Source organism: Podarcis cretensis, assembly GCF_951804945.1.
Source record: "Podarcis cretensis genome assembly, chromosome: 6".
Classification (NCBI taxonomy): Eukaryota; Metazoa; Chordata; class Lepidosauria; order Squamata; family Lacertidae; genus Podarcis; species Podarcis cretensis.
In genome coordinates this window covers 28,150,766-28,214,080 of record NC_137175.1, presented here as the reverse complement: position 1 = coordinate 28,214,080, position 63,315 = coordinate 28,150,766, and the positions used below count along the sequence as shown (strand labels likewise).

At 44.9% G+C, this 63,315-nt stretch overlaps 2 protein-coding genes across 9 annotated transcripts; one reads left to right on the top strand and one right to left on the bottom strand.

Annotated features, from left to right (window-relative positions):
• The first annotated feature begins 7,825 nt into the window (after positions 1-7,825).
• On the top strand, positions 7,826-33,739 carry MYBL2 (MYB proto-oncogene like 2). Of its 2 annotated transcripts, none has more exons than XM_079979263.1 (14): positions 7,826-8,068; positions 11,346-11,433; positions 12,236-12,304; positions 12,498-12,590; positions 13,763-13,983; positions 14,292-14,448; positions 14,919-15,191; positions 16,806-17,183; positions 17,823-17,962; positions 18,345-18,444; positions 19,572-19,685; positions 22,363-22,479; positions 28,173-28,301; positions 30,570-33,739. In XM_079979263.1, exons 1-14 carry the CDS (start codon positions 8,049-8,051, stop codon positions 30,696-30,698), a joined length of 2,028 nt encoding a protein of 675 aa, XP_079835389.1. In that variant the 5' UTR covers positions 7,826-8,048; the 3' UTR covers positions 30,699-33,739. The 2 variants fall into 2 exon arrangements, with proteins under 2 accessions (XP_079835389.1, XP_079835388.1); XM_079979262.1 differs by having other exon boundaries at positions 7,827-8,068; positions 28,152-28,301.
• Positions 33,740-44,675: 10,936 nt separating this feature from the next.
• Positions 44,676-53,337, bottom strand: LOC307217741 (uncharacterized protein). Of its 7 annotated transcripts, XM_079979545.1 has the most exons (5): positions 53,114-53,331; positions 52,686-52,913; positions 50,275-50,480; positions 49,143-49,963; positions 44,676-48,454 (listed from the first exon to the last, which is right to left on the bottom strand). In XM_079979545.1, the coding sequence occupies exons 4-5, from the start codon at positions 49,942-49,944 to the stop codon at positions 47,844-47,846; spliced, it is 1,413 nt and encodes a 470-aa protein (XP_079835671.1). In that variant the 5' UTR covers positions 49,945-49,963; positions 50,275-50,480; positions 52,686-52,913; positions 53,114-53,331; the 3' UTR covers positions 44,676-47,843. The 7 variants fall into 7 exon arrangements, with proteins under 7 accessions (XP_079835671.1, XP_079835675.1, XP_079835669.1 ...); XM_079979549.1 differs by lacking the exon at positions 50,275-50,480 and having other exon boundaries at positions 49,206-49,963; positions 53,114-53,337; XM_079979543.1 differs by lacking the exon at positions 50,275-50,480 and having other exon boundaries at positions 53,114-53,332.
• Between the last annotated feature and the right edge of the window lie 9,978 nt (positions 53,338-63,315).

The following is a 63,315-nucleotide window of genomic DNA, read 5'->3' as shown; positions in this document are numbered from 1 at the left end:
ATGTGCCATTGTATGAATTGGCTACCACTGGGCAATACTTTTATTAGGACAAACTGAAATGTCATAAAATAGTGCAGTCCAAAATAGTGTTAAGCTGGCTGCTGTAGACTGGAAAAGCCTCCTTTAGATGCTACAGACATCAGATTACATACCAAATATTTTGGGATAAAGAAGCCATGGTGGCTCCCTATTTTAAATCACCATAAAGCCTGTCTGTTACCCAGATCTGTCCTGCACTGCGAGTAAAATGCACAGGTTTCTGGTTAAGCAGAAGTAGAGAGAAACATGTTTGCCTTTATATTAGCATAGCTGGAGATCAATTTGGGTGAAAAGAGACAAATGAAGACAAATTCTGTAGGTTTAAGGGGATGTAATCCTCAAAACGTGGCAGAAAAGAAATTAAAACTTCCTCTGTAGGTAGATCCCTCCGGGAACGGCTAGGTTTGTTAAATTCTCCAGGGCACAAAAATCAAAGGGAAATGAGTTGGTCCATAAGCAAAAAAACCCCTGGATTTTAATCTATTTTAAAAGCAATGCTTTTATTAGGACCAAGCAAGATGTCACAAAATGGTGATAAGCTTTCAGCTATCATTTTCTCCAGTATTATTCGTTTTGCAGCTAGTGAAGGCACAATTGAAGCCCTTGGTCAAATTAGCGCTGTTACTCCTGCTTCTTTACCAGCGGCATAGCCGGTGGTAATACAGTGGGTGCAGTTCCTCTTGGCATGGAGATGTATTGATGAAATGACTGCTACACCTGCTATGAAGCTGTTAAACAGCCTAGGTGAGCCCTCCTCAACCTGACACCCTCTGTGCTGGCTGGGGCTTGATGGGAGTTCCAGTCCAAAAGATATGGCGGGCAGCTGGATGGTGAATAATAATAATAATAATAATAATAATAATAATAATAATAATAATAATAATAATTTATTATTTATACCCCGCCCATCTGGCTGAGTTTCCCCAGCCACACTGGGCAGCTTCCAATCAAGTGTTAAAAACAATACAGCATTAAATATTAAAAACTTCCCTAAACAGGGCTGCCTTCAGATGTCTTTTAAAGAGAAGATAGCTGCTTATTTCCTTCACATCTGAAGGGAGGGTGTTCCACAGGGCAGGTGCCACTACCGAGAAGGCCCTCTGTCTGGTTCCCTGTTACCTCACTTCTCACAATGAGGGAACCTCGGCACTGGATCTTAGTGTCCAGGCTGAACGATGGGGGTGGAGATGGCCTTGAAACTCAGGCTGGGAAGAAGATTGGAAAAAATTTAAAGATTATTTACAGAAATACTGTAAAATTAATTGTTACGGCAAAATCTGGGTGCGAGGCTGCTCTGCCACCCAGCTCATCGGACTAAGTCCGTGGGTCCCTGCGGAGGAAAATGAGCTCAGCCGGAGACAGGAGCAAACAGCAGAAGATCCACGTTTATTGCGCAACAGGTTCAAGGCAAGATTGAACAGTGAGAAAGGGGTGACATGAGTTTTTGAAACTCCCTCCATGTCCCAGAATACAGTGCAAAACACGTCATGAATACATTAAAGAGAGGTTTGGTTACACAGATTACATCATGAATATATTAAAGGGAGGTTGGGTTACACAGATTAACATATGGAGGAGGGAGGGGGGGAATATGCAGAGCTGGAGATATGCACAGATAAACACTTCCTGGGGATGAGAAAACAATGGTCCCAAATATGCATAGTCTGCCACCTGACATTGCCTGGAGGAAAGGCTGATCAGAGCGATTTGACAGGATTAGGGTCTTGACACCTTGAGGGATTATGGAGGACAGGGGAGGGGTGATGGAGTCCTAGAGAAATTGAGCAAATATATTGTAGCTAAGAAGGTGAAGAAGACATGCCCCCCCCCTTCCGTAACATTAATGAATGTTAGAAAAATGATGGCATGAAGTTATATGGCTTTAGCAGAAATGTTATAAGGAATTAGGTACAGACAGATTGTTAATGTATTTAAGGGGGGGGGAAGGTTAGAATATGTTAAGATAAATTACAGGACAGAAAACAGAGGAAGATGGAAAGGAATTGCTGAAACAGTTAATTGAAGTGGAATACAAAAAGGGAGGTGTGAGGAGGTCGCTGAAACAAGTGAACGAAAGATAAGATATTGTAATTATTGGATGTGTTTTTAATTGTTTTTGTTTTGTGTGGTTGATTCAATGTTTTAGGGTTCGTGTTGTGTGGTGTTTTTGTTTTTGTATTGCATTGTATTGTCTTGTTTAATTCTTTTTCTTTTCTTTTGTAATCTTTAAACTGCTAATAAATATTATTTTTTTAAAAAAAATAATAAAAAAAGAAACTCAGGCTGGGGAGAAATAAGTGTTTCTATCCAAAATTCGCAAAACAAGAGATCCTACTTTGAGTAGAAATGTTTCTGTGACTTTATAGAACCGCGTTCTGTTTTCTCTAGGCAATTCCATGCTGTATTGCTGGGGGAGTGAGTGTTAAAAGTATACTTGCCAGAAGGCACTTGTGAAAGCTAGCACCTTTCTTTATCTGGTTGCCTAGGCAACGGGGGAGGTGGTGGCTCTCTCCATCTTCTGAGCTATTTTGCATTTAAGTATGAGAGGAATGCAGTGCAGAGAAACATAATGGGCTTCTGTGATACAGAATAATCATGTTTGCTTGCGAGTAAGACCCATTGGACTCAATGGGATTTACGTCTGAGTAAACAGCAGTCATGGTGCATACCCTGGCCATTAGAACAATGTGCATTTTTAAAAAAATAAGTGATTGTGAAATGTGTATTCAAAGTGTTCGCTGAACCAACACACAGAGATAGGCACTTTCTCACACACTGAAGCAAAGGGACAGATTAATAAATTAATAAATCCTGCATTCCAGGGGGTTGGACTATATAACCCTCAGGGCCCCTTCCAACTCCATGATTCTGAGATTCCATGTCCAACAGCTTGACCTCACCCCCAAAGGCACACTCCTCCATTGTCTCCTGAGAAAGACGGGTGCCATAAACAACCTGATTCTATATAAATTCTATATAAATTCTCAAAAGAAAAAAAAAATCCTTCCAGTAGCACCTTAGAGACCAACTAAGTTTGTTATTGGTGTGAAGTTTCGTGTGTGGATTTTTAAAAATTTTGTTTCAACTACGGCAGACCAACACGGCTACCTACCTGTGCTCCAAAGGAGCGAGCTACTGACAGGTTTCTCCAGTGTCTGGTTATGATGTTTCTGGCTGCTGGTGGGTTATGAGTTCTTTGTGGTGTAAGTGGGCATTGTTGTCTTGGAAGATGTTTAGTAGGGCCTATTCTGGGGTGATTTCTAATACTTGCTTGGTTATTTTACATATTTCTCGTATGGCTGTTGTCCAGAATAGTTGGATTTTGGGACACTCCCACTACATGTGGAGGTATGTGCCTGTGGAGGTGCCCCCTCTCTAGCATTTTGGTGAGGTTCCTGGGCGTATTAGCACTAGTTTTCTTGGTGTTAGGTACCACCTGTAGGTGATTTTCAGAGTGAGTTCTTTTCTTTCTGTTGATATGGATTTAAAGGGGGGTTTAGACCACATTCTGGTCCATTGAGTAGGATTAATCTCATAGCCGATGTCATCCTCCCATTGCTTTTTGATTGTGCCCAACCTCTCTCACCACCAAAGGAACACAAGTGAACAGCAGAGAAACTGCACAAGAAACGCTAACACAAAACCCCACATATATTAAGTAAAATAGGAACATGGCCACCCGACCCCACCCCCACTCATCTCCCCCCCTTCCACCTCTTTCCCCCTTTTCTTCCTAATGTCTCAACAAATGAAACTGTTTTGTAAAAAAATGTTACATGTAAAAAAAATACGAGACATTGCACATACCTTTGTAAATCAAGAAAATCTTTAATAAAAATACATTAAAAAAATAAAGCAACTTTTTTTTTTAAAAAAAGGAGTGAGCTACATAACCATGGAACCTGTCCGTCACCTTGTTGAAGGTGGATCATTCTGGTTGATGTGTTGAAAAACAGTGCTACAATGCCCTAGTTGATGCATTTTTATTCAAAAGTAAGTCCTGCAAAAGTTCAGTGCCTTAGGCTGCTATTCCATGCACTTTGAGATGCAGACACTCCAACACGTTTGTTAAGGCCTGCTGAATTCAAAGGGCTTACTCCCCAGGACGGACTGCAGCCTAAATTCCCATTAAACTCAAAGGGACTTACTTTCAACTTACACATGCTTTCTTACCCCGACTCCTAAGAAGGCACAAACCACACGGACTGCCCATGATGCAGTTGCATTTGTGGTGGCACCTAGAATGCATATGATAGCTGAGTGGTGACTTTCAAATCACCAGAGCCACATTAAAATAAACCAGGGTGCTTAAAGATTTTCTTGATTTACAAAGGTATGTGCAATGTCTCTCTTGTATTTTTTTTTAATGTAACATTTTTTTACAAATCAGTTTTGTTTGTTGAGTTTATAAGAAACATCAGCGCCATCTACCGGCAGTGACAACAAATGTCTAATCTTGACAAAACGGTTAACAGTGCAAAGTCCACTGAGGTCAATGGGACTTATTTCCAGATATAAGACTTCTGGAAATCCCTTACTTTGCTGATTAGCGCCTGCCTTCATTTTGCAGGTACGGAATCTTTCAATTGGGGCACCTTAGTTGCTGAAATACATCAGACCTATACCCAAATATAATTTATACCCTTAGGAAGAACTTCAGTGGCAATGAAGACTAACAGCCGTATTGTGATAGAAGCTTTCATGGGCTAGAGTCCACCTTATCAGATGCATAAAGTGGTCTCCCCAACATTAGAGTATTTTTTTAAACAACAACAACAACAACAAAGGGATTAAAGGGCCAATAGTCTCCACATTATCATGCATGGCGCAAATGAGTCCAAGATTAAGTGGGAGTGGGTGCAACCAACACCAGACTGGTGGCTGGTTGTAAATAAGATAAAAGCTATTCTTCCTGTTATGACCATGGTACATGCTGTTCCAGTAACATCTGTTAGGATGAGAGGAATTCTCTGCCTCAGGCAACCACCATGGCTCCTTTCCATGTCCAGGGCGCCCTCCTAGGCTGGGTGACTTTGGCATGACAAGGAGTCATCTCAGCTAAAGGACCCACAAGATCCCACCTATCGGACATCACCACAAATATGTGGGGTGCAGCTGGGAGATTAGCCTATTTTTATTTTCATAACAGTCCTTGGGGGAAAATGACTTGTTCAAGGCTAAACAGGTACAAGCTCAGCACAGTACATCATGTCTGAGTTTTGCTTTCTTTTGAGAAACCACCTGATGTGAACGAAAGCTTTGCTATTGTTTTTAACAACTGCAGGAGCAAGTAACTGACCTGTACATTTAGTACAGTGAAGAAGCCGTGCTTTGAGGAAATAAATGACTTGATTTTTTATTCAATTATTATTACTTGTTATTTATTAAATTTCTACATTGCCCTTCACCCGAGGATCACAAGGCAGTCTGCAATATAAAAACACAAAAATGCACAACTTAGTAACAATCAAAATGAAATTAAAAAATTCCTTCCAGTAGCACCTTAGAGATTAACTAAGTTTGTTATTGGTATGAGCTTTCGTGTGCATGCATGAAATGATTTTTTTATTTTGTTTCGACTACGGCAGACCAACATGGCTACCTACCTGTAATTAGTAACAATTAATTACACACACACAAACACACTTTTAAAAGGTCATAGGTTGTTTAATTAGCCAAAGGTCTGGGAGTAGAGGAATGCTTTTTGCCTGGCGCCTAAAGATATGCAATTTAGGCACCAGGCAAACCTCCTTGGGGAGAGCATTTCACAAATGAGGAGTCACCGCAGAAAAGACCCCTTCTTGTGTTGCCATCCTCTGGACCTCTCACAAAAGAGGCACATGAAGAAGGGCCTCAGATTATGACTGCTGGGTCCAGGTCAGTTCCTATGGGGAGAGGTAGTTCTTGATGTCTCCCAAGCTGCTTATCTTCCTACCACCTACTGGAAGCAGGGGGGAGAAGAAGCGATACGTATCTACATTTAAGGAGCAACTGCGTCATGTGATAATGAAACAAAGGGAAACCTGATATTGTAATACAATCAGCATTCTTTCTTTGCAAAGAAATAACAGGAACAGGCAACTAAGCTGCCCTGAAGACAGGGCCGGATTTAGGTTTGTTGAGGCCCTAAGCTACTGAAGGTAATGGGGCCCTTGATATGTCCAGGTGTCCTTCGTCAACAACAAATTGTTGCTGTTTTTGTGTTGAATATATGCTATATGGTAATTTAGGGACCTAATAGGTATCTAAAGCCATTTGCACATGCAGAATGTAGGCACCCTATATGTAGAAATGAGCAAACCAGTGATATTTTAGGGAGCAGGTGGGGCCCATGACTTACATCATAGGATCCTACACAATACAAAACACTGTTGCTGTATGTAGGTTTTATTTTATTTGTTTTTCATCTTATATTTTGGAAATGTACATCCAATTTTTCCCCCTTTAAATTTTTTTTGGGCCCCCAAGAGAGTGGAGCCCTAAGCTATAGCTATATGTAAATCCGGCACTGCCTGCAGATGTTGTTGGACTGGACTACAACTCCACTGGCTTTAGCGGCTGCACTCAATAGGAGTTCAACATCTAGAGGACCATAGGTTCTCTTTCCCTGTACCACCTCTTGATCTCATTGGTAGCTTGCTACCCCCTTACTGACTTTGTGTTCGTCTGCCTGTTAAGGCACAATAGTCCTTCGGGCACTTTTTCTCTCTTGCAGGGGCTTTCTCAGCTTTTAACACGGCAGGCAGAAATTCAATGAGTGAAGCTTTCCCAGCCCTGAATTAGTGGAGGATGGAAAAGGCACCGCCTGTTGAATTTCTGCCTGTTGCACAGCAATAATGAAAGACGCAGATGCCCTGCTAGAAACAAAGACTGCAATCCTAGGGTCGCAATGATACGGGGTGCAGAGAGGGAAGCTGTGTAGGGTTAACTGATGGGCCTAAGAGTCTCCTCCGTCAAGCTCGCTTCGGGTTTGCTGGGACCCGTCACTTTCTCTCAGCCCCTTGCCTACCTCAAAGGGTTGTTAGGAGGACAAAATGGCCCGGAGTTTGTGCGCGGCATCGACACTCTGAGCTCCTCTACTCTAACCTCTTGGAGGAAGGGCAGGATAAAAGTACTAAACCGGAAAGCGTGAAGCGCCGTCCACTAACCCTAAGAAACCACCCCCGCGCCGGAATTCATTAATGGGGAAAGTTACATTTTAGCAGTGCTAATAATCGAACTCTAAAAGTGAAAGGAAAAAGGGACGCTGCTCATTCAATCTCAACACATATTTTCCTTAATAGGAGAAAAAAACCCAAAATAAAGAGGCGGGTTATATAAATACCTGCAATCCACAAATACAGTCTGTTTAAGAAATGTAGCACTTAATAATAATAATAATAATAATAATAATAATGATGATGATGATTTCGCCTATTGAAATAATGAGAAACCGATTGCACCCATCCATCTTATTTCCCACGTAAGCATTTTGGCCTTTGTTTCTTCATTGCTTGCTGCAGTGTCGCAACACCAAATTTACCTTCTTAGATTTGGAGCGGCTTTCTCCTTTAAAAAGGAAAATAAAAACTTTAAAGATACAGAGATAATACAGTATACAAAGCTGCAACTTGCCCGCGCGCGCCTTTTTTTTTTTTTTTTTGCTTGCCCTTCCCACTTCTTCTTCCTCCGCCTCCTCTTTTTCCCTCCCAAGAATACCCTGTGTGTCGTCAGCCTCGCACGCGCGCAGCGTCACTCCGCCGGAAAAGGTGGCTGGCTGGGGCGGAGTTGGCGCGAGATAGGAAAGTGCTTTTCGGAGTCCCGGGCGGGCGCCAGCCACCGAGCTGCAGTTGCAGCAGTAGCAGCAGCCTGGCTTGCGCGCGCGCGCTATTCAGAGGGGGTCCTTTAGCGGCATCCGTCCCCCCACCCCCCCTCCAAGTTCTGGTAGCCTTTTCTGTTCTTTTGGAAGTTTCATTTTAGTATTATTTTTGGCCATCGCATGATTTGAACGCAGAGGGAAAAAAGGCAGGATGTCTCGCAGGGCTCGCTGGTGAGTTGCATTTGAGGCGGGGGGCGGGAAAAGAAAATATTGCAGCTGTTTTTGGAGCCACCGTTTAGCGTGGGTTGGAAAGGTGGTGGGAAATCCGTTCCCCGCCTGTTTTTTGTTCCTTTCTCTCCTCTCCCCCCACCCTTCCGCCCCGCAACTGATTGACCTCCCGTCCACGGTAGTGGAGCATGCACAGGCATAGATCTGTAAAATTATATCGCGGATGATTTATTTGCCGCGATCTGAAAGGGAGAAAGCTGCTTAAAGCTGCTTTAAATGTGCTTAAAATGGCCCGCGTGAATTTGCAAGGGCGGGGAGAGGAACTTAGCTCTTTTTTGCGCCAAGCGGTGCGGGAGGGAGAAAGGAAGAGCGTCACTCTGCTTTCCCTAGTGATCTATTTTCTCCTTTTTTCCATCATCATTATTAGTATTAAGCTAATCCTTCTGCAAGGAAGAGCAGTTCGGTTATGAAAGGGATCGTGGGCCACAGTCTGGAGCGGGGACCCCCCCCCCCATCTTGTTTAGAGGCCTTCTGGTGCTAAAGCAAAGAGAGGAAGTGATAACGAGCTGGCAAAGACTTGAATTGGGATTGCCTGGATGGTGGACCTAATGGTTGTTATATGAGGACTGCCAGGTCCAGCTACCAGGTGGGGGTAGTTGGGAAAGCTGTGAAAAATCATGGCTTACGGCTGCATCCTAAACTCACTTTACTGGGCGGTAGGCCCCGCTGAATTCAATTGCGCTTACCTCTGAGTAGACACACTGTATCTGTGAGGAGACTGCTGGGAAGGTTCTGGCCATTTAGATTGCTGTGAGTTTGACCAAGCTGCGGGAGGCAGTGGAAGGCAGGAGTGCCTGGCATGCTGTGGTCCATGGAGTCACGAAGAGTCGGATACGACTAAACAACAACGATGATGTGTGAAAGACAGCATGGCATTACTTATATTATTTGGTGTTGTGTTAATAGCTCACATTTTTTCCCAAGGTGTTTAAAATGGTGTGCATGGATCTCCCCTTTCCCTGTTGAGCCGCACAGCAAGTTACCTGTGAGGTGCATTAGGCTGGGAGACCAACCATCATGGTTGAGGGGGAATTTGGACCCTGGTCTAGTCTAACATTCTAAATAAGCACTGCACATGTAAGTGGCCTAGATGCCTGGATGTGGAAGGACACGGATGGTGCTGTGGGTTAAACCACAGAGCCTAGGACTTGCCGATCGGAAGGTCGGCAGTTCGAATCCCAGTGACGGGGTGAGCTCCTGTTGTTCGGTCCCTGCTCCTGCCAGCCTAGCAGTTCGAAAGCACGTCAAAGTGCAAGTAGATAAATAGGTACCGCTCCAGCAGGAAGGTAAACGGTGTTTCCGTGCGCTGCTCTGGTTCGCCAGAAGCGGCTTAGTCATGCAGGCCACATGACCCGGTAGCTGTACGCCGGCTCCCTCGGCCAATAAAGCGAGATGAGCACTGCAACCCCAGAGTCGGCCATGACTGGACCTAATGGTCAGGGGTCCCTTTACCTTTACCTTAGGGATGTGGAACCTATGGCCCAAGGACGTGGGTTGGCCTCCAGTTCCCATTAACCCAGCCAGCGAGGCCAATGGTCAGGAGTGAGGGAGTTGTAGCCCAACAACATCTGAGGGTCTTGAACTTCCCAGCTCTGGCCTAAGCCGCTTTGCCCACTAGGAATATTTGTGCAGAGATCTTTTTGAATCCTTCAGTAAAAATATTCATGAATATTCTAACTGGCTGAGAGATTGGATGATGTTTTTACCTAGCCGTAGCGGTGGTGTTTTAATTTAGTTTATTTGGTTGGGTGTATATCCCACTTGAGGGACGCAGGTGGCGCTGTGGGTTAAAGCCTCAGCGCCTAGGACTTGCCGATCGAAAGGTCGGCGGTTCGAATCCCTGCGGCGGGGTGCGCTCCCGCTGCTCGGTCCCAGCGCCTGCCAACCTAGCAGTTCGAAAGCACCTCCGGGTGCAAGTAGATAAATAGGGACCGCTTACCAGCGGGAAGGTAAACGGCGTTTCCGTGTGCGACTCTGGCTCGCCAGAGCAGCGATGTCACGCTGGCCACGTGACCCGGAAGTGTCTCCGGACAGCGCTGGCCCCTGGCCTCTTAATCCCTGGCCTCTTAAGTGAGATGGGCGCACAACCCCAGAGTCTGTCAAGACTGGCCCGTACGGGCAGGGGTACCTTTACCTTTACCTTTATATCCCACTTGATCTTGAGGACTTGGACGAGTCATATAGTGACTTGGTGAGTCATACGGTGACTGTTCTACCAAAACTCTGGCTACCAAAAATATGTTGGAATAACAATGTCTTGTGCTTTGGTAAGTCTCCAGAGGGAGACAATTCCGAAGATCAGGACAGCAGCCAGATTTGCAAACGGAATCAGTGGTTTTGAAATAACATATGAAATTATATATGGAGCCTTCTCTCCCACTGCTTGTTCTTCTCTGTTTCTTAACCTTTTATTTCCGTCTAAAGCTGCAATTCTGAACTCTCCTTACTTTCTAGTAACTCCCACTAAATGTCTTATGAGGGCACACGCTTAAGGCCACTTATTTTTATTTTATTTATTGAAGTGTTTGTAATCCGTCCTTTCCATAAAGGTACAAAAGTTACAGTAAAAACAGTCAAAAACATCAGTATTGATTGGGTAAAAGGGGAAATTCATGTTGCAGCGGCCTGTCCAAACAATAGTACAGTTTTCAGAAGTTACCTAAAAGCAGACCTGGGTGATTACTGCTGAAGGATCGATAGCTCAGACACTTAATCTCAGGGTACTGGATTTGAGCCCCATGTTGGGCAAAAAGATTCCTGCATTGTAGGGGTTGGACCAACACTACAATTCTATAGTTCTGTGATTCTGCAGGTAGCAAGTTCTATAGGGCAGGGCCTGCCACACTAAAGCCTCAACCCCAGTGAAGTTCAGCTGAACCTCATGGGTGCAGAAGATCTTGGAGATCGAGGTAGAGCATAAGGAGTCCAGTCCTTCAACTACTTTGTCCCCAAGTTGTTTAGGACTTTGTGAATTACCACAAGTGCCTTGAACCTGTCCCAGTAGCAAACCAGCAGATGCAGTGTTCACAATGAAGGAAGTTTAAGTATTTGTTTTTATCTACCTACCTATCTTTCTTCTTTGTATTGTTTCAATGGGTTCTGAGGTATGGGCTGGAGATTCTAGTCTGTGGTAGAATATTGGGGGGCAATTAAAAATCTGTAAAGCAAGATACTTACATGCTCCCTTTTCCCATTTGCTTTTAAATTTTGTTTGCAATAGTGAAGAGCAAGATCAACTGCATTACCAAGATTCAGATGTATCTGAACGGCGGGATAACAGATGCAAAGTCAAGTGGTCGCGTGAAGAGGTATGTCATGTGTTGAGGAAAGTAGGGGGTGTGGCCTTGGGGAGCTTAGCTGAATGGAAAATGCTTTGCTGACATGCAATATGTGCTACTTTGAAAATCCTTACAGAAGTCCTTGTATACGCATCCAATAAAGAAATAAAATGGGAATGGAATGCATAATTTGCCTATTCCAGCCATGTTCCCCTCTTCTCTCCTGCTGCTTTCCCTACTTTCATGAGGACTAGAAACTAGCTTTTAAATGCAAACAATCCCAGACATTCTCTGGAGGCCAAAGTTCTGTGCTTAAAGTATTGCATGTCAAATTGTTGGAATACATATAGCATTACTTGTCCCAAATTGGCCAAACTGAGTGGGGAAAAATATGAACCAATGGACTTGTGTGTGTATATATATCTTGTTAAAGATCGAGCCTTTATCACCATCTTAGCTATTGTGCCATGAGGAGAGGCTCCTGGAGCAACTGTGAAATAGGCATTCTGTCCCTGACAAATAAGATGGAGCTACCCAGTTCATCCTGCTTTCCGCTATAGCACCTTTCTGCTTTAGAGTGCAACACAAGACCTAGTTTCTAGCTAGCAGCTCTGTTTTTTGGGTGGCACACAGAAGTAGCTGGAATGCTGTGTTGAAGGTCAAACCTCTGTTCCTTTCCTTGCCATGCTGTATCTCATGATGTCATGGTGTCACAAACTTCTGTTTTGGTAAATTCCATTCTTTTGTTCCTGAAATACATAATTTAGGTAATGAAACAACATACTGTATATGTTACTTGTGTGCCAAAGCTGATGGCTTTGCTTTTTTGCAGGATGAGCTCTTGAATTCCCTGGTGACACAGTTTGGACATGACTGGAAGTTCCTAGCAAGTCAGTTTCCTGTAAGTGGAGTTTTTCAACAGAGTGGAAGGTTTTGCTGGTGGGGTGTTTTGGAGCAGAGAGGGGTATGACAGAGTTGCAAAAGATCAAGCTGCTAGTTTAAAAAAAATCTCTCTGCCTGATACTTTTGGTTTCTCTTTATGCCTGCCTTATCAATCTTCACTTAAGCATGTACTTATTTACGTTTGCTCATAGAACCGCACTGAGCAGCAGTGTCAATATCGCTGGCTTCGGGTGCTAAACCCTGTCCTGGTTAAAGGTCCTTGGACGAAACAAGAAGATCAGAAGGTAACTATTTCTCAACATGTGTCTCTTATAGTTGAAGAAATTTGAATTCCATCTTGCAGGTAGAATCTCTCTAGAATCCCAGTATTTGAAAGATTCTGCAGTATTGGCTGCCACTCTTCATCTATCAAATACAGGGTCTAATTTGTTCGTGGTACAGATTCCTAACCCTAGCAGCTTTCTGGTAAGACTGATTTAATTCTTAAATATCCTCCTTAAAAACACACAGAGCACCATGCTGTCTTAACTCTCCCCCATCAGCTGCTATCCTAAGGTTGCAGTCCTGTGTGCTTTTACGAGGGAGTAAGTTCCTTCGAAATAGGCTTGCACTTTTAGTAACTTGGTAACGTTTGCTTGTACACTCCATGCAGCCATTGCACTGTCCTTGGGGTAAGGTAATTCTGGTTGCTCGGTAGAAATCAAACATGAGTTACCTTACGCTAATGGCTGTTAAGTTGGGCAATTGTGAAACAGCAATGTATTAATAGGGTAGCAAGCAAATAAGCTCATATTATTGTCTCAGTGTAACTCTGTTGAGCAGCACTGTGGTGTGGGATGGTGAGATCTACACCCCCCTCCCGCAATTAAATGGCTTCATGGAGTCTATACACACACACAACTACACACATTGGATATTCTCAACCCAGTCAGGAGCTCTGCTTTTGCAAGCTACCCAGGTTTATTGAGAGAGCCCTTTGCATGTAATTGTACATGCACAGGCTCCCTGCAGCTATTCAGTTGAATCCTACACTCTTGCACTGAACTCAGAAGAATTTTTCTTCTGGCTAGAATCATAGAATGATAGAGTTGAACATATGCACAGTGAAGAGGGATGCAGGTGGTGCTGTGTTCTTAACCACTGAGCCTCTTGGGCTTGCTGATCAGAAGGTTGGCGGTTCGAATCCCCACGATGGGGTGAGCTCCTGTTGCTCTGTCCCAGCTCCTGCCAACCTAGCAGTTCAAAAGCATGCCAGTGCAAGTAGAAAACTGTCTTATGGACAAACGCTGGCTCCCTCGGCCTGAAAGCGAGATGAGCGCCGCAACCCCATAGTCGCCTTTGACTGGACTTAACCGTCCAGGGGTCCTTTCCCTTTTCCCTTTAATGCACAGTGAGGATGGAGTCTGCCACCGTGATCACACAGTGAATAACAATTTGTCCTTTCCCCCCTTATGAGGTCACTGAATTAGTGAAGAAGTATGGCACAAAGCAATGGACGCTCATAGCCAAGCACTTGAAAGGCCGGCTGGGCAAGCAGTGTAGAGAACGCTGGCACAACCACCTGAACCCGGAGGTGAAAAAGTCATCGTGGACAGAGGAAGAAGACCGTATCATTTGTGAGGCTCACAAGGTTCTGGGGAACCGCTGGGCCGAAATTGCGAAGTTGCTGCCTGGGAGGTAGGTTCCTTATGGACCTTTGCATTCTTCTGTCCCATACTGGGATGGATCTATCAAACAAGAAAATGGAGGAGGTCGGTGGGTGGCCATCTTCTTTGCATGCAGAAGATCCCAGGTTCAACCCCTGGTGATGGGAGAAAGCCCTGTCTAGCACTCTGGAGAATCACTGCCAATCAGGGTAGACATTATTACGCTAGATGGACCAATCAATGGCCTGACTTGGTCCAAGGCAGCTTTGTCTGTTCCTAGGATGCTTCTCCTCTTGTGATTCACTTTTCAATGATGTGTGTGCGCTTTCTGCTTTACAGGACAGACAATGCTGTGAAAAACCACTGGAATTCTACAATCAAAAGGAAGGTGGAGACAGGAGGCTTTCTTAGCGAAGCAAAAGACTCTAAGCCCCTCTATCTCCTGGTGGAGGTGGAAGGAAAGGAAAGCCAAACTGCACAAGAAGTCGAAAGCCAGGTATTGCAAAGCATTTTTATGTCTCTGAAAACTTTATTAAACAGAGAATATATTTAGGCAAACCTCCAGGTGATAGTGTCACAATATTCTATACGGCCTTAAATTAATCTGCCTTTTTTTTGGTACGTTGGAATAAGGTTGCAAACTTCGGTTTTACATTTGTAAAACATCTTGCAAAATCCATTCATTTTTTATTCAGGGATCCAAACGGCATAATCCCTCATATATCAAGAACTGGTCTGTGGGGTTAGGACTGCAGCCTCATTTAGATTCTTCGGAAATGTTTCATGACTTTGTGCTTTTACTGTGAAGGGTGTGATTTAGCACTGCCGAATACTGTGTTGGACATTGGCTCCTGATTTTAGTACCTGATTTTGCAGCCTTGATGCTCTTTGAGTGCAGCCGTATACTTGATTTGCTTTTATTGTTGTTGTGTAGTAGTCACACAAATCCTCATTTGCTTTCCACAGCAAACCTTGTTGACAGACTGGCCTGTTCAGGCCTTGGAAATAAAGCAGGAGGTAGCCATGGATGAAGAATCTGTTGGCCTGCCAAAGCTGCCTCCTGAGCAACTCCCAGAAAGCCTGGCGGACGACAGTATCACGGGAGCATCAGAAAACACAGTGCCTGACAGTGACCTGAAGGAAGGCTCATCTCAGTACACATGGGTGGTCGAAGCAGGCAGTTATTTGTGTACCTCTACGGCCCCAGCTATTACAGAAGCTCTGGACATGATTGAATCTGTAAGAAGTGGATTGATGTTTATTTCCGTAGTACGTTCAGGGATGAGGAGTTTGCATGTAGGCTTTGCTTATCATAGGCTCTTTTTTGCTATGATCATAATCATCATCAAGTTTATTTGTACAGTGGTACCTCTGGTTACAAACTTAATTCATTCCGGAGGTCCGTTCTTAACCTGAAACTGTTCTTAACCTGAGGTACCACTTTAGCTAATGGGGCCTCCCGCTGCCGCCACCACGTAATTTCTGTTCTCATCCTGAGGTAAAATTCTTAACCCGAGGTACTACTTCCGGTTTAGCAGAGTCTGTAACCCGAGGTGTTTGTAACCCGAGGTGTTTGTAACCCGAGGTACCACTGTATGCTTCTTCTTCTTCTTGGTAAAGCCATGCTCAAAGCAGCTCACAGCAACATGCAGAATAAAATATAACGTTTCAAGAAAATGCTGTAACAGTGGTTCCCTATTATCAAAGTGCTGTTTTTTTGCAAAAGCCAAGCCTTGGACGCCCTACTTTTGAAAATTTTGATATCTCTATGGTAGTTTTTGTTACGTGAATGGTGCTGTGAACCTCCTGGGTGGGTTATGCAGACCCCCAATTGGGAACCACTGCTCTTACAGCTACAACACAATTAAAACACCAATATCAATAGGGCCAACAAACATCTCAAGTTGATCATCACTGCAACAGTGACTAACAATAAAATACAAAGCATTCAAATAGCAGCACAAACAATCCCCTCCCCACCTTATCGGCAGGGAATTGGCACAGTAAGGGCGGTCGTAGTTGAGATGTGAAAAAAACTATGCTTGGTGCAACGAAAGAGAATTTTCTTCCCTTTTCATGAGTGTGGGGCCATCCATTGATGTCAAATGGGGTGGCAGGTTTAGGGCAGACAAAAGTGAGGACTTCTTCACACAGCACATAGTTAAACTATGGAGTTTTTCTTCATGGCATGGGGCCATAGCCACTATTCATGGAGGATAAAGGCTATCAGTGTCTACTAGTCATGGCGGCTGGATGCTACATCCAATCTCAGAAGCGGCTGGGGAACATGAGCAGGACGTTGGTGTTGCAGTCATGTCCTGCGTGCAGGCCTTCCATAAGCCTTCCATTGGCCACTGTGGGGAACAGAATGGTTATTGGATATCCGTTTGGTCTGATCCAGCAGGGATCCTTTAATGTTCTTGGAAGCACTTTCCCTCCCTCCAGTTTACTACTGATTTTTAGTATTTGTGACTGAGACAATTTAAAACTGTCCTGCCATTATATGCAAAACGAAACCCAGCTATGCTGCATTTTTCCCCAGTGTTGGGTATTGATTTTTCAAGCAAAGTGTGTAGAGGATTGTGGCACAGGTTTTTTGCACTTAGTTCCCATTCAAATCAAGAGGACTTAAGTTAGATGTTAAGTTAGCTTTTCTTCATGGATTTGAATGGGTGAAAATAACTTGCTCCTTATCCAAGGCCTAAGGTTCCAATACGTAGCTTGTGCATTTGGTATGCATTGTAATTGCTCAAATCTACTTGTGCCAAGTTATTCTGCCACCTGTTCTGCCCTGCCACATTCTTTGTCTGCAGTTTTATCCTCCCAAACTTTCTGAACTTCCTATTCTGGCAGGACCCAGATGGTTGGTGTGATCTGTTTCAATTTGACCTCCCTGACTACCTGTCTACAAGTAACAGCAGCAGCCCAGATAGGCAACCATCCCTCAAGCCCTCCTCAACCTCGCAGAACGTGACAGAGTACCGTTTGGATGGCCACACCATTTCGGACCTGAGCAAAGGCAGCAAAGGCGAGCTCATCCCCATCTCCCCTTGCACGGACATGAGTTTTGGTACACCACCTTCTGTGCTTAAGCGGCAGAAGAAGAGGAAAGTCGCACTCTCGCCTGTTCCAGAAGGGTGGACCAGTGGCAACCTCTCTTTCCAGGACTCCTGCAACAGCATGACGCCTAAGAGCACCCCTGTCAAGACGCTGCCATTCTCCCCTTCCCAGGTATGGAGGTGCAAAGAGTGGGCAGCAAGAGTGAGTCAGTGGTTGCCTTCATGCATGACATTTTATCTTCTGCAAATCACCCTGTTATTCTTGAGTGATGTCCTCCCATTTATTAATGGTTCACATGGCTTTTATATGGAGATTGCTCACTTGAGTTGGTAAAATCAATGGGAACCAGACAGAAACACAAAATTTGCTTTAGAGCCTGCTTTCTTACTGTATTTTTTTTTTAAAAAGTCATGTTAGATACTCTTCCTACACTTCCATATTTAAGTATATAGCTTGGAAGACCTTTATCCAAGAAAGATCAGGGTGTCCTGGTCGCATGACTTTTGTCAGAGATAACACAGACTGCTTTAAACCCTCACTCTCCAGACATGATTTACAGGTCTTGGACCTACTTGACCACAGATTCAGCCACTTGTGGTGGAGGAAGGCACAGCCTCCCATGCCAGGTGTTTACAACATGGCCAGGTGTTTACAACATGGAAAACTGTCCTTGGTCATATTATACTGAAAATGTAAAATCAAGGGCTCAGGAATCGCCAGTCAAAGCTGAAATAGATTTGAAAAACAATCCGTTACTTAATCCAATTCAGCTGATGTGTGTCAACTGTTCTAATTTCCTTTCTTTGGCAGTTCCTGAATTTTTGGACCAAGCAAGACACTCTTGACCTTGAGAACCCATCTTTGACTTCCACTCCTGTGTGCAGCCAGAAAGTGATAGTGACTACCCCGCTACACAGAGACAAGACACCGTTGCTTCAGAAAAACTCAGTGTAAGTATTTTCTTCCCCTCACTCTCACTCCAGCATGTATCCTGTTGGCTTCACGGATATGTCTGGGCCTAGTGTTCAGTGGTGGGAGCACCTAATCTTACAGTGACACCAGTGAAGCTACAGTGTTGTGGTCTTGGGCATGAGGGACCACTGTGCGTTCCATGCAAATCCCACTGACCTTCCTTCAAGGAAGAGCATGTGAGCTGGTATTTTTTAATTGTTTGGATATCTGTTTATATTGCTGGTATGCTTCCCAGTAACAGTGTTGTCTGGGTAGCTTACAATCAAGGAGGAATTAGAATACAACAGTTAATCGACAAGTTACGAAATCTATAAGACCTAAAAATTCCTGCAGCAAACCTCTCCTCTTCTGTGCTTTCAGATTTGTGACACCTGATCAGAAGTACATCACGGACAATACACCTCATACACCCACACCTTTCAAGAATGCTCTGGAGAAGTACGGACCAATTAGGCCTTTGGTATGTATCTGTGTGTGTGTGTGTGTGCGTGTGTGTGTGTGCGCGCGCGCTGTACCAAACTTTTAGAAGACATCTAAAGGCAGCCCTGTTTAGGGAAGCTTTTAATGTTTAACAGGTTATTGTATTTTAGTGTTTTGTTGGAAGCCGCCCAGAGTGGCTGGGGGGACCCAGCCAGATGGGTGGGGTATAAATAACAAATTATTATTGTTATTTATTATTATTATTATTATTATTATTATTATTATTATTATTATTTATTATAGCTGTTTTGTGCGTCCTACCTGTACTGCATCCCAATGTGCTTCTACTGCTGGGACCACAGTGCTATAATTCTGGACCAAGTCCTCCATCTTAAGCAAAAACACCAAGCCAGCATTCAGCAGAAATATCCTTACATTAGTATAGAATGAAATGATGCTTCACATGAAAATTAAAAGAGCAGATTTCTAGACTGTAGGCTAGATTCAACCTGTCAGGTTTTTTGGCCTGTGAGATGGTGTTCTGCTTGTCTGTTGATTTTTTTTTTTTTTTAGGTTAACAAAGTAGGTCCAAAACAGCAGCTTTCAGTTTCATTACGGCTCTCAGCAAGCCCAAGCACTTTAAGGCTGGCATTTTATTGTATTTTTCTCTATTAAGGAATTGTGCAATTTCCTTATTTTTAGATGTCTTTTCCCTAAATGGCTATGGATGCCATATCAGTCAAGCTGTGTAATAAGGTTACGGGGACTTGATCTTGCCACCTTTTTTTGGTTCTTCGTAAGGAGGATAAATATCCGGAGGCTATTGTGCTCCAATTGTTCTAAGGCTCTTGCAGTGTTTCAGAAGCACAGCTCTTTCCTCAAAGCTGCATGATGGGCTTTGCCGCTGTCTTTGAGCATGTAGGTGTTCTTGGGGAAACATTAGTCCATGTGAGTCCTTCCAGGTCAGGTTAGCTAAGAGCCAGTTTAGAGACACAGACTTTTGTGTGCTGCCAGAAAGAGCCTTTATCTATGATGAAGATCTGCACAGTGGCTACAAAACAATTTTATGTTATTGGCCTGTGCTACATGTACTGGTCACATATATTGTTCATGATGGAAAGTCTGGAAGCACAACTTTTTCTCTTCCTCCTGCATCCCTAACGCCAGCCTCAAACGCCTAACCTGGAAGAGGATTTGAAAGAAGTACTACGGAGCGAGGCTGGTATTGAGCTGATCATAGAAGATGATGTGAAGCCAGAGAGACAGAAGAGGAAACAGGGTGTAAGTATCTTGTATATTGTATAAGCATGATCTGCAGGAAAATGGTGCAGTGTGGAGTGCTTCGCTTTAGGGTTTATCCCCTGCTCATCAAACCTTCAGTCGGCATTCAGTGCCCATTGAGCAGGCTAACTCCTCATTGAGGTGTTTTTTCCGGGAGGAGGTGGGTTCCTCTCATGGACTATATAGTTTCTAAATACTTTTGGTACTTCTGCAAACTGCAGAGTTGCTCCAAGCCTTCTGAGAGCTCCCTCTTGCGTGTGCATAGAGCCATTCTGACTACATGAGGACCAGTACTGGATAAGTGAGATAACTGCTCAAGTATGTAAGAGCAGGCTAGGTCATTGGGACCAATAAGATTCTGCAGGAATTTGATGCATCCAAAATGCTGAGCATTTGCTAACAGTGTTGGCTGCCCCCCCCCCCCAAATAAAGTGTGCTTTAAAAGAACTGGCAGATGTGATCTCAGAACCACTGGCAGTCATCTTTGAGAATTCCTGGAGAACAGGCGAAGTCCCGGCAGACTGGAGGAGGGCAAATGTTGTCCCTATTTTCAAAAAGGGGAAAAGAGAGGACCCAAATAATTACCGCCCAGTCAGTCTGACATCAATACCAGGGAAGATTCTGGAGCAGATCATTAAGCAAACAGTCTGTGAGCACCTAGAAAGGAATGCTGTGATCACCAATAGTCAGCATGGATTTCTGAAAAATAAGTCATGTCAGACGAACCTGATCTCGTTTTTTGACAGAATTACAAGCCTGGTAGATGAAGGGAACACAGTGGATGTAGCCTACCTTGATTTCAGCAAGGCATTTGACAAGGTGCCCCATGATATTCTTGTAAAGAAGCTGGCAAAATGCGGTCTTGGCTATGCCACCACTCAGTGGATTTGTAACTGGCTGACTGACCGAACCCAAAGGGTGCTCATCAATGGTTCCTCTTCATCCTGGAGAAGAGTGACTAGTGGGGTGCCACAGGGTTCTGTCTTGGGCCCGGTCTTATTCAACATCTTTATCAACGACTTGGATGATGGACTCAAGGGCATCCTGATCAAATTTGCAGATGACACCAAACTGGGAGGGGTGGCTAACACCCCAGAGGACAGGATCACACTTCAAAACGACCTTGACAGATTAGAGAACTGGACCAAAACAAACAAGATGAATTTTAACAGGGAGAAATGTAAAGTATTGCACTTGGGCAAAAAAAATGAGAGGCACAAATACAAGATGGGTGACACCTGGCTTGAGAGCAGTACATGTGAAAAGGATCTAGGAGTCTTGGTTGACCACAAACTTGACATGAGCCAACAGTGTGACGCGGCAGCTAAAAAAGCCAATGCAATTCTGGGCTGCATCAATAGGAGTATTGCATCTAGATCAAGGGAAGTAATAGTGCCACTGTATTCTGCTCTGGTCAGACCTCACCTGGAGTACTGTGTCCAGTTCTGGGCACCACAGTTCAAGAAGGACACTGACAAACTGGAACGTGTCCAGAGGAGGGCAACCAAAATGGTCAAAGTCCTGGAAACGATGCCTTATGAGGAACGGCTAAGGGAGCTGGGCATGTTTAGCCTGGAGACGAGGAGGTTAAGGGGTGATATGATAGCCATGTTCAAATATATAAAAGGATGTCACATAGAGGAGGGAGAAAGGTTGTTTTCTGCTGCTCCAGAGAAGCGGACACGGAGCAATGGTTCCAAACAACAAGAAAGAAGATTCCACCTAAACATTAGGAAGAACTTCCTGACAGTAAGAGCTGTTCAACAGTGGAATTTGCTGCCAAGGAGTGTGGTGGAGTCTCCTTCTTTGGAGGTCTTTAAGCAGAGGCTTGACAACCATATATCAGGAGTGCTTTGATGGTGTTTCCTGCTTGGCAGGGGGTTGGACTCGATGGCCCTTGTGGTCTCTTCCAACTCTATGATTCTATGACATTCACAGCATGATTCTCTTTCCCAGGCTCTAAAAGGATGCAATTCTTTCTCAATTTGTATTTGTCCACAAGCATGATATTTTGTCCATAGGTATTGCAGCTAGCAAATCCAGCTTTGCACCGGCAGTATTGGGTATGGTTTGAAGCTAGCTCTCTAATTCCCTGGAGCTGCAGTCATAACAGCCAATGCTGTTCTGCCAGTTTGTACATCATTATGGTGAAAGGCTATAGCTCAATGGTAGAGCACCACTGATTTTCGCGCAGAAGGGCCCACGTTTAATCACTCACATATCTACGTAAGGCGTGAAGAGACTCCTGTCTGAAACTCTGGAGAGCCACTGCCACTCAGTCTGGGCTGGTGAACCAGTGGCCCTCCAGATGTTGCCAGATTACAACTCCCATCATTCTCAGTGAGCGTGGTCAATGGTCAGGGATGATGGGAGTTGTGGTCCAGCAGCACCTGGAGGGCAGAAGGTTCCTCACTCATGGTGTAGATAGTCCTACATTAGATGAAGCAGTTGTCTGACTTTGTAGAAGGCAGATTCCTTTGTTCCTATGTAACTGCAGAGATAGTAGTATGGAGTCTTCCTGACAGCTGTCAAGTGTGCTCAAATGAATTCATTCTCCATAACTTACTGGTGCCCCATGAAGCTTTCCCTTTGTTCTAAAATTAGTATACAATGCATCCCCAAATTGTTGCCTTCTGTTTTTTGTTGGGTCTTAAATATTTTTCTCTTGTCTTTCCAGATGCACAGGAGTCCCATTAAGAAGGTCAGGAAATCTTTAGCCCTTGACATTGTGGATGAAGACTTGAAGCTGACAGTTTCCACCACGACCAAACCTGTTTGCTTCAAAAGATCTCAGGTGAGTTGTGATCAGATGGGTGGTGGTGATAGTGGGGAGTAGATTTAGTAACTAGAAACTCTTTTAAAAACCACAAGTGTCTGGTCCTCATTGTTCTGAATAAAAAAGCTTGGAACAGGCCAAACTATATGAGACTTGGGACAAATATCTCACAGGCGTTTGTGTTACTTTTGCCAGAATGCAACCACAGTGGACTGCAGGTTTCATCAGAAAAGTGGATGCTTCCTTCCCACAAAACGGGAGAAAACCATTTTGATTGGAAAGAGGGTTAAGTTCCCCATTCTGCACCAGTGCTACCAGAATCAAATCTGCCCCCCACCCTTGGGTGTATTTCAGTGAGGAACAAACTAAACAAGGCGTCTAGTTTGGCTTTTGGATGCCTCCATATTTTTTGTGTGGCAATGGATATGCACTGAGGCAGGCCATAGCTCAATGGTAGTGCATTTGAATACAAAATGTCTTAAGTTGAATTCCTTGTAGTCGGTCAGAGAAAAAACATTTGTTGGAGATTTTAAAGAGCTGCTTCAAGTCAAAGTAGGCTGTACTGGGCTTTGATTGCCCAGATGTGTGGACCCGTGGGCACAGTTTGAATTTCGAGACAGTAGTGAGGGTGCCAATGAAAAAAATGGCTGCCTTGGGGACATGACATAACACAGAATTAAGAGAGTACAGTGGTACCTTGGGTTAAGTACTTAATTCGTTCTGGAGGTCCGTTCTTAACCTGAAACGGTTCTTAACCTGAAGACCACTTTAGCTAATGGGGCCTCCTGCTGCCGCCGCGCCGCCAAAGCACAATTTCTGTTCTCATCCTGAAGCAAAGTTCTTAACCTGAAGCCCTATTTCTGGGTTAGCGGAGTCTGTAACCTGAAGCGTATGTAACCTGAAGCGTATTTAACCCGAGGTACCACTGTACAGTAATTATTGCTCCTCCTTTTCTGGATTGTGGAAAGTACAACTGTGAATGAATGAATGAACTTTATCATGGTCACAGACCAGCATAAGGAGTACAACTGTGAAAGGCACAAGAACCCTGTTTTCTCCAATGCCAATCCTAAACCAAAGTAAATTCTTAAAGAGGGCCTGGTCTTTAGCTTCTGCACAGTCTAAGCCTATTTGCAGAGTTTTCACAACTTAGATTTGCCCTTTAAGGAGGGGATTCTTGAACATTCACCCACACTTATTCACAGAAAACAAGTTCCAGGGAGTACCTGATCTCAGATGACCCTACCACAGGAACACTGCATTCTGGTTGCTAGGGGAAAAGAAAGGGCAAACACTGGAGATTCCAAGGATTACTAAAAAAAAATCAGCCAGAAGCAACGAAAGTGAAGTAAAGGGGAGGTGGAACCTGTTTGTTTCTATTTCCCTCACTGAGCAGCAACTGCAGTCATAAGACATTGTTTTGCATTCCACAGTCAGAGTTACTGTTGGATTCCCACGGGAATGGGAGACTGGATGTGACGTTCACTGGTTTCCTGTTTTTCACTGTTCTCTCGGTGTTCTTTGTTTCCGAGAGGTGTTGCTTCTCTGCTCTCACAGAGGCAAGATGCATGTTTGTATTCTCTCAGCATAGAGTGTAAATAAAATTAAGAATGTAGCACATACTGCTTATTCTTCTGCTGTGTGACGACGCTCTGCTTGGGCTCAAGATAAGACGAGCCTGTATCAGCTTCAGATGGGCTGAAGCTGGTCAAAATCTCACAGAACCAGCAGCTCATTAGGACCCCAGGGATTTCTACTTTGACTTCGCTGACAGGTGGGAGCAGCCAGGCTGACTCATTTCAGAGACATTTGCTTAGTGCATTGCAAGTGCCTTCAGTACTAGAATCTGGGAATTCAAATGAATGGTTTCCTTGTGAGGCCACCCTTGGTGGCACTCATTTCTGCAAGAGGCATGTAAGTGACTTGCCTGTCCACGCTAATGAATTGCCTTGGAAATCTAGGTTTGTTTTCAATCGAGACAAATCCCATATGGCTTTTAAAAACAATTGCTGAATGTTTGACCCTCATTAATTCTGATACAATAATCAATGTTTTGCTTGCTAACGGGGTGCACTTGTGCAGCAGTACAAACCGGCAGGCTACGGCTTTTCTCATGCATGCTGTAAAATGGTTAACCTCTGTAGAGTCGCAGCAAGGCTGCATTTGGCCCTTGCTGCTTTTAGTGACCATGCCGTGGCAGTCTGCCAACGAGAGGCTCAGGTTGTTTCAGGTAAAAAGGGTGGTAAAAATCTGCTGGGCGATTGGCTCATAAGAAGTGGGGAAATGGGGGGAAATGCAAGAGAGAGAGAGAAAATAAGATGAAGCAAGTCTAGGAATGGTGCTAAAAAAAAAAAAAAGGACACTTTGGAAGTTGGTAAAGCCAACCCGTTTCCTTGTGACATGTTTACAGTGGAACCTTGGTTCTTGAACTTAATCCATTCCGGGTGTCCATTCGACTCCTGAAACCGTTCAAAAACCAAGGTGCAGCTTCTGATTGGCTGCAGGAGCTTCCTGCACTCAAGCGGAAGCCGCGTCAGATGTTCAGCTTCCGAAAAATGTTCACAAACTGGGATACACACTTCTGGGTTTGCATTGTCCGGGAGCCGATTTGTTCCTCAACTAAGCAGTTCGGGAACCAAGGTACCACTGAATTACGTTAACATCTATAGTAAGGTAAAGGTAAAAGGGCCCCTGACCATTAGTTCCAGTCGTGACCGACTCTGGGGTTGCAGCACTCATCTCGCTTTATTGGCCAAGGGAGCCGGCGTACAGCTTCCGGGTCATGTGGCCAGCATGACTAAGCCGCTGCTGGCGAACCAGAGCAGCGCACAGAAACGCCGTTTACCTTCCTGCTGGAGTGGTACCTATTTATCTACTTGCATTTTGATGTGCTTTCGAACTGCTAGGTTGGCAGGAGCAGGGACCCAGCAACGGGAGCTCACCCCGTCGCAGGGATTCGAACCGCCGACCTTCTGATTGGCAAGTCCTAGGCTCTGTGGTTTAATCCATAGCACCACCCGAGTCCCTATAGTAAGGGGCTAATATGATGCCTTCCAAATCTTTTGAACTACAACTCACATTATTCCTGATCATTGGCCATTTTCGCTGGGGCTGATGGGAGTCTGTAGTCCAGGAACATCTGCAGCGTGTCATTACCTTTCCCGCCCCAACCTGGCCACAGTGATCCATGCGACGGTCATCTCCAGGCTTGACTACTGTAATTCGCTCTACGTGGGGCTGCCCTTGAAGCTGACCCAGAAACTCCAGAGGGTGCAGAGTGCTGCAGCGAGGCTCCTCACGGGGTCTCTGACATGGGAGCATATTCACCCAGTGCTTTTCAAACTGCACTGGCTCCCGGTAGAGTACAGGGTCAGATTTAAGGTGCTGCTTTTGACCTTTAAAGCCCTTCACGGCCTAGGACCCTCGTACCTACGGGACCGCCTCTCCTGGTATGCCCCACGGAGGTCCATAAATAGCAACACCCTAGTGGTCCCGGGCCCTAAGGAAGTTAGATTGGCTTCAACCAGAGCCAGGGCCTTTTCAACTCTGGCTCCGGACTGGTGGAACACTCTGCCTCATGAGACCAGGGTCCTGCAGGATCTGATTTCTTTCCGCAGGGCCTGTAAGACAGAGTTGTTCCGCCTGGTCTTTGGCTTGGAACCAATTTGATTCCCTCCCTCTCTTTCTTTTTTCCTTTCCTTCTCCTGCGATGAGGCTAAATTTTAATATTTCAATATTTTAATGTTGTATTTTAATTTTGTTTTTAAGTTGTAATCATTCAACTTGTTTTTATTATTGCTTGTAAGCCGCTCTGAGCCCGGCCTTGGCTGGGGAGGGCGGGGTATAAATAAAAATTATTATTATTATAATTATTATTATTATTATTATTATTATTATGTTGGCTACCTCTGATGAATCCATATGCATTGTTGCCCAACTGTGCCCTTAGGTGGAACTTGTTTTGTGTGCTTCTGATTTGTGTATATATGCATGTTTTCTCATAAATACATATCCCATTGAGTTCAGTTATATTTAATCCTGGTTGTGTGCTTAAGTATTATAGTTTAAACATCTTAACAAGCATACTGCACATTTCATAGAAACAGGGATTGGAATTTTGGATTTGTACCACTTAAGACCAAGTAGGACATTTTATATTGAATGCTTCCTGAAAACACTTTGCATATAACTTCTAGGTTGGTGAGTCAGAATTTTTTTAAAAAATATTGCTCTCTCCACCCCCAAATAAGATGAACTCTGAAGTGTTACAGTGCAATACACCCTCTCATTTGTGTAACATTTACAGAAATGTTGACTTTCACATTTATGATTCTTGGAGGATGGGAGACCTGGCTGCTCCAGCTTGTTCATGAATTCACTGGGTAAACGTGGGCAGCAGGCCTGTTAACAGAATCCTGAGATACTTTAAAAAAAACCACCCTCCCCCAGCTTATTAGGGTCAGCTGTCAGTCATAGGATAGTGAGCTGGCAAATGCAGGTGTAGTGGTTAGCATGTTGGAGTTGCATGACTTGTGCCCTGTGCAGAATTACCTGGGAATATGCTCCATCGAATGCAGTACTCCTGATTGTACAGGTTAAACTTCTTAAAACACTGAGATTTAACAAAAGCACTTTAGCCTGCTGAATTGCAACCTTTAGCTTTTAATTAAAATGGAAGCAACCTTGCAAATAAGTGTTGGCATTTAAATTGCAAGCACGTTTCAGGAACCCCATCCAAGGACAGTATTCTGCTCAATTATTTTCCTCCCGATTTCCACTGTAAAACTTGAAAACCTTGTTTTTTGCCTTGTTCGCTTGCCGGTGCAAGAAAGGTCTGTCCGTTATCCTGGTGCTCCGGCAGATGATGTTGCTCCTGCTCTGAAAACATCCTGGAGCTGCAGTTTCCTGTGGCCACCATTCCTCTTCTACCCACACCACTGTTCACACGACACACTACATGGTGTGGGAGGAGTTTCACACTGCCTCTCCTGGACTTACCAAGGGGCTGTATAAGAGCCAGGCTCAAGTCCAATCAACACAGACAGCACAATTTGCTGAGATACCCAGCTTCTAACCTGCCAAAAACGTTCAAGTATTTCTCCACACGCGTTGTGACGAGAAAGTTGAAACCATTGGGAGTTTTCTGTGACCAGCAGGCAACCCTATCTCTTACCCTTCCATCATGATGTAAATGGTTGTGGTTTTTTTTTTGGGGGGGGGGGGGAAATTGCCCTTGTTCTAGGACTCATTTGTGCAGCAATTGGAACAATACGCACGATACTGTTATCCATCAGCCGTGTTGCCTAACCTCCTTGCCGGCTGGTGTCCATGACAATTAAATGTGGAGTAACGCCAAAGGTTGAGTTTTTCCATTATTCCACAGTAATAGTTACGGAGTTTCTTAGTCACGGAGAGCCACTGCTGAATATGATGCTAGACTGCATTGCATTAGGCTATCAGGCTTATTGTTCCAATCGCTGCCCCAGTGATTGATTAAAAAGTCCTTTTTCTCTCTAGGAAACTTGCACTGTGACAGAAAGATAAGAGAAACTTGATTACATTAAATATTTGCTTCTTTGCCTGCCGCCGCCTCCTTTTTCTAAAAAGAGGATTTGGGAGGGAAACGAAGCAGGTTAATCTCAGGAATGCCATTGGTTGTAACTTTCGTTTTTCCCTTTGGTTGATTGCAGTCTGTGAACTTCCTTCCGCAGTCCCTAAACCTCTCTTTGTCAAGCAGCAGGAATGACAACAGCTTGCTCAACAGGGGGTTTGTGCATGTGAAGGCAGAGAAGGCCCCGTCTTCCAAGAGAATCCAAAGCAAATTCAGACCACCTCCTCTGGTAAGCGCAGTCCATTGGGGAAACTTTGCAGGTGCCACAGTTATGGGGGATCTGGGAGACTTGCAGTACCAGAACCTGCCATCTCCATGAGCTTTGTGAATGTTGTGCCTTGCTCAAGTGCCAGGCAACATGGTTGTACGCCTGTTAATGATTTTGCATTTCTTAAATGAATTAAGGTCCATTGTGGAGTTTATGAAGAGTTGTGATGGTTAATTTTTCCATCATTTGACTAGAGTCTGCTTAGTAACTATTTCCCATATTGTTGTGTACAAACTTAAAACAAAATCACCTATGGAGGGTGGTGTTCAACAGACCTTTACTCAGAGTAGACTCACTTAAATTTGAGCCCAGAATCTAGGTTATAAATAAGTGGGCCGAGTTTTTTTAAAAAATTCTGTTGATAAAGAATCAAGTGGGGTTGGGGAGAGAGAGAGATTATCCTCCAGTCCCAGGTTTCATCAATATTATTTACCATGGTATTTTGTGTGAGCCTTCTTCTAACCTTGCTGAAAAGTTGTTTTCTTGAATTGATGGGCATAGAAGCTGCTTAAAAGTTTGTGGTGAGGCACCTGAAATTTCACAGCAAATCGATAACTTGTAGCCTCAATTGTGGCACTGACTACAGCAGTATGAGTCTTCGGGTTCCCTGCTTTTTGGAGTGGTGCCACTGGGGTTAACCACAGGTGACCACTGCCAGATGCAATTGTGGTTGTCATTCTGCAAATGTGGTTTTGCCCAGTCACCTGACTGACTTATTTTTAATGGTCTTGAGATTTTCAGTCATTAATCTTTCCTGGCATTGCTACAGCAGTTAATGCATAATATTCAGGGAATGGGTCTTAGGAATGTAGGAAGTTGCCTTATACTTGGTCAATCCATTTATCCATTTATTCCTTTTATCGGAGGGTCATTTTTAGCTAGAGATGTTTGGGGCTGAATTTGGGACCCCAGCCTGTTAAGAGTATGCACTTGAACACTGCTTGCCCCCTCCTGCTTCCCTATCCCAACTCTCACCTGTTCAACACTTGAGTAAGCTGTACAACTCCTTGCTTGGCAGGCTGTGCCTCTGAAAATATGATCCAAAATGAGTGAACTTCCTTCTTTGAAGAAATCGTGCAGTTCGGAATTCAGGATTGCTTTTCAGAATTCAGATTGTGTGTGTGTGTGTGTGTGTGTGTGTGCGTAAAGTATGCAGCCTTATAACAACAAAGAGCCTGCTTTGGAGACAGCGAAGGAAGAGATACAGCACTGGCATCTAAAATCATGCCTTTGGTGGGGTGCGGATGGGGTGGGCAAGTGAATGTGGCTATTGGAACTTGGGCTCCCAAGAAACACATAATTAGGGCTATCAACACAGGGCAACGCATCCAACAAAGCAGTTCCATTAACGTAAGAATTTCAGTTTGCACAGCAGAACTTATGCATCCCTAGTGCCCTACCCTGTCTGTTCTGCAAGGTTGCTGGAACTCCCAGAACAGTTAAAACTATGGAATTGCTTCCCACTGGAGGCAGTGATACCCATGGAATTGTATGGCTTTACAAGAGGATTAGAGAAATCCATAGAGGTCAAGACTATTGATGGCTATGTTTGGCCTCCACTGCCAGAGGCACTATGCCTCTGAATACCAGCTGCTGCGAATCACAGGTGGGCAGAGTGTCCTTGCTCACAGGCTTCCCACAGGCATCTGGTTGGCCACTGTGGGAACAGGATGCTGGACTAGATGGGCCACTGGCCTGATCCAGCAGGCTCTTATGTTCTTAAAGGGTTTAGGGGGCATGCGGGGAGAGGAGATGGAGAGGAAGCTCCATTATGCAGTGAAAAGCCCTTGCAGTGTTTCCCAGACTTGGGCCTCCAGCTGTTTTTGGACTACAGTTCAAAAACACTGGTCCTGCTAGTTAGGAACAATAGAAGTTGTAGTCCAACAACAGCTGGAGACCCAACTTTGGGAAACCCTGCTCTAACAAAACTTACCTAATGCTGGATACAGCCCTGGGAATAGTATACATTACATGGCTTAAACCCACTGAAGCCTTTCAAGTAAATCCACCCCCAAAATTACTAGTACTCTATGCATTTAAGTTATTTGTAGCACATGAATGGTCAGTGAGAATTTGGGGGGCTCATTCTCAACTTTTTACAAATGCTTCCCTATGGGTTCACCTGAGCCAATTCTGACTCCTGAGTGAGAGGCTAATTTACAAAATTGCATCAAGAAGCTTTCCCCAAAAGTGTGCTTACTTTCTCTTCTCTTCTCTTCTCTTCCTTAGATGTCCAGTGCTTGGAAAACAGTGGCTTGTGGTGGTTCTAAAGACCAGCTGATCATGCAAGACAAAGCTCGACAGGTCTTGGGCGTGTTGAAACAGAACCACACATCACGGACATTAATCTTATCTTGAAGAACTCTTGTAAACTCTTGTAGCCATGGGTGGAGGGAGGGAGAGGAAGAGAACCGAACCTGGAATGGCATTCTCATACCAGCTCCTTCTTTGTGACTCCTGAGCTCTACCATAGATGTCCTTGTTTTGATTTATTGCTCTAAATTCTGGGTTCTAAGCATGATATAGAAAACAATGTTCAGAAAAGAATTTTTTTTTTAAGTTTGGCAACAGCCCTGCATTAATTGAGCTGAGACATTCTCACTTCCCTTGAGAAACCTCTACCTCCCTTTTCATTTTGATAAAAAGGAATCAGTTGGTTTGCAAAGAGGGACATAAGAGAAGTGAATCAATTCACGGGGAAGAGAAAGCCCTGGACTTCTGGATTTCGTTTTGCTTTCTTTGAGTTTCTTCAAGTGTAATTATGCTTAAAGTCCCTGCCTGTTCCACCTGGCTCTTTTGGAACTTTTGTTGGATGGTAACGGGCAAAGGGATTGAGATGGAAGGAAGAAGAACTGCTAGCAGTTGGAAATGTCTGCAATATGCTCTTTAGATTGGACAAACTCTGTGAACTGGGATGTGGTCTGTTGCACTATGTAAAGGTAGGCATCAAAACCTCTTCTCCAGAGTATTGCAGTCTTAAGACTATCAAAATCACTGCCTCCAAAGATACTCCAGCACACCATTGCCTCTTACCCTGATCTGCTATTGCTTGTTAGGTTGCATATGATGTTGCGATTTGCTTCTGAGTATTTTATATTTCCAAGTCCACCAGATGGTGCTGATGCCAATCTTTTCACTCCAGCTCTGATATAAGGAAAGGTGCAGGCTGCTTAAAGCGAGCTGGTCTGCTCAGTGCTGGGAGAGTTAATCGGCTTTATCGCTTCACAACTGCTATGGTAAAAGGAGCTTTTGCAGAGATCTGTGTAAATCACATGTGAGTGAAAGTCTGGCCCATACCCTTTGAGAGAAAGCGTGTCCTAGATAAGATACGTCTCTGTCTTGCAGTCCTTGTCTTCAGTCATGTTATAGATAGGTTCTTCAAAGCACTCTTACACTTTGCTTCAGATTAGTTTGATGTAATCCCTGGGAAAGCAATTCAAACAGATCTTCCTCAGTGTATCAACCTTTTAATGGCCTCCACTAACCAGGCCTGAGCTGAAACAAGAGAGGCCAGAGAGTAATGTGGTTCTGTGTTGTATAATCCACAGCACTTCATTGTCTGGGGCTTTGTATTCTTCCTGGGTATATCATGAGTTGTGTTGTCAGATGAATCTTGCAGAAGGAGACATTGTGAAAACTGCATTGTTAACTGAATCAGTTCTGGATGCCTAAAATGAATTGCAAATTGGTGACCGATACCACAGATTTCCATGCTTCCCAACCATCCGCTGTATGCTAACAGCCACTTAACACATTTTCATTTTTACAGCTATATAGATGAATGACAAATAAGTTAGCAAATGCCTGCATCAAACAGGTACACTAGGCAGGAAGTGGTGATTGGTTGTGGTCCCCATTGACTAACCAATGCTTGCCTTTGCACAATATGTGAAATAATCCTTGCAACCAGTGTAGTGCATTGATTTAGAGGACAATCTGGATGTAGGAAGTCTAGTTGTATAAGAAGAGCTCTGCTGGACCAAAGGCTGGTCTGGTCCAATATCCTGTATCCCATAATGGCCAATCAGATGCCTCTGGGGAGTCCACGGGTAATATAGTTGTTTCTGAGCAACTGGGACACAGGCATGGTTTCTCTGATCTTGTAGGTACCATAGCCATCATGATAAGTAGCCATTGATACCTCCCATGAATTGATCTAAAACCCCTTTAAAGTTGTCTAAATTGGTGGCCATCTTCACATCTTGTGGAGGTGAACCCCATAGTTTAGCTATGGGATTTGTAGCTCAGTCAGAAGTGCTTGGAGATTTTAAGTGTGCATCTACATCCTGCACCTTATGGTGGGTGCTTTAATGCACATGTTTGGACAAAGAAAATGGATTTGACCAATGCCTCTGCAACATGTGTTTATGGAGGGCGGCATGCTTCTCTTATCTCTCCATCGTTCAGTCTTTGAAATAGCATTTTAAGTCAACCTGTGCTGAAGAGCTTATTGGATCGCTCTGGGCAAGCAAGACCCCATTTCTCAGCCTAACCTGCCTCATGGGATGGATGAAAGACAAACAGCGTGGCTCTGAATTTTTTTGGGGGGAAGGAACTGTTATGAAAGTAAGACTACTTCGTGGGAAGATGTCACAGTTCGTTCCGATGTAAATGCCTGTTTGGAAAAAAACAGGTGAGGCCTTCTTGGTGAATAATTAGTATTATTTTTGCTTTAAGAATTTATCTTTCTTAGAACCACTGTCATGGCTAAAACCCTAAATAAATTATCATTCATTGTAGAAAGTGAGGCCGATTTGATTTGGAGTCTGCTCTAAATTAAAAGATTATGATGAAGGTATTAAAAGCCATTTCTAATCCCATAAATCTGATTCTACCAGCGTGCCCTGCTATGTGTTTATTGCTTATTAAGGAAGATCTAGTGCTGAGCAAATTTCAGGGGAAATGAACAGAGGGAGCCTGTTAATGACAAAGACAATTAACTTTTAATTGGAAAGCTCAGACATTTCCTGTCTGAAACACATGCCTGGCCATGTAATCCCAGAGTCCTAACACCTGTAGAATAGGTTATATCATTGTGAGTCTAGGCTCTTAACTTGTTGCACAGGAACAGTTGAGAGAAGAAGGCTGGTATATACCTTGTGGTATTCTGGGCGCGAGTTAAAATAAAAAATGGTGTGGATGTACTATAAAATTATTCCTGTTCTGTAAGGTGTCAAAGATCACAGGCTTACCAAGTGTGTTCAGGCAAATGAAATACTGGGACTTGAACATTAAATAGCATCCTGGAATCTGCCCAAGTGACCTGTGTGAGGGGAACTGTGTGCCTATGAAAAGAGAAAACTGATAGGCAGCACAGCCTGCTGAGGAGGAAGATGGCCTGAAAGGAATCTATTCTTAGCAATGCAGATTGTCTGTCTTGGAAGAATAAGAAGCTCCTTCATCCACATACATTCATTGTGAAGATTCTTGCATGTATCTAAAGTGGGGTCAGCAAACTTTTTCACCAAGGGGCTGGTCCACTGTCCCTCAGACCTTGTGGGGGGCAGGACTATATTCTTTTTTTGGGGGGGGGGAAATAAACGAATTCCTATGCCCCACAAATAACCCAGAGATGCATTTTAAATAAAAGCACACATTCTACTCATGTAAAAACACACGGATTCCCGGATCATCTGCAAGCCAGATTTAGAAGGCGACTGGGCCGGATCCAGCCCCCGGGCCTTAGTTTGCCTATCCATGATCTAGGCTCATTCAGCTGCTACATTTGGCCTGCAAAAGGGGGGGGGAGAATAGATGTCTTCCTCAATCCTCTCTCCCAATAAACACATATTTCTTTCTCAAAGTCCTACTTTCTAAGCTTGCACGTTATGCTAACGTTGCAGCGATGTTTCCCCAGCATCGTTTGTGTGCTGTATCTTGTTCCTGGGGGAAGATAATGCCCCCCACCTGGCACAGTTATTATTTGTTAAATGCTTGCTTTGTATAAAGTGGTGAGGGGTGTGACACTTGCGCCTTTCAGCATCACAGGCAAAATATCCCAGGTGGTCACTGACATTCCTTCTGCCTGCTGGAGCCATTTTGTGATCTTTAAAAGTAGCTGCTCTGTCAATGTTGCCTGTTTCTTCCCTGTGACTATCCTGACTCAGATTCTTATCCAGTCCCCATTAAGAAAAGAAAAAGCAACGAGAAGACACTGCATTACTTACATTTTTAAAGGATTGTTACTGGCTTCTGTGTGCTTCCTCCTCTGAGCTTAGTACAACAAGCATGTGTGTTTGTCTCTCGTATTTTCTTTTAGGTGCAAGATACAATTCTTCCTAGCCAGAAACCAGTAGAGAGATGATGCTTGAAAATAGGTATCTGGGCTACTATTCTAGACTGCAGAACACAGGATCATAGAAAATTCCCAAGGCACATGATTGGTTTATCTAGCTCTGACTCCCCAGGATTTTTCAGACAGCCCTACCAGGAGATGGAAACTGGGACCTTCTGCATGCAAACCAAATGCTCTAATATGGAGTTACAGAACATCCTGATGAATGCAGATCACCTTCCCTTTCTGTTTTGGAGAGAGTTGAGCAGCAGTAATGCTGCGCTTGGCAGTAGGGATAATTGAGGAATTCAATCTTTGTGAATTCTTATACGAACTCACCTTATCTGGGCCTCCACTAATGAGCAGATTTGCCGTGACTCATACCCGCCTTTGCATTTCCTAAATGTTCGGATGAGCTTTTGGCTTCAAAAACAAACCAAAATTTATGTTGTGAGAGAATGCATTTAGCAATACATATTGAAACATAGGATTGTATTCAACATAGTAATAAGTAAGTTCCATCTGATTGCAATGGAACTTCCTCTCCTTGCATGTTCTCTAAATTTGTTCTAGGGAACATATTTGGGGGTGGGATGGAGTGCTTTTGCACTAGTGGTAATCCTTGTGCAGATCAGACAGGATACAATAATAACTGCCCGCAAATGCAAATTTACATGCAGAAATTTTAAACCTCCCAAATGAATTCTGAACTGAACTGAACACATGCAAAAGTGACAAGGACTGGGAGTAGACTGATCTCCCATCCTTTTTGGGGAGAAGAATGTGCTCCTTTTCATCCATATTCTTGTAGATAGGAGAGGAAGATTGATACAGTGTCATGGACTGGAAGTAATGCTAAATCCATAGCTGAGTGTGAGTAAGCAGGCATATTTGTATTCATAGCAAAAATTGTGGCACTTCATTCCTTTCCCCGATCCTCCAGCTACCCAGAGCTAAGTCATGACTTAGTATTGCGTGTCAACCTGAACTTTTTGGTTTGTCTTGCTTCAGACAAACCATGGTCTAGCCAAGGTCTGTTCCTGGACTACTGCTTGTAGTTTGGAGGGAACAACCCATAAGCCAGTTCTGATTTAACACTAAGCTAAACCATGGCTTACCTTCAGGTAGTAGAGGAGGAGTAAAGCAGCCAAGAGTTTGGCTCCAAGGACCCACATGCATATTCGTTCAAATTATACCAGGGATGGGGAACAGCCAGATCCTGAACTCCCCTACCCTTGACAGGCCACTTTGACAAGTGGTTGCAGCTGCTCACCTGCCAATCGCATGGCATCACAATGACCAGGTGGCACATTTTTCTTCTGCATAGTGGCTTGAATTCAAATTGCTGCAAAGGGAAGAGTCCAGCTGATCATAGTGGGACTTGATGTCACCACTGACAAGTGCTATTGATCGGTGCTATCAGATGTGATTGATGCTGCTTTAAGCAGGGATTGACTCTACTACACCATGCCAGTGGGGCTTGTGAAAGTTGCCACATACAGATTTGTCAAGAACAACCAGGAGCTTCCGATTGTTCCTTTGTAGCCGTGACTTTACCTGTCCTGTACCTGACATTATATATGACATCAGTTGTAGGACAGGTGGATAAGGCTTGGGGAACACAACCCCATGGCCCTAATTTGACCCATGGACTGTAGGTTCTCCACTAAGAACAAGTTGACTGTACCCATGATCAAACTCCCTTGGGTAGTAGCATTGGTGCAAAGCTCACCAGCATCTGCTGAAGGCAGACAATATAATAAGTGCTACATACAGAATTATAACCTAGTAATAGCTTGTAAACATGTGTGGCGGGGGGTGGAGGGCGAGAGCTTTGCTCATAGTAGATTCAGTTCAATGAACTGAAAAAGGAAGATTTCTGTTGCCAAAGCCAAAAGCTGGCACTCCAATGCTGGCACACTTATGCCTGTTTCAGTTCATTTCCCCTCTTCCACCCACCTCAGATGCATGATGAACATCTTGTTATACATTTATAATGCCTTCGATACCAAAAATATCAGAGAACGGCTCTCAAGTATTACAAAGCCTTTTTCTTTAGCTAAATTGTGAAGTTATTCTTGAATGTTATTAACGAGGTATTTCTGGTAGGAGTGGCTCTGAAAGGCCACAGTGACCTCAGCTTCCAGCTTGCATCCCTTCCATTTTATTTAGTCTGGGGCTTAAAATAATTCACACTGGCAGAATTAAAGCTGGCCTTCTGGAGTTGGCTGCTCTGTGGGTAGAGTCAGAACAACGTGGTGGTTTCATAGGAGCATTTGAGGTGTGTGCGATAGATATAGGAGTGGATGGGTAAATGCTATGCATATCTATAACTCCCCCAGAGGTTTCTTAAAATAAAAATACAGGGCAGCATCCAATGAACATCCCAGCAGCAGAAGGATTTACACTTCCACAGTGGAACTTTACCATCTCTCTTTAGCCCTTCCTCCAACCTCTCCAAATCAGTGGGAACACTTAGAAGAGATTTAAGAGACATGTGGGGAGGCGGAGAGGGGAGACACTATGCTGCCTAAGTGTAAAACTTTGCACTGACAGGGTCCATTAGTAGGATACTGCCCACAAGGTTGACTGGCTGTGTGGAGTGGACTTCTGTGTATGTAACAGGGCTTCAACATCCTCCTTTTGCCTGCCACTCTCCACCCAGTGGATTGAGAGACACCCTTGAGCAAATTTTGGGAGAAGAGAGCGCTGAGGTTTGCTTGTGCAACGTGGTGAGGCAGAATTCAATTCCATGGCATCTCCTGGTATGGATGCCCTTTATCACATACACAGCCCAACAAGGCAATGACTGAAATCCACCAACAACATACAAATCAATATGGCTAACCTGATCCAAAACACCCACCCACCCTACTCACACATGAAAACAAAGATCACCACAGCCAATTACAAACAAACAACCACACCCTAGGCCAACCCCAACCTCTCTCACCACCAAAGAAACACAAGTGAATAGCAGAGAACCTGCACAAGCGACGCTGACACAAAACACCACATATATTAAGTAAAATAGAAACATCACCACCCACCCCCACCCCCACTCACCTTTCCCCCCTCCACCTCATTCCCCCTTTTCTTCTTAATGTCTTAACAAATGAAACTGATCTGTAAAAAAATGTTACTTAAAAAAAAGAGAGAGACATTGCACATACTTTTGTAAACCAATAAAATCTTTAATAAAAAAAGGAAGAAAAATATATTCCATGGCATCTAAGTGCCAGTATGTGGCCCTTCTTTTATTTATTTAGAACCAAAGAACTGAAGAACTGTAGAGCTGCAAGGTACCACGAGGGTCTTCTAGTCCAAACCCCTGCAATGCAGGAAACTTGACCAATGTGAGGCTTGAACCCATGACCTTGAGATTAAGAGTTTCATGCTCTTATCAACTGAGTTATCCTCTAATAATAAGCAGAAGACTCATTCAGAGTAGACAAATATGAGTTACATGATACCTGCTTGACGGCTTACATTTTGGCACTTGTACCATGCAAGGCAAGTGGTTCTCCATAATCCCGATCTAACCACACCTTTAGGCCTGGCATTGCTCCCTCTGTGATAAATCCAAGGACAGGAAGGGTGTGTGAGGGTGGGCTGAGCTTAATGCACATGCTTTGAGGATACCGGTGACTATTCTCCTGTGTGCTACAGTAATTTCCTAATTTCCCCTTTCAAAATTATTTAAATGAAGTCAAGCCACGCCAACCCTTCGTATTTCGAAGCAGCAGGGCTATCTGCTGTCACTACCTTGTATCCCACAAGCACCCTCTGAGGTTGCACTGCTCAACTTTTTGTTGCATGTTTCCCCTTCAATATTATCCTCTCCGCAACCCATGTGAAATAAGATTGGGCTGAGAAACTGGCTTGTACAAGCCCACCTCCCAGTGGCCTTCCTAACTGTGGTGGAAGTGTTGAGCCTCATCTGCAACATCTCAGACTTGATACTCCGGCCCAAGAGTGCAAAGCCTGTGGCCTTCCAGATGCTGTTACTCATTATAAACCGAATTCATACCCTGCCCTTCCTCCGCAAGGAGCGCGGGGCAGCAAACAGATACACAAATTATAAACGAAAACAGGGGAAATATTCTGAACACAATTACAATTCAAAACCTCTAAAAGCAGTTTTAGTTAGAAGCAATTACAGTTGAAAAGATTCTTCCATCCAATGATCGTGAGATCGCCACAAACGCTGTTCATTAGCCACCAAATGCCCGCATAAGCAGGAATATTTTCAGATTCTTCCTGAAAGTTAAGAATGATGGAGACATTTAAGAGGGCATTCCACAACTGGGGAACCACAAGGTCATTGCCAACTGGGACTCCAGCTCTGATCAGCACCAGCCTGGCATGGCCAGTGGTCGGGGATGATGGGAGCTGTAGTCCAACAACATTTGGAGCACTGTGCTAGTATCACCTTGGTTTGCTTAGATTTCTGAGTGTCCCTTTGTAGCACACTACTATGGTATAGACCCAGTTATTTGATTTGCTAGCTCTGTAGGAGCAGCTCTAGTGGTGGGTATCAGTCCCAGTGCTTTTTTTCTAAAAAAAATAATGTTTAGGGGTACTCTCATTTTGACTCAAGAAAATCACCATTTTATAGTTCAAATTGGGAAAAATAAATACAGTGGTACCTCGGGTTAAGAACTTAATTTGTTCTGGAGGTCCGTTCTTAACCTGAAACTGTTCTTAACCTAAGGTACCACTTTAGCTAATGGGGCCTCCCGCTGCCACCGCGCCACCGCACCACCGCCACGTACCGTATTTTTTGCTCTATAAGACTCACCAGACCATAAGACGCACCTAGTTTTTGGAGGAGGAAAACAAGAAAAAAAAATATTCTGAATCTCAGAAGCTAGAACAACAAGAGGGATCGCTGCACAGTGAAAGCAGCGATCCCTATTGCTGTTCTGGCTTCTGGGATAGCTGCGCAGCCTGCATTCGCTCCATAAGACGCACACACATTTCCCCTTACTTTTTAGGAGGGAAAAAGTGAGTCTTATAGAGCAAAAAATACAGTAATTTCTGTTCTCATCCTGGGGCAAAGTTCTTAACCTGAGGTACTATTTCTGGGTTAGCGGAGTCTGTAACCTAAAGCGTCTATAAACTGAAGCATCTGTAACCCGAGGTACCACTGTACAGTAAATGTACAAAAGTACAAAGATTTACAAAATGTTTAGGGGTATGTGTACCCCTGTGCACCCCCAGAAAAAAGCACTGATTAGTCCTAAGAATGCTTTCTCAGAACCGGTAAAAAAGTCTGAGCTGAACTTTGGCGACAGTGCAGCTAGCAGACCAAAAGATGAATCCTCTGTCCCCTGCAGTCACATAGCTCATCTCTTCCTCCCTCACCTCGTCATAGGTGTGGAGAGTCAGAGGTTAATGGACTTCGCTGTGCTCCTTTATTGGCTAAGCCCTTTCTGCTCCCACTCCTTTAATGTTCTGTATGTTCCAAAGTCAGGACCATCTTTTTCATTCTTGCAGGATGTAATACTGTCCTTGAGCAGTATAAATAACATTAGCATGCTGGTCTTGTTGCTTGTGTTTGGGATGTTGTTCAAGCAGAGCTGCCATTGTAGTCCTCTGAAAAGGCACACTCGAGTTGTTTGCTTGTTTGGCTTTTTGCTTTGTTGGTTCCAGGGCTTCTCGCTACTCTTGTTCAGAAAACTGGTACCATTTGCTAATTTCCATTTCCCCATGCAGGACAGCTGCTCAGGTAAGCCTGATGTAAAAGCCATAAATCTCTCCCACTGCACTGTCTGTCCCTTCTGTGGAACCAGCGGGGCAGAAATGTCTGCTTGCATGCACCAATTAGGAATCTGTTTTGCGTAACCTCATTGTTCTTCCTGTCTTTCCCTGTCAGATGCAGATGCTAGTTCCTTGCGTGTATGAACACTGTATTTCCCTGTCTTGGTGAAAATAACAAAACTGCAGCAAGATGTCTGGCAGCAGCTTGAACACAGAAGTAGCGAACCTCAGGCCTGGAGGATGACAGAAGCCCTCTCTGTCTGGTCCTGAAGACCCTCCTAAGGTCACACCCTTCAGTGTCCCCGCTTCACACCTTTGAGTGTTTTTGCCTGCCTTGAATGTGTCCTTCAGCTCTGATAATGATACTACTTCCTGCCCTGGATAGAGAACACAGAGAGGTTTATGTAAAATACACATTCATTTTTCTGTTCACTTTTGCCTCTGGCCCCATCTGCTCTTGGCATGTGGCTCCCTAGAAGGAAATGTAGCCTGGAAAAAAGTTCCACAAGTTATATACGTCATGCAAAGATCATGGCCCCGCTGAAATTAGTATGGAACCACATTTTTAGGTACTGTGATGTTGGGAGCTTACAAAGGGCAATGGGTTTTGCAAAGGGTGACCCCACAGTGACAGAGCAGAAATGGCATGGGTTCCACACTGCTTCTTCCAGTGTGGTGTAGTGGTTAAAAGTGCTGGCCCAGGACCTGGGAGACCAGAGTTCAAATCCCCACTCTGCCATGAAGCGTACTGGGTGACCTTGGGCCACTCATTTCCTCTCAGCCTCCCCAACCTCAGAGTTGCTATGGGGATTAAAGGAGGAGAGGGAGAATCATGCACACCAGTTTGAGCTCTTTGGAGGAAAGGTAAAAGGTAAAGGGTAAAGGGACCCATGACCAATAGGTCCAGTTGTGACCGACTCTGGGGTTGCGGCGCTCATCTTGCTTTATTGGCCGAGGGAGCCGGCGTTTGTCCACAGACAGCTTCCGGGTCATGTGGCAAGCATGACTAAGCCGCTTCTGGTGAACCAGAGCAGCGCACGGAAATGCCGTTTACCTTCCCACCGGAGCGGTACCTATTTATCTACTTGCACTTTGATGTGCTTTCGAACTGCTAGGTTGGCAGGAGCAGGGACCAAGCAACGGGAGCTCACTCCATCATGGGGATTCGAACCGCCGACCTTCTGATCGGCAAGTCCTAGGCTCTGTGGTTTAACCCACAGCACCACCCGCGTCCCACTTGGAGGAAAGGTAGGGTATGAATAAACAAGAGCTGGTTCAGCCTGTTATATTGGACTGGGTTCAACCATAACAATGGAGAGGGACTGTATATCAGTGGGAAAGCACATGCTTTTCATGAAGAAGTTTCCAGGTTCAGTCCTTGGTATTGGCAGGATCAAGCAGTGATATTCTCTCCAGACCAGGGAGATGTTGTGGGAAAGACTCCAGCCTGAGAACCACTAAAAGAGTAGACAATTCTGAGTAAGATGTACAAATTGCATTGGGTTAAAGCTGACTGATGCAGTGGAAGGTTCACAGGCTATGAAGGACTTGCTCACAAATTTATTGACAGCTGCACAAATTATTATAGCTAGGAAGTGGAAGGAGCAAGCAGAATATAAAACGGAAGAATGACATACAGAGGTGTGGGACATAGCTATTAATGATAAATTAACATGTGCCATTAAGGTAACAAAGGGAATATGCAGGAGAAATGATTTTGAGGAGTTATGGAGGGTGTTTGTAGAATTTGTAATGTTAAAACGGAAAGGGGTCAAACCATCGCAAGAGGTGTTGAAATATTGGGAGGTTGGATAGTTACAATGGAATGGTCTCAGTGGTGGGGTGGGGTGCACATTTTTATTCTTATTCATTTATATTACTTTGTCAAAATAAAATTAAAAATTAAAAAAAAGATGGGACAATTTGCAGTACCCAACTTGGACATTGTGGGTATTATAAGCCCTTCTCAGTACACAGGGCATGTCTTTTGGCATATATTTCCTCCATAATTTGCAATCAACACTTGACGTTAAAATGGCAGGTACCATTAAGCGGAAATTAACTGACAGCTGGCACTGGGAGATTTTAAGTAAAGATTAATGCAACTGAATTAATGGGATAACTTTGCATTTTATTTTTCTGAAGCAGTAAATCTAGACCTGTTGGTATTCTAAACTCAGTTCTTTTCAGCTGTATCAATTTCTTAGTCATACCTGGGGAATTTTTTTAATAATGATAATCAAAACAGTTTTAAATATAATTTGCATAAGGCTTTCTGAAACAAGGTTTGTTCAAAACTTTTACTCAAATGTTGAAATTCCATCAAATGAACTTACATGTAAAGGAAGCCTCTACGTGTTTACTTAAGTTAGACCAAATGAATTTAACAGAATTTACTCTTTGATTCAACGTGCACAGGATTGCAAGCATCCTAGGCTTAAACATCCTAGTAATTGCAATGCGATTTACAAGGTGTACATTCTGTCGGAATTACTCCCCAGCAAGTGTAAAATACGGATGCAGTTTTATTTTTCATGGATACGATTATTTGCTCAATGCACAGGATGAGGTGAAAGCCTCAAATCTGAAGTAAATCGACCGTGCTAAGGACTGGGATATTCATTTCAACCAGTGCTTAATATCCTATTGATTCAAGGTCGGTTTTTCCTACTAATATTTCTCTTTATGTTGGAATCAGCAGTTAAGAAAGAGAAACCTTTCTGTTGTCATACCATGGGACTTCCTCTTATTCCTGTGAGCACCACCCTCATCCACTCTGGTGAGTTGGGAGGAAGCCCCAGAACAGATTTTTTTTTGGGGGGGGGAGGGGGCAACATAAAAAGAGGGCAAATGCCCTGAATAAGCTCCTACTAATTGCACAAACCTGTGTCTACGGTGCTGCAGCAACAGCTTGTGCATTTCTGATGAGCACAGAAGCATGGGTACCCTGCACAAATACATGATGCACATAGCGGTTTTGGTCATCAAGGGTGTGTTTGGAGAGATGGGAGGTGAGTTAGCATGTGTTATGATGCCTGTGGCTTGAGAGATGAATGAAGAATGTTGCCTCTTCCCATCACACAGCAGTTTAGTAACAGAAGTGGAGAAGCCCAGACCAGGCAGCATGTTTCATTGGCTCCTGAAGAGGCTTTCAACCCAAGAGCTCTTGCTCCATTTCTGTCTCCCTTCAGCCCTTTCTAACTCAGAATTCTCCCCAGATCACACAACCCTTGGATTTCTTCCAAGGCCCCACTCCTCACTGGCCTTTCTTCACCCTCTCCTTGAGAGTATTACCTGGCTAGAATGTGTCCTTGACCTCTGATAATGTCTCGTTTGTCTGGATGGAGAGAGCGGTGTGTGCGAATGTGTTCAGAAGCTACCCTACTGCAGAAGTGCTAAATTTCTGGTTCATTGTTCGGGCCACTTTCATCTCTGGCCCCAGCCACCCCTGGCATATGGCCCTCATAAGGTTTCCTCATAATGGAATGTGGTGCTAGGGTGAAAAAGGTTCCCACTCTTTGTTTCGTACCATTTAATTTGTTTTAGTGTTTTAATATTATAAACCACCATGGGTGTGCCTTGCAGCACGGTGATTTACAAACAGAATAAGTAAATAACACTGGAACCTGGCATAAGGTTAGACCACTTGGGGAGGGGAAAAAGGCAAAACAAGCAACTGACTACAAAGCGAAATTGGGGATGAACATTTCCTCTGTTGAATTATGTTTAAAGGCTGCATTACTATGAGCATAGATTAGATGCTTAGGCATTCAACCCGTTGCATCCTCATTATACCCCTGTTTAATGGGAAATTAAATTGATTCAGTTTCCCAATGAACAGTTATGAAACAGCATTTAAACTCTTATTAAGAATGTGTCAATGTGTGTCCCCTTAATGTAGATTATTATATGCAAGTAATTGTACTGCAGTCACTGGAATCATAGGTATCTAAAATCACCTCTGTGCTCCAAGCACAAACTGGCTCAAATACCGTTACTACATTTGAGGAACTGTAGTTTTGTGAGGCTTAATCCCTAGACTATTTTCAGTTTCTTCTGTAGGCAAAATGCAAAAAAGATAGCTACACTGACTAAGATGGAATTGTTTTAAGGTGATTATTTTTTTATTTCCTGCATTAAAATGCCTGGGCGACTCATTTCACAGAATGAACCTAAGCTTATTTATTAAAATGTAATAATAGTTGAGTTTAAAAGAACTTCAAATGATATTAAGTCTCCCCCCCCCACACACCTGAACTGCTGAACATACATACCAAATGTTAATAAATGGTCACCACTTTTAAGTTTTTAGTATCCAACTTTATTGGTAGGGTAGCCATGTAAAAAATGTCGAGAGCTTTTTTTTAAAAAAACAAACAAACAAAATTAGTATTACTTAGGTGAAGCATAACCCTGATCTTCTACAGTAGAGATCCCAGTTACAACTAGGCATTTGAGAAACAAGAGCACTCTGCACTTTTCAGTTAAAAGTGACAGTGCCTCTTCAATAGCATATGCGCTTAGAATGTATTGGCAATACTCTCTTACACACCTTTTACTCGCAACTTCCGTGAGCCCCACACTACAGGATATGTGGCATTTTGATGCTGTCTGCTTTGTTCCTTCCTTCATGGCCTTCCTGAAAATGTAGCTTTGTAGAAGGCATTCTTCCCTCTCTCTCAGCATACCAAGAGGAGGTAGGGCTCCTCTGTAGCCGTCGTGGAAACAGAAGCTGCTGGCCCCTTAACAGGCTAGTAATAATCAGGGCCTTAGTTGCAAGGCTGAAATAACCAGCCAAATCTTTGGATGCAGGCCTCTAGTTCCCTAACACACATTTTTTTAAAAATGGGTTGCTTGTCTGAAATGACCACATACTTTGTTTAGGAATCAATGTGCTCTTCACCTGGGGTGGTGGTGCACAGCGCTTTCAAATACAGTGCTACCTCAGGTTGAGTACTTAATTCGTTCCGGAGGACCATACTTAACCTGAAACTGTTCTTAACCTGAAGCACCACTTTAGCTAATGCGGCCTCCTGCTGCCGCCGGAGCACGATTTCTGTTCTCATCCTGAAGCAAAGTTCTTAACCTGAAGCACTATTTCTGGGTTAGCGGAGTCTGTAACCTGAACCGTATGTAACCTGAGGTACTACTGTACCTACTGTATAGGAATGAGGACACTCAGCCTCACCTAGGTCAGTTGGAACTGTTTGCCATCATGGGGACTGGGACTCTTGTCAATCCCTTTCCCCACTCACGTCCACACAGTGACTGCAGGCAGGTATTTGCAGTTGCAGCTGAGTACTAATACAATTTACATTCCCCATAAAGGAAATTGTAACGGGAGAAATTCCAGCCCGCACAGTGCGCCTCTGTCAGGCCAACTGTATTGGTTCGTGAGGGTAAAATCTTTTTTCTGTGCAGTCATAGCTGCCCACCTGAAGAATGAGAGAGTAAAGGGCAACTAAGAAGGGAGACGAGAGCGTTTCACTCTTCCAATATCTAGACATTGGCATCATAATCGAAGTTGATTGTCGGTACACCTCGGGGCTTATGAGCAGAAGTACTTTTCACTCTGCACAACATTAACTTATGGAACTCACTATCACAAGAAATGGTACTGGCCCCCAGCTTGAAGGCTTTGAAGACAAATTCATGGAGTCTAATTTCTCCACAAGCAATAGTCAGGGACAACATAAGCTTTGAAGAGGAGGAGGAGTAGTTTGGATTTGATATCCTGCTTTATCACTACCCTAAGGAGTCTCAAAGCGGCTAACAATCTCCTTTCCCTTCCTCCCCCACAACAAACACTCTGTGAGGTGAGTGAGGCTGAGAGACTTCAGAGAAGTGTGACGAGCCCAAGGTCACTCAGCAGCTGCATGTGGAGGAGCGGAGACGCGAACCCGGTTCCGCAGATTATGAGTCTATTGCTCTTAACCACTACACCACACTGGCTCTCTGAGTGCCAGATGCTGGGGTTAAGCAAGATTTGGCTGTCACACTCATACCCCCAGATTGTGTGTTGCCCAGAAGCAACAGGCAGGCTAACATTAAAGAAACAAATCCTGAGTTCAGGGGTGAGGAACCTTTTTGACTCCATGATTGTCCTCAAGGGCCAATTCTGACAGGGAGCAGGCTGTGTGCCACCACTGCAGGATTAACCCTGGAGGTTCTCCACCCCTGACTTAGCCACAGAATCATAGAGTTGGAAGGGATCTGCCAAAGGCCACCTAGTACAACCCTCTGCAATGCAGGAATCTCAAGCATCCATGACAGAAGGGCCATCGAACCTCTGCTCAAAAACCTCCGCAATGTCCTGAGGGAGACTGTTCCAATGTCAAACAACTCTTACTGTCATAAAAGTTCTTCCTGATGTTTAGTCCTTGATCTCCTCTACAAGGTTAGTGGTTGGGAGGAGATGAGTTTCATAGAACTCTCAAGTGCAAGGAGTTCTTTGAAAGCCAAAGGTTTGCTCTGCTTCTCTTACTAACGCATTTTGTCCTGCATGAGCTACAAAATGGAGACCATTGCTCTGCTCACTCAGGTCTATCCCTCCTCCAGCTGTAGCTTAGCTGTGGGGAGCTTTGGCCCTCCAGATGTTGTTCAACTACAACTCCCATCATCCCTGGCCATTGGTCATACTTGCTAGGGCAGAAGGGAGTTGTAGTTCAACATCATCTGGAGGGCCAGAGGTTCCCCATTCTTATAACCTGCGAAGGAATGAACCACCAAGCTTGGGCTTTGATCTTGCAAGAGCAGCTGCCGCAACCACATTAAAAATGTTCTATTTTAGTATTTGAAGACTATTTCTGTTTGCCAATAAAGACGTGGTTTCATTGAGACAAGGGAGGAAAAGAGCCCATCGCTCACTGTGCGTTTCACTGATTTTAACAACAACATGTTATATATCAACAAAGAATGTTCTCTACTCATTTATATCAGTTTCACTGTGCACAATGATTCAGTCTTTAAATTGCTCATCTTCAAAACCACCAAGCAGTGCAGATTTGTATTACCCATTTGGAGAGAGGAAAAACAGCAGCTGACAAAGGCCACCAACCAACTTCAGGGCTGAGCAGAGATTTTGAACCAACCTTCTCTGTGGCCTAAGCCTAGATCTGAACCACCCTTACACAGTTCAATGGGGCTTTACTCCCTAGCAACAGTGCATGGGACTGCAGTCTGAATTGCATAACGAAGCAGCAGAATATGGAGCAAGGGACAGAACAGTGGAATGCCAGTCAACTCTACAGTTTTGTCATCCTAGGCAAAACTCATCCTTCCCTCTTCTACGCAAACATACCTTCAAACTGAAATCCTGGCTACATTAAAAAAAAGAGAGAGATTTGTTACAGCTTCCGCCATCCTGACTTTCCCCCTCAAAGGAGTTTTTTTTTTTTTAAGGATGAGTGTCTACCCAATGAGAGCAAAGAAGCATATTTGAGGGATTGTCAAATGATGAGATTCCACTAGTTGCCTTCTGTTTTTATTTTCTTTTTCTCTGGCTGGCATTCCTCAGCCTCGCTGGGAGCTGGTGATTCTGGAGCTTTGGGAGCACTGGCGTGGTGGGCCCCCAAAGCGTTTGGAGCATTGTGCAGCGCCAGCGGTGGCGGCGATGATGATGATGATGGGAGCAGTACAGAGGTGCTTGGGGAGGAATGCGGAAGCTGCCCTTGGGATGTGGAGGGCACTGGAGGAGGTGGCGCCCTGGTGGCAAACAACCGTGCCAGGTTCTCCAAGGCAGCTGTTTGCCTGTCCATGGCATCTGCGATCCGCCTGGTCGACGTCTCCATAAGAGTGATGAGTTTGTCCATGTTTTTGGTGGCCTGGCCCACGTGGCTTGCGAGGATGGTCAACTCCTCCTTGCGGGCATTGCTCTCCCTGGCCTGTGTAAGCTCGGACGTCTCCCTGTGCCTCGAGTGCAAATCGGATAGGGCGCACACTAGCCTGTCGCCCACTTGCGATATGGCATCCACGAGGTCCGAGGCAGAGTCCGGTTGCTTCCTCTGTTTCCTGCTCCAGTGGTTGCTCGCTCTGTCAGTGTCGGCCAGGGGCCCCCTGGGGAAGGAGCTGGATGGACCTGCAATGGAAGACAGCAGGAGTTAACAAAACGGTGGAGTTCTGCAGGGGGCCAGCAGCACACCAGATGCCAAAAGAAGTTAAAACAGCAGCAGCAGCCTGCACTTAAAAGCAGAGGGGAACCTGTGGCCTTGCAGTTGCTGTTGGGCCTACAAAACCTATCATCACTGACCATGCTGGCTGTGGCTGATGGGAGCTATAGTGCCAGGAACATCTGGATGGCTCTAGGTTCTCCACGCCTAACTGAAAGCTTAATTTCAGCCAGTGTTCACTAGGGCTTAGCTCTGGAGCATGCTCAACAATGCTAAGGAGACAACCTCTGACATTTGTGTGGACCAACCCCCCTCACTAAGTAGCTATAGCCATACCTCATACATTTGGGATTACAACAGGGATGGGGAACCAGTTGGACTACAACTCCCATAATCCATGACTATTGGGCTATGGTGGCTGGGACTTATTGGCATTGTAAAATTTGCCATCTGGAGGACCACAGGTTCCCAATCCCTAGATTACAGGGACAGGCTTCTAGTATATAAGGGGAGTCCTCCAAGCACATCTCAGAGGTGTTAAAAAGAAAAAAGAAAAAAAGAAATCAAGCTCAGCCCAAACCACCATCTTAACCCACCTAGGTGACATTGCTCAAAAGCAATAATCTTTGAAACAAGAGTTGAATTCTCAAAATTCACCTGAATTGACAGCCGAATGGCTCTCTCCTCTAGCACTGGGGAAATGGGGCAAAGCCTCATCACCTGCCAGGATGTCGTCTTCTCCGTGCTGCTCCCATTCATCACCTGGAGATTGGGCATTCACAGGGTCGGAATCCATCCGCGGGTCTTGAAAATAGCCATTTGAGTCATCCACAGGCTCTGGGATGGAGGCTTCGTCATCGTCGGAAACGAGGACGACGCTTAGTTTTTCGTTTTTCTCCTGCTCCAGCCCCAGCTTTTGTGCCTCTCGATTCCTCCGATCTATGGAGAGGGAGACTTTGGACACTACCAGGCCTTTGTGCATGCACAGGAAACTATTCAAGGAATCATAGAACGGCAGGGCACGTTGGCCACTCACAGAGGAGTTGTTTCCACAAACAATGGCCTTGTATCCTCGCCGAAGCTCTTTGGCACGCAAACGGCACTGCTTCATGTCCCTGTCATAGCCATATTCCTGCATCCGATCAGAGATCCACTCATACTGAGCCTCGTTGCGAAAATTGGTGGCCAGCGAGGCTTGGACTTGGTCGTCGCCCCAGATCTCAATGAAGGTCCGGATTTCTTCATCAGGCCAGTAGGGGTTACGGTGGCGGATGCTCTTTCTAGGAGCAAACGGCTGGATGTTCATATTCTCCCTTGGCAGTTGTTGCTGGTCACGAAGCAGTGCCTTGGCCCCTGCAGACAAGGTACGTTTTGCTGATATGTAATACCTAGAGCGGAGACTGTTCAGCTCTTGCAAGTTGTTCTGTAGATTCTTTAAGAGGTCGTCATTACCAGCCATTATTTTCTTTCTGCCTCTGCTGCCAAAAGAGAACCCACACCAGTTAAAACCTCACAGGCACAGCAGAGGTTATTCTTTCCCCTTTAATTGGTTTTCTGATCTTCAGAGAGTTATTTGGCAAGTGGCCCCGATCACGTAAACTATCAATTTAGCTTAGGAACACAAACGTGCCATTCTCCCAGTTACAACAGGCCCCTTTTAGAAGGATGTACATACCTCTATTGCTGAACTGTTTGTTTATATGTATTGTTGTTTGTATGTTCTCCTCCCTAAGGAGAAATACAGGTGTTTTGGGAAATGATTGTAGGCTACAGTACTATACCCACTTACTTGGAAACATCATTTATGTATGTGAGGCTTGTTTCCAAACAAACACGTAGAGAGGATTGCAAACATTTATGGAGAAGGCCATCAATAGCTACTAGCCTCGTTGGCGATGCTCTACTTCCAGAGATGGGTGCAGTATGCTTCTGAATTGCTAGGACTCAGAAGTGCAGGGAGTGCTTGTAAATTTCCCATAGACATTTGGTCAGCCACTGTGAAAATAGGATGCAAGACTAGATGAACCTCTGGCTTGATCTAGCAGGGATTTTCTCATGTTCTAATTTGTCTCACATGGACAAACACCTCCAGCGGGTCCCTGGGTTTTTGAACTGACATGGGGTCAGTGGAACAGCCACACAAATTTAGATCTTGGACTTATCTGGGAGACAGGGCTATTTAGAGAAGCATGGGGTTTATGAATAACGCAATTAATGTTTTTTCTTCTGCACACCTGACGTGTTTGTGTTTTGCTCTACCAAAAAAGTCTGCCTGCAGGTCCAGCTCCAGCTGCACCACTGCATGGAGTTAGCTTGTATTTTAGCAACTTGTGTGGCAGCCACAGGTGACCAGGAATTCCATGCAGGCAAACAAGGGGGCTGGTGGAAGAGGAAAGGATTTATTCACAGTCTACTTCCTTTCTGTGCAAGTCACAAAGAGAGGGATGCCCTTTTCTCTACAACTATCACAGAAATACAGACAGCTGCCAAAGGAGGGGTGGATTGCTCCACCACTCCCCTGCCAGTCTATTTGGTAGATCTTTTTTTTAACTAGCCAGCCAAAAAGCCACAAGCCTGCATTTCCATGCAGGTGATGGAAGACAGGGCTTCCTCTCTTGATAGGTCAGCACGGAGACTCATAGCAGGCTAGTATAATTTTTTGCAGCCTAGATTAATTTTATAGACTTCGAAGTCTAAAGCCACATTCTGTGTTGCTTTACTCAGGAGTAAATCTCAGCAGGTGCAATGGTACTTACTTGAATCAAGCCTGCATGTGATGCAGGCCTTGTGGAAACAACACCATCCCACTTTATTTGGGAGTAAACATTTGCATCACACAAAAGATTTTCTGAGCTTTAGGTTGTGATTTTAAAGACAAATTTGGAAAGCAAGTGCCATTCAGGCAATTGAGATGTACTTCCAAGTAAGCAATTCAGCACAAAACAAAAGCATGCAAATGTTTCATTTCCCGGTCAGGGCTCACTCAGCCATGTCAGCAGAACATAAAAGCAAGACATTAGCTAATGTAGACACTTAAGAAGATGACAAATAAGCCTCACTATTAGCCAAAAGTCTCTGCAGGGATAACAGAGTAAGGCACATCTAGTGGTCTGTTCTTATAGGGGTGGGCAAACTGGATCTAGGATGTACAGACAACAGGAGGGAAAATCACATGGTGGAATGCTCCTTCCTTCAAAAACCTTCCATGCCTATAGGAAACTAGTTGAAAGAAGGCTTAGCTAGACTTCGCTTTTATGGATGGGCATTCAATTATGCCAGCCTCCATCTGCATCTTGAGGTGGTACAGCCCAGACACAGGTTTACCTGCATCTGAGCCGTACCACTTGAAGCCACAGGGGGTGGCTTGCATAATTGAATGATTGTCTATATTAGTAAGATAACAGTAACAGAGAATTAGGCCTATATAGTTAGAAGGACCCAGGAATGAACAGGTCTCCAGTACAGACAGCTGATATATGACAGGTTGGGCATGCAAAAATTACTGGAAAGCTCCCTTCTTGAACTCACACCTTGAGGGTGAATCTACAGCTTTCCGGAAACACTTCTGTAAAATAAAAACCCCATCAGGCTTAGATAGCTGTCTAGCCAGCAAAGATGCTACCAGTTTCCCACATTAAGTTCAGCCTGCAGTTATTTCCACCTAAGGTACCCCTGCAGCACAGCTCTGGCATTTCTAACACAACAGAGTGAAACAGAGTCTTTGGGTTTGCAGATCAGTACCACCAGACTCCAAGAAGCTGGAATAAATCCAAGGGGCTTCCTCCAAAAACCCATTTATAAGAATCCCTCCTCCCTCCAAAAGCCACAATCCCTTTTTAGCTGAGCAGCAGATGCAGATGGCAGATTCTCCAGCAAACTGAACACCAGACTTTTCACAGGGTATGTGAAGACGAGCATCATTTTGCATCTCATGGGGAACTTGAAATCTGGAGTTGTGTTGTTTTTTTTTAAGTACTGGAAAACAACAACTCTGGGGTGCAACATTTAACTCTTCCTGGTGTCTGATCCTGCCCCTCCTCCAAGCAACAGACCTCCCCTCCCTCACCCACTTCCAGGGACACCCAGGGGTGCTCTCCAGCGTTTCGGTGCCGGCCAGGGGTTTCCCAAAGCATCCCGACCCTCCCAGCCGCCTTCCCCTAAAAGCTCTGCCGCTCCCCTAACCCACAGTCGCACACTTACTTGCAAGTTCCCGGCTCGCTCGTGGGCATGCAGGCCGGCTGCGATTGGCTCCCCTGCGTGACGGGCGCGGCGCCCGCCCAACCAGACGCGGCCTTGGGGAGGCAGGACGAAGCAGAGGAAGAAGGCGGGGAGCCAGCGCTCAATCGGGGAGGCGGGGAGGGGCAAGAGTCAAGCCCGTGACTGACGTGCGGAGCCTCGAATCAGAGGGCGGACAATGGGGAAAGGGAACTAAGGGGGTGTAGGAAAAAATAGAAATAAAAAGTAGTTGCAAAAGAAGAGAAGCCGCAAATAGGAGCAAATGCATTTAACGCTGGTTAAGGAGGGGATCTGCGATCACAAATGTTGCAAAAGCAATAAATGGATGAGCATGAACAAAAGCAGAGGTTGAACTGGATATAAAACGATATTATTATTTTTTAAAAAATCACCTTGCAAACTGTGTGAAGCATTTGGAGCCGGGCTGGCGGGGCGGAGGGCGCAGCAAACTTCAAGGAGGAGCAGCAGCAGAGCTGGTTGGGAAGCGGAGCTGCACAAGTTGATGGTCCCCGGGCAGGCGGGCAGCGCTTGCAATTCAAATAAACTTTCCCTTCCCACCATGCTGAGAGAGGCCCATGTGACCATCAGCAGCTAGACCTCCGGCCGTCCGAGGGGTGGGGCTCCGGCGGCGCTTTCGGCCGCGCGGCGAGGGTCATTTGGAAGTTAATCCCCTTGTCGTGGCTTTGTTCGGCGGAGCTCGCTCTGCTGGCGATAGGCGGCTCCGGGTTGCCAGGGCGGGGAGGGCGCTCAGCTCCCCCCCCCCCAAGTATTTTGCAAACAGCCTTTGCCAAAAAAATAAAGCAAAAACCAAATGCATATTCTCATCCGCAAACATTTTCCCCGGGAAGGAAGCGTCAGGTTCCCGAGCGCAGTCTTAGAATACGCCCTCTTAAAAAACAAAACACCTTGTTGAATTCGGAGGCAATTTACTCTCGGGATTGCAGCCTTGTCTACTCAGACGGACGTCCTATTGAATTCAATGGAGCTTCCTCCCAGGGTGGTATGGTGCTGTGCGTTTTGAAGCAAGTCTTCAAAAGCTTTCCAGAAATTTAGGGTGCCCCATTGTACCCCAACAAGGAACATAGCTGTCAAGTGTCCCTTATTTGAAGGGACAGTCCCTTATTCCAGCGCCATGTCCCGCTGCTGTCCCTTATTGATGGATGTCCCTTAAATTTCAAAGGAAGCAGCTCCTCTCCCTCCCTCCCTCCCTGCTGGTCAGGGAGGAGGGAGGCTCCAACTGTGTTGCTTGGCTGTGTTGCTCACCCAATAAGAAATCTAAGAGCGACTGGGGGGTGGAGCTTGCATTCCTTGTGTGCGGCTAGTTAATGCAAGCTGAGAGGTTTTTTGAATGCTGGATGCCATTTTGTTGCACGTGCTGCTGCAAACTTTGCAGTGCAAAGCCAGGCCGGGGAGCCATCTTAAGTTGAGGCTGCATAGGCCTTGTGGTGCATGTGATTCAGATTCTATTCAGTTGAACCTCTGGTTACAAAGTTGGTTGGACACTCGACTTCCGGGTTAGCGCGATCGGCTAATGGCGGATTCCCTCCGAGCTCCGGAGGGAATCGGCTCTGCTGCAGACGGGTCTCACCGCGACGGCGACGCGGGGACCCTTAGAAACCGCAGGCGCGGAAGCCTGCGGACTTGGTGACCCGGTGGGCACCTCAAGCGCCCCCCCGACCCACGAAGAGCCTTTTTAAAGGCTACGGAGAGGGTACGGAGAGTGGCGTGGTGCTGTGAGTAGACCGCTACTGCAGTGGAGCGAAGCCGCGAGCCATGGCCGGAGAGCGCTGACTTTTTCCCCTGAAATTTGGACTTGAAATAACCCGTGAGTAGAATGGAATTTGGACTTTAAAATTTTTACCTTTAAATTCGGTACGACCGGGGGATGTGCTAAAGGGAAGTCCGCACCCCCTCTATTTACAAAAGATTTAAAGCAAGGATCGGAGAACTAAGGTGGAGAGATCTTTTTTTTTTCGGTACGAGTTAAAAGACATTAATTCCATGAATTTGACAGAAGAAGATTTGTGCTGGAGAGTAAGAGTCGAACTTTAGAAGCTTTTGTCTAACCCCCCCCCCCGACCCGGGAGTGCCCCTGTGTGTGAGCTGGAGGAAAAGGAACAAGGAGTTTGACAGCTGTCAAAGGAACTGTCAAACGGGCAGTTAAAGTTAAAAATTTTTATTGTTTAACATCTCTCTGGACTAAATTTGCTATATTTGAATTAAAGTGCTTGGGAACAAAGTAGTTACAAATAACAAAACAACAGATTGTTGGGAAAGGACTATTAAGTAATTAGAATCCCCCTAGGGGAAACTTTGAAACATTACAATGGCTACAGATGGAAAATTACAGGCAGAGATAGAAAGAATGTTTCTTCTCGTGGGAATACTGCAAGAGCAAAGCATGGCTGTGAACAAACAACTTATAACCTTGAACTCTAAAACAAGCAACCCTGCTGAATGCATAAAGGATCTGACTGAAACAAAATCTGCAGCTGAACCAGACGAGACTATTTTGGAACTGGAGGAGAGGGAAGAAGGAGTTAAGAAACTACAGGAGAGTACCAATCTGAAGCCTACACTGCTAGAACATAAAGAAGAAGATCTTGGGATTACCAATCTGCGAAAGATGCGAAAGTGGAAAGAGGAAGCCCATGGAACACTTGGAATAAAGGTAAAGGTACCCCTGCCCATACGGGCCAGTCTTGCCAGACTCTGGGGTTGGTGCGCCCATCTCACTCAAGAGGCCGGGGGCCAGCGCTGTCCGGAGACACTTCCAGGTCACGTGGCCAGCGTGACATCGCTGCTCTGGCCAGAGCCAGAGCCAGAGCCGCACACGGAAACACCGTTTACCTTCCCGCTAGTAAGCGGTCCCTATTTATCTACTTGCACCCAGGGGTGCTTTCGAACTGCTAGGTTGGCAGGCGCTGGGACCGAACGACGGGAGCGCACCCCGCCGCAGGGATTCGAACCGCCGACCTTTCGATCGGCAAGCCCTAGGCGCTGAGGCTTTTACCCACAGCGCCACCTGCGTCCCAAACACTTGGAATACTGGAACTTAAAAGAAACAAGAAATATGATTGGGGCTTCCTCTTTGAGTATGGGAGATCAGTTGGCTTGTTGCAGCAGCTGTTACCAAGTATTTTGGATGGAAGAAAATTTGATGAGACTGTGCCAGAGCTCCTTCGAGAACTGAGGACCAACAAAGAGGGCTACCAACAAAACCGGCAGGGAGAGACTGACAGAGATTTGAAGGCCTCTGATGTGAGGAATCCAGGCTAAGAACTGTTTTGTGGACATCTATTTGGGAAGGGACAGAAACTGGGGTAGGGAGGGAGGGGAGAACAGAATTTTAAAACTTTTATGACTTTTGTGTTTGGCTATTATGACCTACATTCAATATAAAAAGGGGGAAATTCGTGGAAGGGAATTTGGGTCGACCTTAGAAAAGGACTTAATATTTATAAGAAAATTGGACAAGTAAAATTTGGCCAAGTAATAAGAATTAATTTTAAAAATAACAATAATATGTTAAAGAAGAGAGATAAGAACCTGCTGAGCTAATTATTGGATTTGGGATGTATGAAGGGGGGGTGGGGGGAAGTCAGGGAGTGGGGTTAAGAAAGTAAGGTTATGAAATTATACATGTTTTGTTTTTGTTTTCATCTGTGTGTGTTTTTAAAATGTGAAAACCCAATAAAAATTACTTTAAAAAAAAAAAAAAACAAAGTTGGTTGGACAGTGTTCTCGAAGCTACCAGCATGAGTTTGACCAGACTGCAGGAGGACAGGAAGACTGGAGTGCCTGGAACAGGTGAAGCTGCAGGTCCCTTATTTTGGCTGCTGGTCCCTTATTTTCAAGGCTGCTGGTCCCTTATTTTCAAATCTGTAAGTTGACAGCTATGACAAGGAAGTGGCTTGCTCAAACTACATTCTGTTAGATGCCACGCCAGTCTCAGAGCCACGAGAGACTCCAGGGGGGCATGCACACAACCGGATTCTGTTTGCTTGGAATGGAGGTCAGCGGCGACACTGATGTCCTTGGAATAATATGGATAACCAAAGGATGTTGGTTGTTGACCCACTTCTCCTTTACATCGATTGTTTATCAGCTAAAGCTGACATGGAACATTTTTGGGTCACATGCCGCTACTGAGAATTCTAGAAGGAAAGCTGGGCCTTAGAAGAGTGATGAGGAACATGTGGCCTTCCAGGTGTTGTTGGACTCCAGTCAGGATGGCCGGTGGTCAGGCGTGATGGGAGTTGCAATCGAGCAATATCCAGAAGCTACAGGCTCCCCATCTGTGGTCCAGAAGTTTCACCCAAGTTATCAACCTGATACTTCACAGAATGGGAACCTATGGCTCTCCAGATGTTGCTGCCTTATAGCTGCCATTATACCTGGCCATTAGCCATGCTGGCTGGGAGTTGCAGTTCAGCAGCATTTGGAGGGCTACAGGTTCGCTATCCCTTCTTTAGAGAGACTGACCACCCAGGACAGGCATTTTCACAGCCATCTGTTCTACTGAGCCTCAGGTAACACCAGTTCTGGTGTATTTACACTGAGCCCCCCCCCCCCTAATATAGTATTTCACTGATTGCAGACAAGCATTTAGGGATGCCACCCAGATCTGATGAAATAGAAAGGCATTCCATTATTTCCCCATTACCTTGCACGCTGCCTGTACTTGTGTGTGCCGAAACACTTAGAGAAATACGTACCTGTAGGTGCAATTATGTATCTGTGCACAATTACTTTGTTGCAGCAAGGCTTTTACTGTGATCCTAAATGGTGGTGTTCTTCACTGGAAAGGTTGGCCAATCAACATACCTGGTACAAGGGGCCTATGCTCTGTTGATCTTTCCTCCATCCCGAAAGGAGTACTGTATTTTTCGCTCTACAAGACGCACTTTTCACTCCTAAAAAGTAAGTGAAAATGTATGTACATCTTATGGAGCGAATGCAGGCTGCGTGGCTATCTCAGAAGCCAGAACAGCTAGAGGGAGCACTGCGCAGCGCTCCCTCTAGCTGTTCTAGCTTTGCATGAAGCCTCCGCAGGGCATGGGGAGCCTTCATCCCCGTGCCCTGTGGAGGCTTTGCGCGGCTATCCGTGGCTTTTGCGGGAGGTGGGGGAAGGGACAGAGCGGGTGGCTCTGTCCCCCACCTCCCACAAAAGCCAGCCATAGTTGCGCTCCCTTTAAAGAGCGAGCGGCTCTTGCGGGAGGTGGGGGAAGGGACAGAGCCGTGCGCTCTGTCTCTTCCCCCACCTCCCGCAAAAGCCAGGGATAGCCATGCTCCCTTTAAAGAGCTGTGCGGAGTGTGTGATGGGCTGCCCTTCTCCCTCCTTTGGGAAAAGCCTGGAAGCGCCACACACACGCTCCACGCGGCTCATGAAAGGGAGTGCTGAGCAGATCCTGGGATGCATACAGGCTCTGCTCAGCGCTCCCTTTAAATAATATTTTTTTTCTTGCATTCCCCCTCTAAAAACTAGGTACGCCTTATGGTCAGGTGCGACTTATGGAGCGAAAAATATGGTATTTGTAATCCTCAGGCCTTGTGATTGAAGCAACCTTTGCAATCTAGTATCGTCTTACCCATTTCCAGCTTCTAATGAGAGCCAGTGTGGTGTAGTGGTTAAGAGCGGTAGTCTCGTAATCTGGGGAACGGGGTTCGCGTCTCTGCTCCTCCACATGCAGCTGCTGGGTGACCTTGGGCTAGTCACACTTCTTTGAAGTCTCTCAGCCCCACTCTCCTCATAGAGTGTTTGTTGTGGGGGAGGAAGGGAAAGGAGAATGTTAGCCGCTTTGAGACTCCTTAAAGGGAGTGAAAGGCGGGATATCAAATCCAAACTCCTCCTCCTCCTCCTCCTCCTCTTCTTCTTCGTATGCTGGGAATTCAGAAAGGTTCATTGTCAAGCTTCCTAATGGGCAAATTTCAAAGCGGTGGATAACTACTCCAGTTTTATAATGAAGATGCCATATTCCTTAAAAGTAGCTCTTCAAATGTCATCTGGAAGAGCCCTGACCAAGTCAGATTTTTTTGCTCACCCACTTATCTCAGTAGAAAGTTAGCACTCTGAAGTCCTGGCTATGCCCTCAAGGATAGTATTTAACTAGTGATTGCTTTCATCACTGTCATGGTAACAACCTCCCCCACTGAAGTTTAAGCATTTTAACCTCATTGGGGGAAAACACCAAAAGTACTAAACCATATACAGTGCTGTTTTTCTAGAAGGAGAGGTGCCAAAAGTCACCACAAAGGCCTCCCTTGTTCCCCTATAATGGCAATGTCTCCCACCTGAGAGGCGCTGGAACTGAGTTCCAGCTGTAAAAGAAGAAGAAGCTCTGACTGTATACATGTTAAACAGCAATGGCAAGCTAGTAATCTCATGAATTCAGAATTATTCCCCAAAACTTTCACAAAATGTCTTTAAATATCTAATTCTTGAAGATGCATGACATCAGCCTGTAACTTAAACAAACCTAGAGTGCAATTCTACACATGCCTGCTTAGAAGATCTATTAAGTTCAATGAAATTTACTCCCAAGTAAGTGTTTATAAGATTGCAACCCTGGAGTTTTACGTTAATCCTATGATCAACAAAGAATTCAAACCAGTGAGTGTTGTTGTAGTAATGTTCACCCCCAACCGCTCGCCCCTCCCGTCTCCTGTCTCTGCTCTCCGGCCAGACTAGGACACCCAGGGCAAGGTTAGCGGGCTAATTACTTTTTCCAAAACAGAACAAACACGACCCGGTAGGGCTGCCACCACTCCCTCTTGTCCAGGGGACCCAGAATCACAACCCAGGGAGAAGGCTGTGACCCGTTTAACCTGGCTGTCCCCCTGTTTCGCAAGTTACATCCACAGACTTGCAGGCAGAAGTTCTACGGTAGAGTGCAACCAAGCGTAAGGCTAGGACTTAGCTATTCCCTCCGGAAAGGCACACAAACTAAAACAGTTTCATTCTTAAAAGGTTTATTTTAAAAATAACATAAAAAACATGCTAGAATAGCAGGCACTCTTTTGAACGTTACAGATAAGAAAATAACAAAGGTACATAGTATGACTAGCTATACATACTCACAAGCTCTAACACACAATAGGATAGCTGAAATCTTTAGGACTCTGCAAGTTGAAGGCTTTTGTAAATCTCCATTTCAAAGGACGAAACGACAGCTATTAGGATGGAACAATAGAGCCGGGCATCTTTGCGAATTGCAGAGCGATGGCATAGACCGAAAGCAAAGAGCAAAGATCAAGACAATTCCCTGATCTTTTATTCACAGTTCGCACTTAGCGTCGTAACTTTCAAGCCAATCATAAGACTCAAATTATTTTTGAATACACCAATGACCGGCTTGCTGGTCAATCAATTTACTTCTTGACAGCTGGGCCAATTTGAAATCCAAACTTTAAATCAAAGGGGTTCCTCCCTTCCGTGGAAATTAGCCAGAGACACATCCCCAAGCAATTCAAGGACAGATAGCATCACTGAGGGGGGGGGGATGTTTACACCCTCAAACTCAGGTGTTAGATCTTTCATTAAATCAAGGCTTCCTTGGTTCCAATAAAGCTTTCAGCTAAGGAGCCATCTAGTCTAGAGTTTAAAGATACACAACTTCTTTCCCAGGGTCCTTGTGGCTGATGAAACTCCCACAAGGCTTCACTCCTCTTACTTGAGCAAAGAATAATTTTCTAAATAAGACTAACTTTACTACAGTTGTGTTAAGTAGTTTTGATCTGTTTGCTTTCAAAATGACAGATCTGCAGAAATGATATCCTGCAGATGAATACGAATGAAAGCTTTTCAGACATAACTGTGGTGTGGCTTCTGCTTTTTATTCTGACTGCATTCAGTGACGGTGCCCTTAGAAGCCAGAAGCCAAATAGAAGGTATTCTCACTGTTACAATAACTTTTAAAATACTATTGATTTTTTTTCAATCCAGTCTTAGGATTACTCGAGGGCGTGATTTATGATCTTTTGAAATTTGCAATTTGCGGTGTTGCTAATGGCCTCATTCATCTCTCTGTTCTATTTTCACACCCCATCCACATTTCACTTCAAATCGGGACCTCTTCATTCTCACAAATAACAAATCAGGGCTCTCATAGTTTTGCTGTTACAGTCGTACCTTGGAAGTCGAACAGAATCCCTTCCGGAAGTCCATTCGATTTCCAAAACATTTGAGAACCAAAGCATGGCTTCTGCAGCCAATTGGAAGCTGTGGAAGCCCTGTCAGACTTTGGCTTCCAAAAATAGTTTGCAAACCGGAACAGTCACTTCTGGGTTTGCAATGTTCAGGAGCCAAAATGTTCCGGAATTGAGCTGTTTGACTTCCAGGGTATGACTTTATTTATAAACCAAGGAAGGCAATATGGTGCTTTCCAAATGCTGCTGGACTCCCAACTCTTATCAGGCTCAGCCTATGTGGTTAATCATCAAGAATGATGGGAAATGTAGCAGCAAAATCTGGAGATGGTTACCCCTGACTGACACTGAAAGAACAACAGCCAGTTTTGAGCAAAACTAAATATTATCACAGGAGAGAAGATGGTTTACCATTTTTGAACGTAAGAACATCAGGAGAGTCTGCTGGATCAGGCCAATGGGCCATTAAGTCCAGCATCTTCTTCCTACAGTGGCCAAACAGATGCCTATGGGAAATCTGCAAACAACAGTACTTTCCTTTTCTGCAGTTTCCAGCAGAATCATTGCTGCCTTCATTTTTGGAGGCAGAGCACATAGCCATCACACATAGTAGCCATCAATAGCTTTATCTTCAGACCTAAATGTTTTGTTTAGTTATAAATTCTTCCCCCCAGTTTCACAAATAACTCAGCTATACAGCTGCAAATAAAACGTTTTAAGTGTGTTTTAGGTGCAATATACAATGTGACACTAGATGGTGATGGTGAGCCTTATGGAAAAGGCAACGTATTTTTAAAAACACCTTTTTCAAAAAAAGCATGTTCAGAACGGTTTTTATATGCGTGTAGATTCCACCCAACTCAGTTTAAGACCATTTAGTCCATATGAATTGCTATTTAGCTACAACTCATACGCCACCAATGTCAAATTACATATCAAATGCTTGGAAGAGGCTTTAAGTATATGTAGCTGGCACAGTTTGTTTCATTTGTGTGGAAGCATGAAACAGTATTTACATAGTGATTAAAAAATGGAGTAATATCCACTCCGAGTTGAAGCTTATCAGAGCAGCTGTGCTGGGCTCTTGGTGATGCTGCTTCACATCCGCAGTGTGCAAAGGAAGCCCAGGGTCTCTACTTGCATGTGATTGAGCCAGGGGAAAGCAATACATTAAAGAACATTGGATCCATACCCCCTCACACAAAGACGCAGGAGAAGCACTGGCTAGTGATGCTTTTGTGGACTGTTCTTCCTCCTGTTACATCACATGATGGTTTCCTTTTGTGCTCCCCAACTTATTTAAATTCATGGGGTGGGGGTGGTTCCTGCACCATTCTTCAGAGCAGAGGGTGTCCCAGGGGAGCTGGTCTACCCTTAGACAAGCGAGTCTCTGTCAGCAGTTTGTGCGTCACTTACTTTTCCCAAGTTCTGCCAGGAGTGGGCTCCTTCCTTCCTTGGGCTCCTAGGTCTGTTTCCCAGCAGCCCACATGACTGCTCTGCCCAGCCTCAGCTGAGGGGTTGCCAGGGACACCCCACTTTCCCCTTGGCTCCAGCTGGTTTCATCAGTAAGAGCTGAAGGGTAAGACACAGACTGCCCTTTTAAAGATCTGTCCCTTTCTCTTCTTGTCCTCTCACACACCTGTTCCTCCCTCTCTTCAGAGCATTCCAGCAGTTCTTGTCATAGGGTAGCCTTGCCCCCCCCCATCTCCCCCCAGAGATCTGGGGAGAGACAAGGTTTGTACTCTCTGGGTCCCAAACAGTTGGCTAACATCTCCTGTCACCTTCAGGTATTTCCCGCCCCCCTTCCCTGACCCCTCTTTGTAATCCCAGCCTGAGGGGACATCTCTCTGTGCTCTTCCTGGGGCACTTTTGTGCTTGCCTCTTCCTCAGTAGCCCTCAACTGCCTGAAGGGTTGTTGCAAAGGTGCTCACTGAGGTGAAGCCATCGGCAAAAGCCTTGGCCAAGGCAGAAAGGTGGGCTGCTGCCTGTCCTCTCAATCTCAGCCCTTCCTTCCTGGAAGGCCCCCTATCAGTGTGGCACAAGCCTGCCACTTTTGCGGATCCTGGCAAAGAGCAGTTCAGCAAGATCAGCTGTGCACAAACATTTAGTTGTATTGGATCAGGCAAGGGTGCGGGATCCACATGCACTCACTCCAGTAACTGACAGGACAAAATTACACAATTACGATAAAAATGTCCAGTATTAAAAATCCAGGGATTGTAAATCTAAGCCTTTTAATCTGTGATTTGGTCGTGTATCAGGTACTGGATACTCAAATTCCACATCAGAGCTCTTCTAAAGTTCTTCTGAAGCATTTTGTCTGTTTCCTAGACTCTATCAATTTGGTTTTTGAATTAAGCCCAAACAGCAGCAGATAAATTCTAAGCCTGCCATCTCTCTGTCCTCACAGCCCAAAATGAATGGTTCTATTGTTTTCCCTCTGGCA

What these genes read in the sequence shown, in the direction of transcription:
- MYBL2 (XM_079979262.1), top strand. Translation starts at nt 8,049, where the DNA reads ATGTCTCGCAGGGCTCGCTG. An exon ending in GCGAAGTTGCTGCCTGGGAG is followed by an intron (nt 13,984 to 14,291) that starts GTAGGTTCCTTA and finishes TCTGCTTTACAG; the next exon opens with GACAGACAATGCTGTGAAAA. An exon ending in TGCCATTCTCCCCTTCCCAG is followed by an intron (nt 17,184 to 17,822) that starts GTATGGAGGTGC and finishes TTTCTTTGGCAG; the next exon opens with TTCCTGAATTTTTGGACCAA.
- LOC307217741 (XM_079979543.1), bottom strand. Translation starts at nt 52,714, where the DNA reads ATGCCCACGAGCGAGCCGGGAACTTGCAA. An exon ending in AGCGAGCCGGGAACTTGCAA is followed by an intron (nt 49,964 to 52,685) that starts GTAAGTGTGCGA and finishes CTCTTTTGGCAG; the next exon opens with CAGAGGCAGAAAGAAAATAA. An exon ending in CCATTCGGCTGTCAATTCAG is followed by an intron (nt 48,455 to 49,142) that starts GTGAATTTTGAG and finishes CTTCCATTGCAG; the next exon opens with GTCCATCCAGCTCCTTCCCC.